At 46.7% G+C, this 70,740-nt stretch overlaps 3 protein-coding genes and 1 long non-coding RNA gene across 5 annotated transcripts; 1 reads left to right on the top strand and 3 right to left on the bottom strand.

The window, feature by feature from the left end:
• Nucleotides 1-5,178: 5,178 nt before the first annotated feature.
• LOC308581003 (uncharacterized protein) lies at nt 5,179-7,331 on the bottom strand. The gene has a single exon (XM_081183419.1). It carries the CDS (start codon nt 6,881-6,883, stop codon nt 5,876-5,878), a length of 1,008 nt encoding a protein of 335 aa, XP_081039545.1. The 5' UTR covers nt 6,884-7,331; the 3' UTR covers nt 5,179-5,875.
• A 34,925-nt stretch (nt 7,332-42,256) lies between these two features.
• Nucleotides 42,257-45,337, bottom strand: LOC308580987 (uncharacterized protein). Of its 2 annotated transcripts, none has more exons than XM_081183376.1 (2): nt 45,287-45,337; nt 42,257-43,520 (listed from the first exon to the last, which is right to left on the bottom strand). In XM_081183376.1, the coding sequence occupies exon 2, from the start codon at nt 43,428-43,430 to the stop codon at nt 42,384-42,386; it is 1,047 nt and encodes a 348-aa protein (XP_081039502.1). In that variant the 5' UTR covers nt 43,431-43,520; nt 45,287-45,337; the 3' UTR covers nt 42,257-42,383. The 2 variants fall into 2 exon arrangements, with proteins under 2 accessions (XP_081039502.1, XP_081039503.1); XM_081183377.1 differs by lacking the exon at nt 45,287-45,337 and adding an exon at nt 43,628-43,661.
• A 4,114-nt stretch (nt 45,338-49,451) lies between these two features.
• On the bottom strand, nt 49,452-55,042 carry LOC308580717 (uncharacterized protein). Its single transcript, XM_081182787.1, has 2 exons — nt 54,136-55,042; nt 49,452-51,016 (listed from the first exon to the last, which is right to left on the bottom strand). Exons 1-2 carry the CDS (start codon nt 54,794-54,796, stop codon nt 50,040-50,042), a joined length of 1,638 nt encoding a protein of 545 aa, XP_081038913.1. The 5' UTR covers nt 54,797-55,042; the 3' UTR covers nt 49,452-50,039.
• A 294-nt stretch (nt 55,043-55,336) lies between these two features.
• On the top strand, nt 55,337-60,355 carry LOC308581339. Its single transcript, XR_014004988.1, has 2 exons — nt 55,337-58,594; nt 59,061-60,355. It is a non-coding gene; the product is annotated as an uncharacterized lncRNA (long non-coding RNA).
• The last annotated feature ends 10,385 nt before the right edge of the window (nt 60,356-70,740 follow it).

Below are 70,740 nucleotides of genomic sequence, written 5' to 3'. Positions count from 1 at the left end.
TGCACACATCCTGCTCCTTAGTAGTACCAGGAACTGTCTCCAACATGATTTCCCAGGGGGATCTGCAACTTCCTCCACGAAGAAGGGGTACATCCTCCTCCTCCTCGACTTGGTGGGCTTCCTGCTGACCCTCAGTTCTCTTATGGATGATGGCCTTTGGCCTGATGGGTTCCCCATAGACAATGCACAGGTCTGGCTTCCTAGAAGTATCAAGCAGCATCATCCTGGCTGTGGCATCAACAACACCCTGGGCTGGAGTTTTACTTGGGACACTGGAGTCTCCTTTGCTGTAAACTGGACCCTCCCCTGAGCGGATTTTCTGCAAACACATATTTCTCTCGCAGGTGTTGGAGTACTGCCAGATGTTTTCCTCACCCACAATGCACACATCCTGCTCCTTAGCAGCACCAGGAATTGTCTGTACTGTGATTTTCCAGGAGGCTCCGGAACTTCCTCCATGAAAAAGGGGTTCATCCTCCTCATCAACTGGGTGGGCTTCCTGCTGACCCCCCATTCTCTTGTGGATGATGGGCTTTTGCCTGATGGGTTCCCCATAGACAATGCACAGGTCTGGCTTCTTGCAAGTATCAAACATCATCATCCTGGCTGTGGTGCAACAGGGCTCCTTGCAACCTTCTTCGTATGCACGGGCGTCTTCTGCTTCATCTACTGGTTGCCGCTTTCCCTTTGCCTGTTTGAGAAAGTAGATTGTTTGAAATAAGGCATCTTGAGAAACAGGAGATGCAGAGAATTAGAAACATAAGAAGTATCCTGTTCAGCTCAGCCTTCAGAGGATATATCGTGTGCCCCATATGCACACTGGACACTCTCCATCTTACTGTTTTAGGAAAATAGCTCAGAAATGAATGTTTTCCTTCATGATCCTCATATACACAAGAGAATAGTAACTTTGGCCACTTAGCTCAGTAATGTCTACACTGACTGGAAGCAGCTCTCCAGGGTTTCATATGGGAAACCTCTCCCAAGCCCTACATGGAGATACTGGGGATTGAACTTGCCACCTTTTGCAATGTAAGGGAGGCACTCTAGCATTGAGCTGTGTTCCTTCCTCCTAAGACTCTTTTGATCTTTGCTCCAGGACATGTTGCAACCTCCACGTGCAGAAGCCCTAATGCACATCTTGTCCCTCTTTTCCTTTCCTTTGTGGATTCTGGGCTGTAGCTCTGTCTTAAACAAGCCACCCTCTTGGAATTCTAGTTTCCTGGCCCTGGGAAATGGCTGCTTTCCTTATAACATCGGACCTCAACTGTGCAGGTTATAAGGGTTGATATGGCAGTAATTATCTCTGCTGACACCCCAGTGTAAGGGGGGACAGGCCATGACCGGCAGATCGTCCATTATCTGCCGCTCGCTTCAGAATGTGGGGCAGGGCCGCTGGGTGCGCACTGCGTGAACTGGGAACTCTCCAGAGCCATTCGGCATGAGCCAGGAGATCCCTGTTTTTAAAAATTATTCAATTCGGACTAAGAAACAGGCGTGTTCTGGAAAGAAAGATATGGAAAAGATCTGCTAAACTAACCAATCACTGTATGCCAGGGTTCGGACTTGAAAAGGACTCTCATCTTTGTGCTTTGATTTATGAGGTGAGCGGCAGCCATTTTTGTACATTCTTTATAATTTTTATTTCATGATATGGCGAACCGCGCCAAGAAAGAATCAAATATCTAACGGAATTGCAGGAGGACGTGTAAAAATTAGTTGGATACATGGCTGCCCAGTCCCCGGGAGAGAGCCCCAATTAGAACTGGCAAAACAAGATCAGATATGAAAGCGGCTCAGGCTGATGGGGAAAAAATGGAGACTGCTGTTGCACAGGAAGAAAAATAAACGGCCTCCCCTATGGTGGGGTGTGTGTGCGCGCTCGAGATATTTGATGGACTAAAAAGGGGGGGGGGTATTTCACACAAAATTGGATTTGTCTGAATGGATTATTCTCATATATGGATTAAGGAGAAAGTGACGGTGACTACTGGATTTCTGCTGGCTTTCCTAAGGCCTGTGGAAAGCTGGCTTGGATTTTAGAGGAACTGAAAACAGTCTCTACATAAATACTGATTGTGAAGTATGCTCCATGGCATTGTTTTTTACTGAAACATTGGCTCGTTAAGAGATCAGAAAGATCGCCGTGCCATAAATTTTATCTGTTGTAGGAGTCTTGGAAGAGAGCCCAGAGTCTTTGGAGCTAAAAGCAGTGGAGCGAAAGAAGGGGCCATTGGGAGGACTGTGTTTTAAAAACAACTGAAAGAGATCAACATGGCATAAAATTTGCCTCTTGCATGTTAACAGATATATGGGCTTTGTTAAACAAGATTGAGAGTCATACACCTGTGATTGTGAGATAAGGATGGTTAAGATCGGAAATATGAAATTGGAAAACAACAAGAGAGAAGAAAGCAGAAAATAAAAGACATTTTCTCTCGAGATCCAGAACATAGGAGGTCCCCTTCTGAAATTTTTTTAAAGTTGCACTGTATAATTGGCTGTACTGTTTGTATTATGATTTGGCAAGATTTGATTTGTCACCAATCAGAAGGTTTTTAATTGAAAATGAATTAACAGAAAACAAGCTCCTGCTTAGTGAAATATTTCATTAACCCAAAACACAAAAGGGAAGACACGCCCTTCCCAAGCCCACCCTATCTTAACCTCCCAGGGGAAGAAAACTCTCTCTTGCACCCTTCCTTGCTACCCACATTCCTCCTTCTGCACAATAAGAAATCCCTTGTTTTCACTTTCTCATTCTTCCAAAGGCCTGTCATCCTTTGACTCACCCAGGTCCCCTTAGGACTAAGGCAGGTCTACATTTGAGACCCAGAGCAGCAGCCCCTTGTGAGATCAAGTCTGCATTTCAAATGCCACAAAGAGGATGAAAGAGGGGGGGAAACAGGGACCCCCAGTTCAGAATTTTCTACCCAATCCCAGCATGTCTTATCTTGAGTTCTTGGTAGGCTCCAGCTCACCTGTTCTGGTAGACATTAGTGAATTCACAAACTTTCCTTCTTCATCTCAAGCCCCTTGACTGTCCCACTTGGGTGTTTGCTCAGCTAAATGGATCCAGGTGTTGATCGTTTATGTGGGAAGTGCAAAGGCTGCTGGGAATTGGAGTCCACAGAAAAACAAACTGTGGCAGGAAGAAAGTGTGATCTTAACAGAAGAAATAAAACAGCAGAGAGAGAAAGACAGAAATGCCCTCTTTTCCCCTCCTGCACTTTGAGTTATAACTTTCTTGTTTTTTGTTTTTGTTTAAACTGTGGCCCAGTTTCACATACTGTCAATATAATAACATCAACTTTTGTGGTTTTCTTAAAAAAAGATTTTGACCCTGATAATGTTAGCTTGACCATAAGCTAGTCCGGCATTCTATTTTCTACAGGGGGCAATCGGATAGCTCTAGGAAGACCAGTTACTGGACGTAGAAGACCCAGAATCTGGTGTTGAGAAGTTGAGGGGTCCTGAACATGATGGTACTATTGTGCATCAAACCTTTTGTAGCAATGAATTTTATACACTGTAGGGTTGCCATATGTCTGGGAAAACCTGGACATGTCCTCTTTGGGGGCGCAACATGACAACCTGGGCAGACTTTTTCTTTTTAAAGGAAATGTCTAGGTTGTGGGAGGATTATTTGGGCTCAGGCAGCTGGAGACAGGCCTGCTGCTCCAATGGTTTTAACTGTTTGACATTTGTGTGTGTTTGGTTGTTCTTTGTTATTATTGAGGGAGTGGAGATGTGTCTGGAAGGAGAGGAGCTGCGAAGAATAGCAGAGTCCCCCACCATGGTGGTTCAGGGTAGGGGGAGGTGAGGTGAGGGAGACTGGGTTATGCCCAGATGGCACACTCCCTGCTGGTGTTAACCCTTGCCAGTCTTCAAGCCATCAGGCTGAAGCCGGATATAGACAGATAGGACCAGTGCCTAAGCCAATCCCGCTCTTACCTGTAACCAATAAAGTTGTGGCCAATTTTAGCCCATTAACCTTAATTATGGTGTCTTGTGTCGTTAATTACCACTGGTGGGAGGCGGGAACTCGCCACGCAAGGGATATACCTTTTCCAGAGCTGCGAGGACACTCAGAGTTCGGGGGGCTTGCAGGCACCCCTAGGGCATTTCCCAACCATCAGCACCAAGGCGGCTGGCTGTGGATGTCATGATGATCGTGGGTCTGTCTCCACATGTCACCACCCGAGGCATGTGGCCGGCCACACTCTGGTCCTTGCTTAATCAATTGGGGTTTAAAGAGGGGGTTGCAAAAATGGGGGCTCTTGACAGCAGTCCCATTTAGGGAATCTGAGAACAGGCCTTTCCTGAGGAGCCTCCTCACTCCTGGAACGCTCTTCCCAGGGAGGTTCTCCTGGTTCCTTCCTTCCTTATGTTTAGGCACCGGCCTTTCAGCCAATGAGTGAATGCAGAGCTGTGAGTGATTTGTGAGTGGTTTAGATACCAGGCAACAGGAATCCCCCGAGTCCTCAAAAGCTGCTTCTCCCTTCCTTTGAGTGTACTTATTCTGATCCTTGTGCCTTTAAGAGCTGTGTAGCAGGCAGAATTTCAACAGGTTAAGCTATTTCTGAAAGGGAAATAGAACTATGGGGAAATAGAACTATGGGGAAGCTTTCTCATTCTGTCTGTCACAGTTTCAGTTACAGGAGCGGACAATGATTTATGGTTGATAAAGTCTTCATATATACAGAGGACCGAGTCTTCCTGAATAAAATCCAGTTTGGCTTCTGCAATTCACCAATCTTTTAGGGTTCTTTGAGCATCTAGGGCAAAGTGGTTTAACCATCAATTTCTCTCCCCCAGTAATGCTGGAAACTGTAGCTCTGTGAGGAGAATAGCAGGTCTTCCCTAAGCCATCTTCCCTCAGCACTCTTAACAGCCTTCAGCTCCCAGAATTCCTTGGGGGAAGCCATGACTGTTTAAAGCAGTATCACATTGCTTTCACTGCATGGGAAACCCAGCAATATGGGCGGGGTATAAAGAATAAATTATTATTAATATTATTATTATTATTTATAATTATTATGTTGTGAACGTGTGCTAAGTGTGCTGGAAACTGCAACCTAAATTGGAAAGCTGCATCCATTTTTGTTGTGAGGAACCAGAGAAAACAGAAGAGTACAAACTGTAATATTTATGCAACTTTATTATTCAAAAGCAGAAGCAGCTACTGTGCCAATTTTACATTTCCAACAGGGAAGCCTCTGAAGCCTTTCAAACTTCCCTTCCTTCCTTGGGTCAATCCTTCTCTTTGGTTTCAAAAGCCTAAAGAATCACGTAAATTATCCCCAACATGGTTACTTCAGCCGGATGAATTCATTGGGGAGAAATTCCCAGGGTCAAGAGAGAAAGGTGCTGGTTGACTTTGCTCTGGCCAAGGAAAGAGCTGAGTTTTCTCTAGATTCTCCCAAGAGCAATTTTCATGGCATAACTTATTAAAATGAAGGCACTTTATTATATGTAAAAAAACTTTTCAACAATCACATGGAATCCACACAAACAATAAACAACAAGCCAGTTGAGGCAATGAGTTTTAGTCACTTAAAAGACTCAAGAACCTGCCCAAAGCATGTATTATGTGTGTGTATTGGGAGGTTCAGGTGGGGACAGGCCTCTGGGTGGCTCCCGCGACGCCCAAAAGATGGAAACCGAGGCTGAGGTCACATTTGCACCACCCCTTTAAAGCACATTTATAGCTTTTCTATGGTTTGTTAAAAGAATTCTGGAAACAGTAGTTTGTACTTCATAGACCTACAATTGCCAGCTCCCTTAAGAACTGAAGTTCCCAGGATTCCTTGGGGGGAAGCTTTAAAAGTATTGTGTGGATGCGACCTTCTTACCATAGTTGAAGTTACATGGTTTAAATCCGCTGTGTGTTCTCACCTACATAAGGTCTCGATTCATCATCTAAACTCTGACTGAGATTTGAACCCTGGTTGGGCATCTCCCTTGTGTGGTGCTTTTGATGCCTCTTGAGGTTTGATTTACGGGTGAAGCTCTTTCCACATATTGAGCATTCATGGGGTCTCTGCCCTTTGTGAATGCTCTGATGATTAGTAAGGGTTGACATCCTAGAAAAACATTTATTACAGACTGAACATTTGAAAGGTTTCTCCCCTGTGTGAGTTCTCTTATGTACTGTAAGGTATGAGCTGTGTGCGAAACATTTCCCACACTGAGAACATTTGTAGTGCTTCTTTGTGTGAGTTCTTTGATGTGCATTAAGGTATGAGCTGCGTGCGAAACATTTCCCACACACAGAACATTTGTAGGGCTTCACCCCTGTGTGAATTCTTTGATGTGCATTAAGGTTTGATCTCACATTAAAGCTTTTCTTGCACACTGTACATTTGAAAGGCTTCTCCCCTGTGTGGGTTATTTTATGTACTTTAAGGTTCCATTTATTGCGGAAGCTCTTTCCACAGTCTGCACATTTATGTGATTTCTGTCCTGTGTGAATCTTCTGATGGGCAGCAAACTGCTTCTGATACCTGAAGCTCCTTCCACACTCCAAACAAGTAAATCGCTTCACCTCTGTAGGGCATGTGGGGCTGTTTCCATTGTTTCTGCTCCCACTGCTTATTTCTCCAGATTCTGCCATTTGAATTGTTTTCTCCTTTTTGGATGTTCTCAAAGCATCTCCATTTTCTGGTTGTTCTCCTTGCTCAGTGAAGAAGCTACTTTGAGGAACGATGGATTTGTCTGTCTTCCGTTTTCTGTGGCTTCTCTTTTCCCTCCTTGGTTCATCGTGACTCAGGAGGTTCTGCTCCACCATCTCATCCTGTGCTTTTTTTGAAGATTTCCTTCTGTTCTCTTTCCACTGCACAACACCTGCTGGATAAAGAGAGAAGGAAAACATGGATGTCATAGAGAGATGGAAACAGAGTGATTCAATCTAATATATTTCGTATTTTGTTACACTTTTGGGGCCATTGCTGCCAAAGCGGGCAATGAGTTGCCATCATGGGTGACCTTTCTTTCCACTCTGCTCAATATCCTGAGTCTGGTTTTGCCATTGCGTCAGATTCACCAGCAAGTTCCTAATCTTTAGAGCAAATATTTTCTCAGTCTGCAGGTGGAAGCTTACATTGGCTTTTGGAAGCATAGCTATCTTTTTTGCCCATCACGAGGTTAGATCAAGATTTCTAATTCTTGGTGCTTTGAAACTTTTCTAGTGCTCAAGAGCAGACAATGCAGCCAAAGTAGCAGACTACGAACATAGGGAAAGTAGTTGTGAAGAAATAACAAAAAATCAAAAAGTACCCAGCTAAATTGAAAAATTTGTCTACAAGGCTTACTGTATTTTTCGCTCTATAAGACGCACCCCCCCTAAAACGTAAGGGGAAGTGTGTGTGTGTGTCTTATGGAGCGAATGCAGGTGGGAGGCTCTGCTCAGCACTCCCCTTAAAGAGCCGTGTGGAGCGTGTGTGTGGCTCTTGGGGGCTTTTCCCCGAGGAGGAAAAGCGCTGCGACCCCGCTGGCTGTCCTGGCTTCTTGCAGCCTCTCTTAGGCAGAGGTTGTGCGTGGCTACCCCATAAGCCAGGGCTGCACAGTGATCCCACTTGCTTTCCTGGCTTCTGGGATTCAGAATTTTTTGCCTCTTGTTTTCCTCTTCCAAAAACTAGGTGCGTCTTATGGTCTGGTACATCTTATAGAGCGAAAAATACGGTGTGTGTACACACACACACACACACACACACACACACACACACACTGTGTACAACCCAAGAACAGTACAGTTTCCCCAGCAAAGAGTCCTGCTGTTTCCCCAGCAAGCAGAACCTAAATAGAGTGGGTTCTATGACAGAGCCAAAGTTTCATCAGTCTCCAATTGCAAGTTTAGATTGGCTTTAGGGAGCATAGCTATGTTGTTCGTCCTGGTTAGAGCAAGATTTCTGATTCTTGATGCATTGAAACTGTGAGGGAACTGCCATCAGCTCAGAGGCGAGTGGTGGAAGAGCATTTGTGTTACAGGGAGCCTCCGAAGATCTTGCGAAACAGTTCTTCCTCTGCGAGGAGGGAAGCCCTGCTTCCAGAGGGGAAGGGGCGCAGGGCGCAGGGAACAGAAGATGCTAGGGAGAGCCTCAACACCGAGCCTGAGCAAAGGGGAGGGGAGGCAAGTCCCCCTTTGCCAGCGCCCACGTTGTGCAGTAGGTTTGCGCACACACAGAGAGGAGAAGGATGGGGGTCACACGACTGTTATGCTGGGTAAGGTATAAGGACCGCCCACTCCCAGATTCTGCTAGCGACTGAGCAGACATGGACTTGTGACACTCTGCACTGTAAGATAGGTTGTACAGATAATAAAGCCTGGAAAAGACAGGTTGGAGTCTTGCCTGTTTGCTCTCGAGCAACCACACCATCACCTGACAGAAACTTTTCTAGTTCTTAAGAGTAGAATATACAGCAAAATACTATGAGCAACAAATGAAACATCAAAAAGTACATAGTTAAATTGAGAAATTTCTGCACAAGCCTTTGATAGCAATTTCACTCTTCCGAGGCTGCATTTTGTGATTAGTGGAAATCACACGGTCTGTTGGAAAGGAAGCATGAGAACCGGATATAATCCTATCTATATGTATTAAGTGATGTACTTTCACTTTTGCCTGTTCTCTTTTGGAGCTGAATGAGAGAGATTCTGTGTCTGTGTAATATTGTGTTATATAGTGTAAATAAATACATAGTTTAGATCTACGGATGGTTCATTCCTCTTGCTGTGCATTGCCAGAAGATTAGCGTGCATAAATCAAGTTGCTTTATGTCGCTGGAGCGCCCTGGAGAAGAAGGGAACGCCTTTCCAGAGCTATGCTGTCCGGAGGACGCTCGGAGATCGGGGGGGGGGGGCGCTGCAGATAGCCCAGAATGCTCTCCCAGCAGCCTTACATATATATAAAACTCAAGATCCTGTTTTTATTCCAAATGATTCTGGTAATTAAAGGACCAGGGCAACTTATGGAATGACATAAAGTACTACCGAAGTTCATCTGGCAAGGGAAAAAACCAAGGATAAAATCTAAACTTTTAATAGATAAAAAAAGAAAGAGGTGGATTCTCAATGCCAGATTTGAAACTCTATTACGAGGCATCCTGCCTGTGTTGGTTGAAAGAGTGGATAACATTGGAAAATACGGATTTACTAGACTTGGAAGGTTATGATAACAGATTTGGGTGGCATTTTTATCTTTGGTATGACAAAGTAAAGTTTATAAAGGGTTTCTAAATCACGTGATAATAAATAATAATAATAATAATTTATTATTTATACCCCACCCATCTGGCTGGGCCTCCCCAGCCACTCTGGGCGGCTTCCATAAAAACAAAAAATACAGTAAAATCACATGTTAAAAACTTCCCTGAACAGGGCTGCCTTAAGATGTCTTCTGAATGTCAGGTAGTTGTTTATCGCTTTGACATCTGCTGGAAGGGCGTTCCACAGGGCGGCCGCCACTACCGAGAAGGCCCTCTGCCTGGTTCCCTGTAGCTTTGCTTCTCGCAATGAGGGAACCGCCAGAAGACCCTCGGCGCTGGAGCTCAGCGTCCGGGCAGAATGATGGGGGTGGAGACGCTCCTTCAGGTATACTACAGAAATCAATTTATGAACTTTGGGACAAATATAAAAATCTGTTAGAATGAAAAACACCATGGTGACTATCTCCAGTAGGGGCATTGACTGTTAAAAAATTAAATATTGGGGGAAGGTGGGCCACCTATGGTGAGATATGGATGGAAACCGATAAAGGATTAAAACTTCAATCATATAATCAAATAGAAGAAGTACTTAGGGGTAGGTTGCAATTTCATTAAGTAAATGATATATTTAATGGAGATAAAAGAAATTTAGATTTTGAAAATAAAAAATCTAGATTTCAAACCGAATTGTTGGAGCTCAAAGTTAAATTGCTATCAGAGATGTATACAGTGGTACCTCAAGTTGCATACGCTTCAGATTACAGACTCCGCTAACCCAGAAATAGTACCTCGGGTTAAGACGTTTGCTTCAGGATGAGAACAGAAATTGCTGTGCGGCGGTGCAGCGGCAGCAGGAGGCCCCATTAGCCAAAGTGGTGCTTCAGGTTAAGAACAGTTTCAGATTAAGAATGGACCTCTGGAACAAATTAAGTACTTAACCTGTGGTACCACTGTATATAATTTCTTTTTTAAAATTTCTGCACAAGCCACACACACACACACACAAAACTCAAGAGCAGTATTGTTTCCCCAGCAAAGAGTACCTACATAGAGTGGGTTCTATGACAGTCAAGGCCTGGAGCTCAGAAGGAATTCAGCCTGGGATTTCCCTCCCCAATATGCATTACCTGGGAGTCCCATTACTTACCAGTATCCATGCCTCTCTGAGCTGTGGCTTCACTGGGGGCTCTTCCTTGAAAAATGGGCCTCTGTCTAACCATTTCCTCATGCACAATGCAGGAGTCTTGTTCCTTGGTGGCATCAACAGCAGGCTGGAAGGTGGATTCATTGGGGCCTTTCCAATCTCTTCCACCAGCAATAGGTTTAACTACATCCTCCCCTGGGTGTGTTTCCTCAGGATACCCAATTCTGCTATGGACTGTGTGCTTTTGTAGGACACCTTGGTCATACACAATGCAGATGTCTTGCCCTTTAGCAGCATCACCAACAGTCTGGGCTGGAGGTTCACTGGGGACCCTGGAGTCTAGTTTGCTGTGAACGGGACTCTCCACTGAGAGCGTTTCCTGCAAACACGCTTTTCTCTCACAGATGTTGGGGTTCTGCCAGATGTTTTCCTCACCCACAATGCACAGGTCCTGTTCCTTAGCAGCGCCAGGAACTGTCAGCACCATGATTTCCCAGGGGGATCTGCAACTTCCTCCACGAAGAAGGGGTACATCCTCCTCCTCCTCCTCCTCCTTGACTGGGTGGGCTTCCTGCTGACCCTCAGTTCTCTTATGGATGATTGCCTTTGGCCTGATGGGTTCCCCATAGACAATGCACAGGTCTGGCTCCCTAGAAGTATCAAGCATCATCATCCTGGCTGTGGCATCAACAACAGTCTGGGCTGGCGTTTTACTTGGTACACTGGAGTCTCCTTTGCTGTAAACTGGACCCTCCCCTGAGCTGATTTTCTGCAAACACGTCTTTCTCACGCAGGTGTTGGAATACTGCCAGATGTTTTCCTCACCTACAATGCACACATCCTGCTCCTTAGCAGCACCAGGAATTGTCTGTACCGTGATTTCCCAGGGGGATCTGCAACTTCCTCCAGGAAAAAGGGGTACATGCTCCTCCTCCTCCTCGACTGGGTGGGCTTTCTTCTGACCCTCGGTTCTCTTGTGGATGATGGGCTTTTGCCTCATGGGTTCCCCATAGACAATGCACAGGTCTGGCTCCTTGCAAGTATCAAACATCATCATTATGTCTGTGGTCCAACTGGGCTTCTTGCAACCTTCTTCTTAGCCACAGGCGTCTTCTGTTTTGTCCACTGGCTGCCACTTTCCCTTTGCCTGTTTAGGAAAGTAGATTGATAGAAATAAAGCATCTTGAGAAACAGGAAATACAGAGAATTAGCAGCACAGGAGTATCCCTGTATGCACACTGGACACTCTCCTGTTACTGGTTTAGGAAAACAGCTCAGATATGAATCTTTTCCTTCATGATCCTCATGTACACAAGAGAATAGTAACTTCGGCCACTTAGCTCAGTACTGTCTACACTGACAGGCAGCAGCTCCCAGGGTTCCATATGGGAAGCCTCTCCCAAGCCGTACATGGAGATACTGGGGACTGAACTTGCCACCTTCTGCAATGCAAGGCAGGCACGCCACCATTGAGCTGTGTTCCTTCCCCCTAAGACTCTTTTAATCTTTGCTCCAGGAAATGTTGCAACCTCCACCTGCAGAAGCCCTAATACACATCCTATCCCTCTTTTCCTTTTTGTTGTGGACTCCAGGCTGCAGCTCTGTCTTAAGCAAGCTCCCCCTTCTTAGTGAAAAATGTGAATAACACAAAACACAAATGGCAAGAGGATGCCTTCCGGACCCCACCCCATCTTAACCTCCCAGGGGAAGAAATCTCTCTCTTGCACCCTTCCTTGCTACCTACATTCCTCCTCCTGCACAATGAGAAATCCCTTGTTTTCACTTTCTCATTCTTCCAAAGGGCTGTCATCCTTTGACTCACCCAGGTCCCCTTAGGGATGCTGCCGAGGGGAGTGTTGTGTCCGTGTGATCTGAAGTCTGAAGTGAAACAGACAAAGGAAGATCCCTAATCGTTGATATGGAGAAATCTGTGCTTTCTAAAAGGGACAAAGTGAACAAACGTGAGATTGTAGATATATGATCTTCTCAGTTACATTTCTGAAAGTAAAGCTATTTGGAATATAAATAGTCTGGATATTGCACATGATCAACACACAAACATTGCCAACCTTTCCTTCATGATCCCCGCCTATCGCTGACCTTCATTCCTTCCGCCTAAGACTCTGCTGATATTTGCTCCTGAAATGTAGCATCCCTCACCTGCAGAAGCCCCAAAACACATCCTGTCTGTCCCTCTTTCCCCTTCTGTTATTGACTCTGGGTTGCAGCTCCCCAAGGACTCTCCCTAAGACAACCGAGGCCCAGAGAAGCAGCCCCTTGCAGAGGTGTGAGATCAAGTCTGCATTTCAAATGCCACAAAGGAGAAGAAAGAGGGGGGAAACAGGGACCCCCAGTTCAGAATTTTCTGCCCAATCTCAGCACGTCTTATCTTGAGTTCTTGGTAGGGTACTTTGAGTGCTGCATATGTACGCTAGATTTCTGACATTCCGCATGTTATTGTTTTATGAAAATAGCTCACAATGTAATATTTCCTTCATGATCCTACACAAGAGAATAGGAATTGTCAGAGCTGCTTCAAGATCCTAGCTCACAGAGGATCACGCTAGCCAGCGGTCATTAAGTAAAAGTCTTTATTGAATTACAGTTTCCATTCTCACGCTGCTGTCTGCAACTCTACGTCTACTAGCTAGATCGGCGAGGCTCCGTCTGAGTCTCCGCCCCGTGCGCACCAACTTAATATCCTAGCCTTGCTCCACCTTTTCCTCCTGACTGTCCTCCTCTGGGTCCCTCTACCCCCCGGGGCTTCTTCCTTCCGGGATTCTTCTGACGCTGACCCAGACCCTTCTGCCTCCTTGCGCCGGGCTTTAGGACCCGGTTCCCTTTCGGGGCTGCTCACTGCGCCGCCTTCCTCTGCATTTGAACTTGGCGCGCGCGCCCAACCTTCCACTTTCCTCTTAACCGTTTCTTCGCTCCCCGATGGAGGTGTGGCCACTCCTGACTCCTGCCCTCCCTCCTGTGGTGAGCTGCCAGCGCTTCCCTCCTGGCTCCTTTCCTCTTCCCTGCTTCCTGGCGGTGACGCTGGTCCCGATTTCCAGCTGCTCCCCCCTGAGTCTCCTCTGGCTCTATCTTCCTGGGGTGCCTCCCTAGACTCCCCCCTTGCCCTGGCCACTGGTGCTCCTTTCTGTGAATCCTCTGATTCACTGGAAAGACTGGGAGATCTCGGGTCGTCGTCATCACTCATCCTTTCCTCTGTCTCCTCCCCTTCGCTCTCTGTTTCCTCCCTTGCCCGTGCCTCTGCACCTAAACCCCTGACATCCATCCCCCCCTCGAAGCCCCCCAGTCCCCCCTCCCCTCCTTCCGGTGCTGGAGCTGGGGGCTGCTGTTGCAAAGGGACGAACGTCGGATATCGGTCGCTTCCCGTGGCAGGCCTCCAGCGGAACTCTTCCAGGTCTTCCTCTCTGCTCTCGTTGACGACAGTCACCTCCTCTTCCATCTCTGTGCCGCCGTGCTCGAAACCAGGGTCGTCCCCGAAAATGTCCATGTCCGTCTCTCCCGCACTTCCTCCAGGCGGCGTTGCTCGGCCGGAACAGTCCAGCCACTTCCTGCGGAACTGCTCCTCCGGCCTATCGTCCCACCAATACGAGGGTTCTGAGACAGATCCCGAGGGTGACCCCTCCGGGGAACGGACGTCTCGTGTTGGTTCCTCGTCCGAGTCGAACCCCCTGAACGTGCTGTCCGAAAGCGTGGGCGTGAAAAGCCAGTCGTCGAAAAAGTCTGCTGGCATAGGTCTATGTGGGAAGAGGGCATGAAACTCGTCTTTGAGCAGAGGTTCGTCTAAAGCGTAGCCCGGCACCCAGCTGTTCGCACTGGCCGGGGTGCCCTCCCTGGCGAGAAAGTATTCTACTCCCTCTTCCCCCCATCTGGAGTCCAAAATCTCCGTGACTTCGTTGATGCGCTCCTCCTGTGCCACTCCCGCGTGCCCCGTTCCTTCTCTGAGTGGACTCGGCGCCGTTCCGGGTTCCTGGAACCTGTGCGGTGCCTTGTAGGGAGTGAGCACCGATCTGTGGAACACCGGATGCATTCTGGAACCCTCCGGAAGCGCCAGCCTGAAAGCCACCGGGTTGACCTGCTCTTCGACTTGGTAGGGCCCCAGTTGTTTATGCCCTAGTTTCTTCTTGGCCAACGACCTGGCCGGCACTGCGTGGGCTGCTAACCAGACCCAGTCTCCCACGTGGAGCTCTTCGCCAACCCTTCTGTGTTTGTCCGCTTGTACCTTGTATGCGTGTTTAGCCAGCTCCAGGTGGCGCCGCAGCTGATCGTGGACTTCCTGCAGCTCCGACGCGAACGCATCTGCTGACTGCGGTTCCCCTTCTCCCCTGCATTCCAGTCCCGGAAAGGTTCTAGGGTGCCGCCCGTTGTTGGCGAAGAACGGCGTGACGCCCGTGGATACGTGCTTCGTGTTGTTGTAGGCAAACTCTGCAAGCGGCAGGTAATCCACCCACGTCGCAGGCTGTTGGTTTGCATAACATCTCAGGTACTGCTGCATGATGGCATTGGCTCGCTCCGCTTGCCCGTTGGTCTGCGGGTGTCTCGCCGACGCCAGATTGATCTTGACGTTTAGGAAGCCCATCAGTTTCTGCCAGAAGTTCGAGATGAACTGCCGCCCGCGGTCGGACAGAATAGACCGTGGCAGACCGTGAACCTTGAACACGTGGTCTATGAACAGTTTGGCGGTTTGCTCCGCCGTGGCCACCTTAGCACACGGAATGAAATGCGCCATCTTGGAGAACAGGTCCACCACCACCAACACTGCCGTCTTGCCCCTTGAGCTGGGCAGATCCGTGACAAAGTCCAGAGCCACCCTTTCCCAAGGTTCGACCGGAGTTTGCAGCGGCTCCAACAGTCCAGCCGGCGGTTTGTGCACCGGCTTTGCCCTCTGGCAGGTGTCACACCTCGCTACGTAGTCTGCGACCTCCCCTCTCATTCCAGGCCACCAGAAATCCCTGGCTACTAATTCCACCGTCTTCTCCTTGCCAAAGTGCCCGGCCGTGGGTGCGTCGTGCAGCTGCTGTAGCACCTTGGCTCGAAGTTCGTCACCCGGCACGTAGATGGCCCCTTTACGGATGAGCAAGCCATCTCGTAGCTGGAAACCGTCGGCCGCTGCCTTGCCCCCTCGCACCTCTGCCATCTTCGTTTGTGCGAAGGAGTCCCCCTGCAACGCTCGCCGCACCGCCTCTAGGTCCACGGTCGCCGCGGCGCACGCCCACACTGTCGGTGCAAAGATGTGCATGGCGGCCGCTGGTGTTGCGTCCTCCAGATACTGTGGCTTGCGGGAGAGAGCGTCTGCCATGATGTTGGTGTCCCCCGGGACATACTCTATTCGGAAGTCGAAGTCCGCAAAGAACTCAGCCCAACGTATCTGCCTCTGGTTCAGGAACTGTGCCGTGCGCCAGTGTTCCAGATTCTTGTGGTCCGTGCAAACCTGCACCGTGTGCTTGGCGCCGATCAGAAAGTGCCTCCACGCCTTGAACGCTGCATGAATGGCCAGCAACTCCCTGTCCCATATGGTGTAGTTCTGCTCGGACTTGCTGAGCTTCCTGGAGTAAAACGCTCCCGGCCGCCACACGCCCTGCGGGTCCTTCTGCAGCAGGACCGCCCCCACTGCTCTGTCCGAAGCGTCTGTCTCCACCCTCATCGGCATGCTGGGGTTGACATGAAGCAGCTGCTCTTCCGACGCGAAGAGACGCTTGAGGGCCTGAAAGGACTGCTCCGCCTGCTCTGTCCAGATGAACTTCTTCTTCTTGGAGCTAAGGGTGTCAGTGATGGCCGCCGTCTGCATCGCGAAGCCCTTGATAAACTTGCGATAGAAGTTCGCAAAGCCGACAAACCGTTGGACCTCCTTCCGGTTGCGTGGGCTCTTCCAATCCAACACCGCTCGAACCTTGGCGCTGTCCATGGCGAGCCCCTTGGCAGACAGCTTGTAGCCCAGAAAATCCACCTCCGGCACGTCAAATTGGCACTTCTCCAGCTTGGCGTAGAGCCTGTGTTGCTTTAGCCTGCCCAGCACTTCCTTGACGTGCTTGTCATGTTCTTGCTGCGACTCCGAAAAGATCAGGATGTCATCCAAGAAACAGACGCACGTCTTGTAGAGAAGTCCCGCCAACACGTGATGCATAAATGCTTGAAAAACGTGAGCGCCATTTTGCAGTCCAAAAGGCATAACTCTGTATTCGTAGGTACCCAGTGGCGTGAACATGGCTGTCTTCCACTCATCACCTTCCCGCATGCGAATGAGGTTGTACGCCCCCCGCAGGTCCAACTTGGTGAACACCTTTCCCTTCCGTACCTTCGCCAGGAGGTCGTCGATGCGGGGCATGGGGAAGTCCGACGGCTTGGTCACACTGCTCAAAATCCTGTAATCCACTACGAGTCTTTTTTGGGGCGTGTCTCGCTTCTTAACAAAGAATACAGGACTGCCCCCCACTGCCTTAGACTCCCGGATGAAACCGCGCTCCAAATTATGATCGATGAAGTCTTTGAGTTCCTGCAGTTCGTCCTCAGACATGGAATACAGCTTCCCTTTAGGCAGCGCCGCCCCCGGCAGCAGGTCAATTTTGCAGTCATATGGTCTGTGAGGGGGTAGCCTGTCCGCCTCCTTCTCGCAGAAAACTTCCAGAAATTCTGCGTACTTGTGGGGAATCGCTTGCAGCGTGCCTAGCAGCAGCTGTGATTCCTCTTCCTCTCCTTCCTGCCTGGGTACGATGCAGTGTTCAGCACAAAAGGAAGAGCCGAAGACCAGCTGCCTCTGGAACCAAGCCATCGTTGGGCTGTGCTTGTCCAGCCAACTCATACCCAATACAATGGGCGTGTCAGACAGTTGAGTGACGTTGAAGCTGATGACTTCCCTGTGATTCCCAAGTCGCATCACCATTGGTGGCGTCTGCTTCACCACTTGCCCCCCTAGCAGCTCCCTGCCATCCACCGTGACAACCTGCAGGGGCAGTGTGGCCGGCAGCAACTGCACAGCGTGCCTGTCGACAAATTCCTGCCCTATAAAGTCCGCGTTGCTGCCGGAGTCGATGGTGATTGGCACGTCCATGGTGATTCCATTGGGCAGCTGGAGAGATGCTGTGAGCCTCACTACTGGTTTGGGCGGGAGGGGGTTCACTGGCTGTAAAATTTCTGGGGACTGCGTCACTAACACGTCTGGCTGGGCCCCAGTGCCTCTTCCTCCAGCCAGACAGCGTCGTTTCCCTGCTGTGGTCCTCCCTGCTGCGTTGCTGCAGTCACCATTGCTGAGGCTGCAGTAAGCTTGTGGGGCCTCTGGGGACACTCTTTCGCCATATGCCCTGGCTGCTCACAGACGTAACACTTCCTGGTCCCTCTAGGAGGCTTCGCCTTCACTGCTGCCGGTGCTAGGGCTCTGGTTGCTGACTGAGCCCTTGCACCTCCAACCTCCATAGGTTCGGCTCCTCCTCCTGGCGGAGGCGTGGATTGCGCTCGCGCTGCTTCTCTGGGAAAGAAGGAGGGGCCCCCGGCTGGTTCGCGCCCTCCACGTCCTTCGTCCTTGCTCCACGGACGTCCTTCCAGCCTCACCCCCACAGCCAGTGCCCTCTGAACGACCTCCTGGGTGGTTCGGGGTCTCTCCCCCCTCGCTATCTCATCTTTAATCGAGTTGTGCAGTCCCTCCCAAAAGAGGTCTCTCACAGGAGCCGAATCTCTGTCCCATTCCAGGGCGCTGACCAAGGCGAAAAAGCGTGCATGATACTGTCTGACGCTGGCCCTCCCTTGTCTCAGCCCATGCACCTCCTTCCGTGCAAGATCAATGTCAATACTTGATAAGAAACACCCATCCATCGCTTTAATAAAGGCATCCGCATTCTGGAGCGCCGGATCGTTATCTCTCCATAAATTGCGCAACCATGCTTTCGCCTCCCCATGCAGATGGGACATGATGAACCCCACTCTCTCCTGTTCATCTCTAAAATCTTTATGCAACAGTTGCAGTGCGCACAGTACGTCGGCTCTAAAGTTGGGATACTGTTGCAGGTTCCCATCGAAGTTAGAGAGCAGCCCGCCTGTCCGTCTCGCCAACCCAATTCCCTCCTGCCGGGGTGGTTGCTTTGCCAGTACGTCTAACCTGACCTGGAGATCCCTGCAGGCGGCAGCTGCCTCGTCCTCTCTCTTCCTGGATGCGAGAACCTCGGCGTTCAGTTGTGCCACTGCTTTTCTGAGGTCCTCTATCTGCTGCTCAGCCGTCATGTCTCCTGCCGTTCGTGAGCTCGCTAGTGGGCGCCTGTTTCTCTCCCCTCCTCGAGGCTGCAGATGCCCACAATGTGGAGACGGAGCCTACTGTCAGAGCTGCTTCAAGATCCTAGCTCACAGAGGATCACGCTAGCCAGCGGTCATTAAGTAAAAGTCTTTATTGAATTACAGTTTCCATTCTCACGCTGCTGTCTGCAACTCTACGTCTACTAGCTAGATCGGCGAGGCTCCGTCTGAGTCTCCGCCCCGTGCGCACCAACTTAATATCCTAGCCTTGCTCCACCTTTTCCTCCTGACTGTCCTCCTCTGGGTCCCTCTACCCCCCGGGGCTTCTTCCTTCCGGGATTCTTCTGACGCTGACCCAGACCCTTCTGCCTCCTTGCGCCGGGCTTTAGGACCCGGTTCCCTTTCGGGGCTGCTCACTGCGCCGCCTTCCTCTGCATTTGAACTTGGCGCGCGCGCCCAACCTTCCACTTTCCTCTTAACCGTTTCTTCGCTCCCCGATGGAGGTGTGGCCACTCCTGACTCCTGCCCTCCCTCCTGTGGTGAGCTGCCAGCGCTTCCCTCCTGGCTCCTTTCCTCTTCCCTGCTTCCTGGCGGTGACGCTGGTCCCGATTTCCAGCTGCTCCCCCCTGAGTCTCCTCTGGCTCTATCTTCCTGGGGTGCCTCCCTAGACTCCCCCCTTGCCCTGGCCACTGGTGCTCCTTTCTGTGAATCCTCTGATTCACTGGAAAGACTGGGAGATCTCGGGTCGTCGTCATCACTCATCCTTTCCTCTGTCTCCTCCCCTTCGCTCTCTGTTTCCTCCCTTGCCCGTGCCTCTGCACCTAAACCCCTGACAGGAATGTTGGCCACTTAGTTTAGGATTGTCTGCATGGACTGGATTGAACCTGCAACCATCTGCAAGGCAAAGCAGGTACTCTCCCAATGAACTGCATTCTTTCCCTCTAAGACCTTGTTGATCTTTGTTCTACGAAATGCAGCATTTTTGCTCCTTAAATGTAGCATCCTCCATCTGCAGAAGCCCTTATACACACCCTGTCCCTCTTTTCCCTTCTGATATTGACTCTGAGTTGCAGCTCCCCAAGAACTGTCCCTTAAGCAATCATGCTCCTACATGGACACTGCCCCTTACTGAAATATTTAATTAATGCAAAAGCCAAGACCCCACCCCAGTTTACCCATCCATGGGAAGAATTCCCTCTCTTGCACTCTTCCTTGCTGACCATATTCCTCTTCCCATCAAACTGGGGACCCCCTTGTTGTCACTTTCTCATTCCTCCAGAGGAATGCCAGCCTCCTTTGACTCACCCAGGTCTTCTTAGGACAAAGGCAGGTCTACATTTGAGACCCAGAGCAGCGGCCCCTTGTGAGATCAAGTCTGCATTTAAATGCCACAAAGGTGAGGGGGAAAACAGGGACCCCCAGTTCAGAATTTCCTACCCAAATCCCAGCATGTCTTCTCTTGAGTTCTTGGTAGGCTCCAGCTCACCCCTTCAGACAGGCAGTGGTGAATTCACAGACTTTCCTTCTTCATCCCAAGCCCCTTCACTGTCCCACTTGGGTGTTTGCTCAGCTAAATGAGGCCAGGTGTTAATCGTTTATGTGGGAAGTGCAAAGGTTGCTGGGAATTGGAGTTCACAGAAAAACAAACTGTTGGGAGTGAGGAAGCATGACCTGATAAGAGAACTCAGACAGCAGAGATAGATAGATAGAGCAATGTATAGATGATAGATAGATAGATGATAGATCAATGGATAGATGATAGATAATAGACAGATAGACAGACAGATTAGATAGTTAGATAGGTAGATAGATAGATGATAGATAGATAGATAGATAGATAGATAGATAGATAGATAGATGATCGAGATCCTCTTTTCCCTGTGTAATTTGATTTATGGCTTTCTTGTTTTGTTTTGTTTTGTTTTATTTTGTTTTGTTTTGTTTAGAAATTGCTGTTGCCAGGGCTATTGTCCTCCATCTTAGGATGATGCAGCATTCAGCCATCTCATTGGACATGTAGATAGTGGTACTTAACTGGCCAGCTCACCCCTTCAGACAGGCAGTGGTGAATTCACAGACTTTCCTTCTTCATCTGAAGGCCCTTCACTGTCCCACTTGGGTGTTTGCTTAGAGAAATGGGGCTAGGTGTTAATGGTTTATGTGGGAACTGCAAAGGTTGCTGGGTACTGGAGTTCACAGCAAAGCAAACTGCAGCAGGGAGGAAGTGTGATCTGAAAAGAGAAATTAAACAGCATAGAGAGAGACAGAAATGCCTTCTTTTCCCCTCCTGCACTTTGAGTTATAGCTTTCTTGTTTTTTGTTTTTGTTTAAATTGTGGCCCGGTTTCACATACTGTCAATATAATAACATCAACTTTTGTGGTTTTCTTAAAAAAAAGATTTTGACCGTGATAATGTTAGCTTGGTTGTTTGTTTATGCAGCAAAGAAACCAAAAACATATAGTGTAGTTTGGGTGGGAAATAGATGATGAGCATTTTCACATTGTACTTCCAGAGTGGCTGGATGAAGCAGGAGAACAACCCTTAGGCATCCTCTCCAAATCGGAAGCCTAGAATAACTGGTAGGATCATGTGCTCAGTCACGCAGTGGCTTTCCAAGAGGATTGCACCCATTTATGACAGATGAAACTATTGATGTCTACTATTCATGAGAGCTATGCCCTGCCCCATGGTTGGAGGCAGTAATGCTTTCAAATACAGTTCAACGAGCACCTCTGTTATCGTATGTTTCGGTTTCCGAATGCTGAAAACCCGGAAATAAGTGTTCTGGTTTTCGAACATTTTTCAGAACCCCAACGTCCGACGTGGCTTCTGCTTGTGTGCTAGAAGCTCTTGCAACCACTCAGAAGTTGCCCCTCGGTTGTTGAATGTTTCAGAAGCTGAATGGGCTTCCGGAACGGATTGCGTTTGGCAACCAAGGTTTGACTGTACCAGAATCCTCTTGGGCTGAGGTCCTGTTTGAAGGTTTCCCGCGGGACATCAGGGTGGCCTCTGTGTAAAGAGGATGCTGCACTAGATGGCCTTTGACCTGATCCCGGAGGCTCTTCCCCCCCCCCCATACATTTTTATTGAGATTATACAAAAAGAAAAGAAAAAAAAGTAACAATAAAAATGCGTATAGACATTCAAGATCCAACATAAATATATCTTTTGTTACATCAATATATAGAGTATATATATGTGTACTTTATTTACATAAATTATTGTTTCCCTTCCCCCAACTATACAAAAAAAAAAACTAAAAAAAAACCTAACAAAATATTCCTAACAAACCATGATATATTAGGCTTTCTCAAGCCTAGGACTCCCCTCCACACTTTTGGTAAGTATCAAATATGTTCCATAATCACGTACTTAATTTTTGAACATCAAATTAGTCGCTGATAAAGTTTTCCTAACCCCGCCAGTTTGCTTTATAAATTTGTTCTGATATAATTCCAATATTTACTCCAATTTTTCTGAAATTTCTGTTCATCTTGATCTCGAATTTTACCTGTTAATCTATCAAGCTCGGCATAGTTTATCATTTTGACCTGCCAATCACTTAAACTGGGTATGTTTTCCACTTTCCAATTTTGTGCCAACATAATTCTTGTTGCAGTGGTGGCGTAAAGAAATATGGTCTTGTCTTCTTTTTTAATTTCTTTACCCATCAGTCCCAACAGAAAGGCTTCAGGTCTTTTGGGAAAAGTGTATTTAAATATTTTTTTAAGCTCGTTATAGATTAATTCCCAAAAGCCTTTCACCTTGTTACACCGCCACCACATATGATAGAGGTCTCCCTCCACTTCTCCACATTTCCAGCATTCATTATTCTGTAACCTATACGTTTTGGCCAGTTTCACCGGTGTATGGTACCATCTGTATAACATCTTCCAGATGTTCTCTCTCAATGCCATACAGGCCGTGAATTTTATAGTGCTGTTCCACAGTTCCGACCACCTTTCAAAATCAATATTATAGCCAAAGTCGATTGCCCATTTAATCATTGTCTCTTTCACCTCCTCATCTTTTGTCTGCCACTCCAATAACATCTCATATATTCTAGACAATGTTTTGTTCTTACTTTCTATAACCTCTACGTTAAACTTTGACTTTTTGTCTTCAAAGCCTAAACTCTTTTTATCTTCTTTTAACAAATCGTGCACTTGATGATATTGCAACCAACCAGTGAGTAGGCTTTGTATCTCTTCGTAGGGTCTAAGTTTGGGCCCTTGATCTGTTTTTCTTAGAAGTTCTTCATATGTAGCATTTTCCCCTTCCAAATTTAGTTTCCTAACCGTTAGAACCTCTATTGGTGAGATCCACCAGGGAGTCCTCCTTTCAAGGAGATTTTTATTTCTCTCCCATGCCTGGTAGATTGGTCCCCTAAAAATATGGTTTAGGAAGTTCCTGTGAACCTTCACCTTCCCGTACCACAGGTACGCGTGCCACCCGTACCTATTGTCGAAACCTTCCAAATCCAATATATCTCTGTTCTCCAATTTTATCCAATCTTTTATCCAAAGTAGGCACGCCGCTTCGTAATATAGGCTCAAATCTGGAAGAGAAAAGCCCCCTCTTTCTTTTTTGTCTGTTAATATTTTCATTTTTATCCGTGGTCTTTTCCCCTGCCAGATGTATTTCGCTAGGGCTCTCTGCCACTCTTGATCCAGCAGCCTCTTATGCCTGTGCTGCCCCTTTAGCTGTACGTCTCTCACAGGGAACTTTCCGTAGGCTGTCCTTTGGCATCTCTCTGTGGGAGAGTGTGCGCATTTGGGGTCCTTGCCAGTTCTGCAACGAGGAACATAGGGTGTGGTCCCACTGCATTTATTTACTTGTGCCATGCTGAGGCTGCATGCCAACAGGCGGAGTGTGTGGTAGGTGTGTCCAAGGCGCATGGCATGCATCATGCGCCAACAGTGAGCACTGCTAGCACTGCAGCGTCCAGCCTCTTAGTTTCATTCCTGTGCTGATCATTTTGAGCTACCTCCCATGAGCTACCTATGAATTACCGTATTTTTTGCACCATAACACTCACTTTTTTCCTCCTAGAAAGTAAGGGGAAATGTCTGTGCGTGTTATGGAGGGAATGCCTACAGGTGGCGGCGGGGGGGAATCTGCTGCAGTCGTGAGCAGAGGATCCCTTCCTTCCCTCCTCCGTGGCTCGCTGTGAAACAGCAAAGCCGGAGAAGAGCCGCTGAGTGGGGAGGAGGAAGAAAAGCAGAGTCTGCTTGCTTTAAAGGAGCAAAGTGGGAGAGGAGAGGAGCCTTCTCCCCTTATACCCCTCTTCTTCATTATTAGCAGCATCCTTCTCCACCCACCCCACGCATGCTCCTTGTCCCTTGAGTGCTTTCCCTTCGCTCCCCACTTAAAACGTGGTTACAAAGCACGGATCCACATGGATCCTCAGGATTTTTGCACTGGGTCACCCCAAATTCACCATCAGATCACATAGCATGTCCATGGCTACATCTTACACCAAAAAAACATGCACCCACTGTTGCCTGGGGCCGCAGTGCTACAAATATGTGGTTACAAAGCATGGATCCACATGGATCCTCAGGATTTTTGCATTGGGCTACTCCAAACTCACTGTCAGATCACATGTCTGTGCCCACAGCATGAACCACAAAAATCATACACCCACTGTTTCGTTTAGAATTTTTTTTTTCTTGTTTTCCTCCTCTAAAAACTACGTGCATGTTATGGTCGGGTACGTGTTATAGAGCGAAAAATACGGTAACTAAACGCATTCTTCCTGCTCACTAGCTGCTAGTTTATGGTTAGGCAGGCACAGTGGCGGAGGAGGGGGTGGGGTGGGTGCGCACCACCCCAGGTGCCATGTTTGAGGGGAGCGACCAGAAGGCACTCTGCAGGGTGCAAGCCACCATCGCACCGCTGCAGCCGTGTGCAGAGGATCCCGCCAGTGTCCTTACAGTGCTCAAGTGGTGCTGGGAGCAAACCGCTATGTATGGCACATGTGCGGCATCACTACGTACAGGGCATACACGGCATCTCTCCGTACAGGGCATGCAAGCAGTGCTGCGCATGCGCCATACATAGCGGTTTTCCACTGGCGGCGCATGAGCTCCGGACGGTTGGCGGTGGGATTCCTCCGCCATCGCTACAGCTGCAAGCAGAGGATCCTGCCACAATCCGTACGGTGCTCGAGTGCAAGCGCTGGCAAACTGCTACGTACAGCACATGCGTGGCGCCACTTGCCTGCCCCATTCATAGCGATGCCACGCATGCGTCGCCGGCGATTTGCCCCACCTCGGTTGCCGGTTAGCCTTCCTTCATCACTGGACAGCCATGGCTTGGGGAATACAGATTGGCCCAGAGGTTGTGCAGCCATGTGCAATGAGAAAAGCCGTACCAAAAACCCCAAACTAACAATTTAATAAACGCTGCAGCAGCATATTTAAAACTGCAACCTTGACAGGAGGCAAGAGTAATAAAAAGAGAAGCAAAAGGAATAAAAAACATACAAAATTTATTGATGAATAGAGCAAACACATTAAAATACTTATTGAAGCAAGTCCCAAATAAAACATGCATTTAAAAAGAAGTACCAGTGATTGGAGTAATACACTGAAGTAGAAGAATGGAGAAACAGAAGCATTTGCAAGATCTCTCTGCCTCTCCATTGCTGTCTTGTGCCGATTCAACTGACGTGAAATGAGTGCGCTATCATAAAAGCTTTCCCCACACTTGTGGGTTATTTAGTGGGAAATGTCTTGTGCTGATTAATTGGATATTTAAAAAGTGTCTTGCTTCAGCCTGAGAAGCTCTGCAATGTCTCCTATTTATGCTTCAGTTGGTGTAACCCAAGGCTTCCGCTGCACCCAAATGTTCTGGAACAAATGGAACATACAAAACATTTCTTTTCAGGGCGGGTTACATTATGTTCAACAAGACTTGGTTCAGAAGCAAGGCTCCGGCCAAAATCTGGCTCCTCTCCTCTATGAATTCTCTGATGTGCCATAAGGGAGGTGCTGCACCTGAAGCTCTCTCCGCATTCTGAGCATTGGTGAGGTCCTTCTTCAATGTGCATCCTGTTATACTTAATGAGATCAAAAGGAGAATTAAAGTCCTTGTCGCATTTTGAGCATTTGTATGTTTTCTCCACTTCATGGGTTCTCTGATGTGCGTTGAGCTGCGTGCTGAACTGGAAGCCCTGCTCACATTTTGAGCATTTAAAATGCTTCTCTTTTGTGTGGATTAAGCTGCTTTTTTTAAAAAAAAAAGTCACAAGAAATCCACACCACAAATGGACAACAAAACCTGAGGCAATGAGTTCTCGTCACTAAAAAGACCCAAGAACCCTCTCAAAGCATGGATTATGTGTGTGTATTTGAAGGTTTGTGGAATGTAGCCTCTGGGTGGCTCCTGTGATGCCAAAAAGATGGATGCTGAGACTGAGATCACATTCACACCATACATTTATAACTGTTGCCATGGCTTCATCCAAAGAATGATGGGAAATTAGTTTGTACTTCATAGACCTACAATTGCCAGCACCCTTAAGAACTGAAGTTCCCAGGATTCCTTGAGGGGAAGCTTTAAGAGTATTGTGTGGATGTGACTTTCTTAGGATAGTTGGGGAAGTTACATGGTTTCCATCCGCTGTGCGTTCTCACCTTCATGAGGTCTCAATTCATCATCTAAACTCTCACTGAGATTTGAACCCTGGTTGGGCGTCTCCCTTGTGTGGTGCTCTTGATGCCTCTTGAGGTCTGATTTTTGGGTGAAGCTCTTTCCACATTGTTCACACTTGCACAGTTTCTCCCCTGTATGGCAAGACCTTGTATGTCTGGAAAGACCTCCGCTCTCACGGAAGCTTTTTGTACACACAGGGCATCTGTAGGGTTTCTCTCCTGTGTGCTTTCTTTTATGTACTGTAAGGTGTGAGCTGTGTGCGAAACATTTATCACACTCCAAACACTTGTAAGGCTTCTCCCCTGTGTGAGTTCTTGTATGGTTAGCAAGGTTTGAGCTCACAGTGAAGCTTTTCTCACACTTTGAACATTTGAAAGGCTTCTCCCCTGTGTGAGTTCTCTTATGTACGGTAAGGTTTGAGCTGTCAGTGAAGCTCTTCTCACACTTTGAACATTTAAAAGGCTTCTCCCCTGTGTGGGATCTTTTATGTACTTTAAGGTTCCATTTCCTGCAGAAGCTCTTTCCACAGTCTGCACATTTATGTGATTTCTGTCCTGTGTGAATCTTCTGATGGGCAGCAAACTGCCTCTGATACCTGAAGCTCCTTCCACACTCCAAACAAGTAAACCGCTTCACCTCTGTAGGGCATGTGGGGCTGTTTCCATTGTTTCTGCTCCCACTGCTTATTTCTTCAGATTCTGCCGTTTGAATTGTTTTCTCCTTTTTGGATGTTCTCAAAGCATCTCTGTTTTCTGGTTGTTCTCCTTGCTCAGTGAAGAAGCTACTTTGAGGAACGATGGATTTGTCTGTCTTCCGTTTTCTGTGGCTTCTCTTTTCCCTCCTTGGTCCATCGTGACTCAGGAGGTTCTGCTCCACCATCTCATCCTGTGCTGTTTTCAAAGTTTTCCTTTTGTTCTGTCTCCACTGCACAACACCTGCTGGATAAGAAAGAAGGAAAAAATGGATGTCAGAGAGAGATATGGAAACTGAGACATTCAATGTAATATGTTTTGTCTTTTTGATACACTTTTGGGCCATTGTTGTCTATGCGGGCAATGAGTTGCCATCATGGGTGACCTTTCTTTCCACTCCGCTCAATATCCTGAGTCTGGTTTTGCCATTGCCTCAGATTCACCAGCAAGTTTCTACCTGTAGAGATTTTACTCTCGAGAGCAAATATTTTCTCAGTCTGCAGGTGGAAGCTTACATTGGCTTTAGGAAGCATAGCTCTATTGTTTGTCCATCACAAGGTTAGATCAAGTTTTCTAATTCTTGATGCATTGAAACTTTTCTAATGCTCAAGAGCAGACAGTACAGCAAAAGCAGCAGACTATGAACATAGGGAAAGTAGTTGTGAACAACAAACAGAACAACAAAAAGTACAAAGCGAAATTGAAAAATTTATGCACAATGCTTATATATAAATATATACAACTCAAGAGCAGTACAGTTTCCCCAGCAAACAGAACCTACATAGAGTGAGTTGTATGTCCATTACTTTTAGTGGGTCTACTGTAAGTTGGTGTAGCATGGGATGACTTCAAAAATAGCCTTCTGTGCTTGTCATTAAGACCTGGAGCTAAGAAGCAATTCTACCTGGGACCTCCCTCCCCAATATGCATTACTCGGGAGTCCCATTACTTACCAGCATTCATATCTCTCTGAGCTGTGGCTTCACTGGGGGCGGTTCCTTGAAAAATGGGCTTCTGACTAACCATTTCCTCACGCACAATGCAGGAGTCTTGTTCCTTGGAAACAGCAGTCTGGAAGGTGGATTCATTGGGGCCTTTCCAATCTCCTCCGCCAGCAATAGGCTTAACTACATCCTGCCCTGGGTGTGTTTCCTCAGGAAACCCAATTCTGATATGGACAGTGGGCTTTTGTAGGACACCTTGGTCATACACAATGCAGATGTCTTGTCCCTTAGCAGCATCACCAACAGTCTGGGCTGGAAGTTCACTGGGGACCCTGGAATCTAGTTTGCTGTGAACGGGACTCTCCACTGAGAGCGTTTCCTGCAAACACGCTTTTCTCTCACAGATGTTGGGGTTGTGCCAGATGTTTTCCTCACCTACAATGCACACATCCTGCTCCTCCGCAGCACCAGGAACTGTCTCCAACATGATTTCCCAGGGGGATCTGCAACTTCCTCCACGAAGAAGGTGTACATCCTCCTCCTCGACTGGGTGGGCTTCCTGCTGACCCTCAGTTCTCTTATGGACGATGGCCTTTGGCCTGATGGGTTCCCCATAGACAATGCACAGGTCTGGCTCCCTAGAAATATCAAGCATCATCATCCTGGCTGTGGCATCAACAACACCCTGGGCTGGAGTTTTACTTGGTACACTGGAGTCTCCTTTGCTGTAAACTGGACCCTCCCCTGAGCTGATTTTCTGCAAACACATATTTCTCTCGCAGGTGTTGGGGTGGTGCCAGATGTTCTCCTCACCCACAATGCACACATCCTGCTCCTTAGCAGCACCAGGAATTGTCTGTACTGTGATTTTCCATGAGGCTCCGGAACTTCCTCCATGAAAAAGGGGTTCATCCTCCTCATCAACTGGGTGGGCTTCCTGCTGACCCCCCGTTCTCTTGTGGATGAGGGGCTTTTGCCTGAAGGGTTCCCCATAGACAATGCACAGGTCTGGCTCCTTGCAAGTATCAAACATCATCATCCTGGCTGTGGTCCAACTGGGCTCCTTGCAACCTTCTTCGTATGCACGGGCGTCTTCTGCTTCATTTACTGGCTGCCACTTTCCCTTTGCCTATTTAGGAAAGTAGATTGGTTGAAAGAAGGTATCTTGAGAAACAGGAAATACAGAGAATTACAAGCATAAGAAGTATCCTGTTCAGCTCAGCCTTCAAAGGATACATTGTGTGTCCCATATGTACACTAGACACCCTCCATCTTACTGTTTTAGGAAAATAGCTCCCAAATGAATCTTTTCCTTCATGTTCCTTCATGTACACAAAAGAATAGTAACTTTGGCCACTTAGCTCAGTACTGTCTACACTGACTGGAAGCTGCTCTCCAGGGTTTCATACAGGAAGCCTCTCCCAAGCCCTACATGGAGATACTGGGGATTGAACGTGCCACCTTTTGCAATGTAAGGGAGGCACTCTACCACTGAGGTGCCTTCCTTTCTCCTAAGACTCTTTTGATCTTTGCTCCAGGACATGTTGCAACCTCCTCCTGCAGAAGCCCTAATACACATCCTGTCCCTCTTTTCCTTTCCGTTGTGGACTCTGGGTTGCAGGTCTGCCTTAAACAAGCTCCCCCTTAGTGAAAAATGTAAATATAAGAGAGAGAGAAAGAATTACAGGGGTAAAGTGTGGCGAAAATGAATATAAGGTAAAAGCCTTCGCCGACAATCTAGTCTTGACAGTACAAGAACCTTTAACTTTGACAGCGGAATCATTAAAAGTAATTGAAGAATTTGGAATGTTGGCAGGATTGAAAATTAATAAGGGTAAAACAAAAATGATGGTGAAAAACATGAACGTGGAACAAACAGATCACCTGCAAAGTAAAACGGAAATAACAGTGGTAAAGAAAAGAAAATATTTGGGGCTCTGGCTCTCCCCGAAAAACACAAACCTATTCAAGGACAATTATAAAACAGCATGGAAAGAAAGAAAGACAGACAAATTTGGAAATATGGGACAGATTGAAAGTGTCCTTCGGGGGAAGGATAGCAGCTGTCAAGATGAGTGTCTTACCTATGATGCTTTTTTTTATTCCAAACTGTGCTATTGTTGCTGGATTAGGTCAATTCAATGAGTGGCAAAAAATGATTTCTAGGTTTGTATGGCAAGGGAAGAAACCTAGAATAAAGTTTAAACTTCTGACGGATAAAAAGGAAAGAGGAGGTTTCTCGTTACCGGATCTTAAAATATATTATGAAGCCGCTTGTATAACATGGTTAAAAGAATGGCTTAGTTTGAAGAACACAGACGTATTAGATCTAGAGGGGTTTGGACATAGATACGGGTGGCACACATACCTTTGGTATGACAAGGATGGAGTACACTGAGACTTTGTAGATCATATTATAAAAAGATCATTGTATGAAGTTTGGAAGAGATATAAAGAGTGGTTTGAAAGGAAAACACCATGGTGGCTGTAACCGCAAGAAGCCTTCTCAGTGAAAAAAAAATAAATGAAAGGAGAATGGCTAGCGCACAGAGACATATTTATAGAAGAAAATAATGTAATAAAGATCAGGCCTTACGAGGAACTGAAAGATAAATTATCAAGTTGGATGGAGTATCGCCAAATGAATGACATTTTCTCAAAAGAAAAAAAAGCAAGAGGTTTCGAACAAACCAAATCAATATTAGAAACTGCAGTATTACAAAACAACCCAAAAATATTGTCAAAGGTCTGTGAGTTTTTATTAGAATGCTGTACAAAAGATGAAGAAATCAAGAGCGTCATGATTAAGTGGGCAATGGACGTTGGCCGTAGCACTGAATATGAGAAGTGGATAAAACAATGGAACAATGGACTAAAATTCACAGCATGTACTTTGTTAAAAGAAAATCTGTTAAAAATGATGTATAAATGAGCAAGTATAAATGTAAAATGTAATACAATATGTGTATGTGGAGTATCTAATTGAAAAACTAATAAAAACACAAAAGGCAAGAGGCTGCCTTCCGGACCCCACCCTATCTCAACCTCCCAGGGGAAGAAATCTCTCTCTTGCACCCTTCCTTGATACCCACATTCCTCCTCCTGCACAGTGAGAAATCCCTTGTTTTCACTTTCTCATTCTTCCAAAGGGCTGTCATCCTTTGACTCACCCAGGTCCCCTTGGGGCTAAGGACTCTCCCTTAAGCAATCATTGTGAAATATTTAATTAATGCAAAAGGCAAGGGGAAAGAAGCTACCGGCCCGACCCCACCCCAGTTTACCCATCCACGAGAAGAATTCCCTCTCTTGCACTCTTCCTCCCTTGACTCACCCAGGTCCCCTTAGGGATAAGGAACGTCTACACTCTAGGCCCAGAGCAGCAGCCCCTTGTGAGATCAAGTCCGGATTTCAAATGCCACAAAGGAGAAGAAAGAGGGGAAAAACAGGGACCCCCAGTTCAGAATTTTCTACCCAATCCCAGCATGTCTTATCTTGAGTTCTTGGTAGGCTCCAGCTCACCCCTTCTGGTAGATATTGGTGAATTCACTGAATTTCCTTCTTCATCTCAAGCCCCTTCACTGTCCCACTTGGGTGTTTGCTCAGCTAAATGGGTCCAGGTGTTGATCGTTTATGTGGGAAGTGCAAAGGCTGCTGGGAATTGGAGTCCACAGAAAAACAAACTGTGGCAGGTCGGAAGTGTGATCTGAAAAGAGAAATTAAACAGCAGAGAGAAAGAAAGAAATGCCTTCTTTTTCCCTCTTGCACTTTGATTTATAGCTTTCTCCTTTTGTTTTTAAATTGTGGCTTGGTTTCACATATTGTCAACATAATAACATCAACCTTTGTGGTTTTCTTAAAAAAAAGACTCCTCCTCCTCTGTGTGCCTCCGACACGAGAGGCCGGGAGCCTGGCAACCTGAGAACAGGCCTTTCCTGAGGTGCCTCCTCACTCCTGGAACGCTCTTCCCAAGGAGGCTCTTCTGGTGTCTTCATAGAATCATAGAATCATAGAGTTGGAATAGACCCCAAGGGCCATCGAGTCCAACCCCCTGCCAAGCAGGAAACACCATCAGAGCACTCCTGACATATGGTTGTCAAGCCTCTGCTTAAAGACCTCCAAAGAAGGAGACTCCACCACACTCCTTGGCAGCAAATTCCACTGTCAAACAGCTCTTACTGTCAGGAAGTTCTTCCTAATGTTTAGGTGGAATCTTCTTTCTTGTAGTTTGGATCCATTGCTCCGTGTCCGCTTCTCTGGAGCAGCAGAAAACAACCTTTCTCCCTCCTCTATGTGACATCCTTTTATATATTTGTTTATGGTCTTCCTTCCTTATTTTTAGGCACGAGCCTTTCAGCCAATGAGTGAATGCAGAGCTGTGAGTGATTTGTGAGTGGTTTAGATACCAGGCAATAGGAATCCCCGGAGGCCACAAAAGCTGCTTCTCCCTTCCTTTGAGTGTACTTATTCTGATCCTTGTGCCTTTAACAGCTGTGTAGCAGGCAGAATTTCAACAGGTCAAGCTATTTCTCAAAGGGAAATATAACTATGGGGAAGCTTTCACATTCTGTCTGTCACAATTTCAGTTACAGGTGCAACCACTGATTTATGGTTGATAAAGTCTTCATATATTCAGAGGACCAGGTCTTGCTGATTAAAATCCAGCTTGGCTACTGCAATTCACCAATCTTTTAGGGTTCTTTGAGCATCTAGGGTAAAGTGGTTTAACCATCAGTTCCTCTCCCCAAGTAACGCTGGAAACTGTAGCTCTGTGAGGAGAATACCAGGTCTCCCCTAACCCATCTCAGCACTCTTAACAGCCTTCAGCTCCCAGACTTCCTTGGGGGAAGCCATGACTGTTTAAAGCGGTATCCCATTGCTTTTACTGCATGGTGTGAATGGGGGCTGAGTGTGCTGAAAACTGCAATCTAAATTGGAAAGCTGCATCCATTTTTGTTGTGAGGAGCAAGTGAAAACAGAAGAGCACAAAGCATAATATTTACACAACTTTATTATTCAGGATCGGTAGTCTCAAAACAAATCTAAAAAGTAGAAGCAGCTACTGTGCCAATTTTACATTTCCAATGGGGAAGCCTCTGAAGCCTTTCAAACTTCCCTTCCTTCCTTGGGTCAATCCTTCTCTTTGGTTTCAAGAGCCTAAATTATGCCCAACTTGGTTAATTCAGCCGGATGAACAGAAGAGCCCTCACATTTATTGGGGTGCCAAGAGAAATTCCCAATGTCAAGAGAGAAAGGTGCTGGTTGACTGTGCTCTGGGGCCAAGGAAAGAACACCTGAGGCAATGTATTTTAGCCATTTAAAAGACTCAAGAACCCACCCAAAGCATGGATTATGTGTGTGTATTGGGAGATTCAGGGGGGATGTGGCCTCTGGGTGGCTCCTGCGATGCCCAAGAGATGGACGCCGAGACTGAGGTCACATCTGCACTAAACATTTAAAGCTCCTTTGTAGCTATTATATGGCTTTCTCAAACAAATTCTGGAAACAGTAGTTTCAACCTCATAGGTCTAAATTCCAGACACCTTTACGAACACCTTCAAGTTCCCGGTATTCTTTAGGGGGAAGCTTTAAATATATTGTGTGGATGCGACTTTCTTAGGATAGTTGAGGAAGTTACATGGTTTCCATCCGTTGTGCGTTCTCACCTTCATGAGGTCTCGATTCATCATCTAAACGCTCACTGAGATTTGCATCCTGGTTGGGTGTCTCCCTTGTGTGGAGCTTTTGATGCCTCTGCAGGTCTGATTTACGGGCGAAGCTCTTTCCACATTGTTCACACTTGTACAGTTTCTCTCCTGTGTGAGTTCTTTCATGTACTTTAAGGTTCGACATCTGTGTGAAATGTTTTCCACACAGAGAACATTTGTAGGGCTTCTCCCCTGTGTGGGTTCTTTTATGTACTGTAAGGTTTGAGCTGTCAGTGAAGCTTTTATCGCACTGCAAACATTTGTAAGGCTTCTCCTTTGTGTGAGTTCTTTGATGTTTAGTAAGGCTTGAGATGACAGTGAAGCTTTTCTCACACTTTGAACATTTGAAAGGCTTCTCCCCTGTGTGGATTCTTTGATGTCTAGTAAGGTGTGAGCTGTAATCGAAGCTTTTATCGCACTCCAAACATTTGTACGGCTTCTCCCCTGTGTGGGTTCTTTTATGTATTGTAAGGGTCCATTTCCTGCGGAAGCTCTTTCCACAGTCTGCACATTTATGTGATTTCTGTCCTGTGTGAATCTTCTGATGGGCAGCAAACTGCTTCTGATTCCTGAAGCTCTTTCCATACTGCTTCACCTCTGTAGGGCATGTGGGGCTGTATCCATTGTTTCTGCTCCCACTGCTTATTTCTCCAGACTCTGCCCTTTGAATTGTTTTCTCCTTTGTGGATGTTCTCAAAGCATTTCTGTTTTCTGGTTGTTCTCCTTGCTCAGTGAAGAAGCCACTTTGAGAAACGATGGATTTGTCTGTCTTCCGTTTTCTGTGGCTTCTCTTTTCCCTCCTTGGTCCATCGTGACTCAGGAGGTTCTGCTCCACCATCTCATCCTGTGCTGTTTTCAAAGATTTCCTTCTGTTCTGTCTCCACTGCAAAACACCTGCTGGATAAGAGAGAAGGAAAACATGGATGTCAGAGAGAGAGATGGAAACTGAGACATTCAATGTAATATGTTTTGTATTTTTGATACACTTTTGGGCCATTGCTGTCTAAGCGGGCAGTAAGTTGCCATCATGGGTGACCTTTCTTTCCACTCTGCTCAATATCCTGAGTCTGGTTTCCCCGTTGCCTCAGATTCACCAGCAAGTTCCTACCTGTAGAGATTCTACTCTCGAGAGCAAATATTTTCTCAGTCTGCAGGTGGAAGCTTACATTGGCTTTAGGAAGCATAGTTGTATTGTTTGTCCATCAAAAGGTTACATCAAGTTTTCTAATTCTTGATGCATTGAAACTTTTCTAATGCTCAAGAGCAGACAATACAGCAAAATTAGCAAACTACGAACACAGGGAAAGTAGTTGTGAACAACAAACAAAACAACAAAAAGTACAAAGCGAAATTGAAAAATTTCTCCACAAGGCGCATGCATGCATACACCCACACACCCACACCCACACCCACACAACTCAAGAGCAGTACAGTTTCCCCAGCAAACAGAACCTACATAGAGTGGGTCCTACGTCCATTACTTTTAGTGGGTCTACTGTAAGTTGGTGTAGCATGGGATGACCTCAAAAATAGCCTTGTGTGCTTGTCATTAAGACCTGGAGCTAAGAAGCAATTGGTACCTCTCTCCAATTAAACTGTTAAGGATGTACAAAACAGGAAACAAGAATTGCTGGAAGTGTGGGGTGAAAGAAGGTGATTTCTTTCACTTGCGGTGGTCATGTGATAAGGTAAAAACGTACTGGGAAAATATATAGAATGAGCTAAAGAAGATATTTAGATATATGTTTTTGCAAAAGCCAGAGGCATTCTTGTTAGGAATGTTAGGAGAAGATCTGGTTAAGAACGACCAGAAACCGTTTTTATATGCAACAAAAGCGGCGAGGTTCCTGTTAGCGTAGTTTTGGAAACAGCATCAATTACCAACAGTAGAAGAATGGAGACAGAAGGTAATGGAATATGCAGAAATAGCCAAACTAACAGGGAAAATTCGACAACAGGGTGAGGAAACATTTCAAAAAGAATTGGAAAAATTTATGTTGTATAAAGGAAAGAAAAGATGAAATAGTAAAATTAGTAGAATTGGAAACAAACCTCATAATGGGAAAGATTAAGAAAAGTGACGGATTATGAAAATATTAAGAAGCAAAATGTATAAGGAAACATATTAGTTTCTATTAAACATATTAACTAACAGTAGTGGTAAATGAATACAGATTGACAACAAGAATTGTATAAACCTGAGGACTTATTTGTTTATGGATACACTATGCTCAAATATGGAAATTGATAACAATATATAAAATGGAAGAAAATAATGCGATAAAATTATATGTGATATAAAAACCAGAAGAAAGAAGGAGGCAAGTCAGCTTTGAAGAGCAAGTATAAATGTAAAATGTAATACAATATGTGTATGTGTATGTGGAGTATCTAACTGAAAAACTAATAAAAGCACAAAAGGCAAGAGGCTGCCTTCCGGACCCCACCCCATCTCAACCTCCCAGGGGAGGAAATCTCTCTCTTGCACCCTTCCTTGCTACCCACATTCCTCCTCCTGCACAGTGAGAAATCCCTTGTTTTCACTTTCTCATTCTTCCAAAGGGCTGTCATCCTTTGACTCACCCAGGTCCCCTTGGGGCTAAGGACTCTCCCTTAAGCAATCATTGTGAAATATTTAATTAATGCAAAAGGCAAGGGGAAAGAAGCTACCGGCCCGACCCCACCCCAGTTTACCCACCCATGGGAAGAATTCCCTCTCTTGCACTCTTCCTCCTTTGACTCACCCAGGTCCCCTTAGGGATAAGGAACGTCGACACTCGAGGCACAGAGCAGCAGCCCTTTGTGAGATCAAGTCTGCATTTCAAATGCCACAAAGGAGAAGAAAGAGGGGAAAAACAGGGACCCCCAGTTCAGAATTTTCTACCCAATCCCAGCATGTCTTATCTTGAGTTCTTGGTAGGCTCCAGCTCACCCCTTCTGGTAGATATTGGTGAATTCACTGACTTTCCTTCTTCATCTCAAGCCCCTTCACTGTCCCCCTTGGGTGTTTGCTCAGCTGAATGGGGCCAGGTGTTAATCGTTTCTGTGGGAAGTGCAAAGGCTGCTGGGAATTGGAGTCCACAGAAAAACAAACTGGTGCAGGGCGGAAGTGTGATCTGAAAAGAGAAATTATACAGCAGAGAGAGAAAAAGAAATGCCCTCTTTTCCCCTCTTGCACTTTGATTTATAGCTTTCTGCTTTTGTTTTTAAATTGTGGCTTGGTTTCACATATTGTCAACATAATAACATCAACCTTTGTGGTTTTCTTAAAAAAAGACTCCTCCGTGTGCCTCCGACACGAGACACCAGGAGCCTGGCAACTTGAGAACAGGCCTTTCCTGAGGTGCCTCCTCACTCCTGGAACGCTCGTCCCAGGGAGGTTCTCCTAGTTCCTTCCTTCCTTATTTTTAGGCACCAGCCGTTCAGCCAATGAGTGAATGCAGAGCTGTGAGTGATTTGTAAGTCGTTTAGATACCAGGTGATACGGATCGGAAGGGGGGGGTACCTCCTCTTCCCCTCTCCCTGGAACGACCGAGGCGATGACCTCGAGGGTCCCCACTGTACACCCACCCTCAGTCCCCCTCACCATTGCACAAGCACCACACTTTTCCCCAAACCCCTTTTCTTTTTCCTTCCACGAGCGAAATAAGCTTATATATATGAATATATTCCCCTATCTCTCCCTATGCCTATTTGCGCTCCATACTTAGAACGAGTAGACCGGGTGTCCCTGTATCCCCGCTTATTCCTATGCCTGCGTTTTAGCCAATCACGGCCATGCATTCATCCTGCAGAGATGAGCTCAGGGAGCTACTGCACGCCTCATTTCACTTCTGACAAGCTGCTGACGGCCCCCCGCTGCGAGAACAATGGAATCGAAACCCCTGACCTCGTAAAACTGTCAAAATCTTGTTACAATGTATCCATTTTTGCAAGAATGGATACATTCTATTTCCGCTTTTGATCAACACTACGGAATAGGCTGGAAGCTATCGGAACCTTTGGAAATTCATATAAAATCAACCACAACTCCGATTTCCTTGCTCTTGGTGTCGTTCAACTCAGTTTCCTCTGGACTCCATGATGCTACCCCGACTCCATAATCCCCGAGACGACAGGTCACGTACACAGGAACTCCTTAATCCTGTCAGATCGTTCTGCCCAGCCCTTCCTCCGGGCAATGCCAGGTGGCAGACGATGCATATCACCAACCCATTGTCCCGCCGCCACCGGTACTCAGGAAATGTATATTTATGCACATCCCTCGCTCTGCATATTCCCCCCTCCCTTATCTCAAATGTTAATTAGTGTAACCCCACCTTTCTCTGAGATATTCATGACGTGTGTAATATATTCATGACGTAATCCATGAAACCCAACCTTCCCATAATGTATTCATGACGTTTCGTGCACTGTATTCTGGGACTTGGAGGGAACTTTTAAAAGTTTATGTCGCCCCATTCTCGGGGTTCAATCCCACTTTGAACCTGTTGCGCAATAAACTTGGATCTTCGTACTTTGCTCCTGCGTCCGGCTGAGCTTCCTTTTCCTCCGCTAGGATCCACGGACTTGGTCCGATTGGCTGGGTGGCAGGGTAAATACGCACCCAGATTTTCCGTAACACCAGGCAATAGGAATCCCCCGAGGCCTCAAAAGCTGCTTCTCCCTTCCTTTGAGTGTACTTATTCTGATCCTTGTGCCTTTAACAGCTGTGTAGCAGGCAGAATTTCAACAGGTCAAGCTATTTCTCTCTCTCTCTTTTTTTATAATGTTTTTTATTGCGTTTCTTTTCATAGGTTCATACATTCCAGAAAATACAAAAAACACAAAGCAAGAAACAATTTTTTTTTTTTAACAAAAAGATACAAAAAAGATTATGAATATGTGATAATTCAACTGTCCATAAATCCCTGTTGGACTTCCCCACACCTTCCAAATCTGCGTTCTTTATATTGAACAATGTCAGCAATTTGTTACCTTGTTTCATACCTTATTGTAACTTTCAGTTATTATGTTTCCAAATTCATTATGTTGTAACTCAGTTTTAATACCTTTAAAATAAACATAATATGTTTGATTCACATTGTCTCTTTTTCTCTTTTATAACTTATTTTACCGTTTAGAAGAAGAAGAAGAGGAGTTTGGATTTGATATCCTGCCTTTCACTCCCCTTCAGGAGTCTCAAAGCGGCTAACAATCTCCTTTCCCTTCCTCCCCCACAACAAACACTCTGTGAGGTGAGTGGGGCTGAGAGACTTCAAGGAAGTGTGACTGGCCCAAGGTCACCCAGCAGCTGCATGTGGAGGAGTGGAGACACGAACCCGGTTCCCCAGATTACGTGACTACCGCTCTTAACCACTACACCACACTGGCTCTCACACTGGCTCTTTACTTAATCATATTGCTATAGCATAACATTTTCTAATCGTGCACTATCTCAAGATTCATACAACTTATAATATTTTTGCAAATAATCTTTAAATTTTTTCCAATCCACCTCAATTGTTTCTTCGTCCAAATCTCGGATTCTGCCAGTCATTTCAGCTAATTCCATATAGTCCATCAACTGCGTCTGCCATTCCTCCAGCGTGGGTAAATCTTGTGTCTTCCAATGCTTTGCGATGAGTATTCTTGCTGCTGTACTAGCATACATAAACAAAGTTCTGTCCTTCTTTAACACCTTCTGGTCCACCATGCCCAGCAGGAAGGCCTCTGGTTTCTTGGGGAAGGTATACCTAAATACCTTTTTCAATTCATTATATATCATTTCCCAGAAGGCCTTCACTTTTGGACAGGTCCACCAGAGGTGAAAAAAAGTCCCTTCTGCCTCCTTACATTTCCAACATTTGTTGTCAGACAGGTCAAGCTATTTCCCAAAGGGAAATATAACTTTAGTGAAGCTTTCACATTCTGTCTGTCACAATTTCAGTTGCAGGTGCAACCACTGATTTATGGTTGATAAAGTCTTCATATATACAGAGGACCGAGTCTTGCTGAATAAAATCCAGCTTGGCTTCTGCAATTCACCAATCTTTTAGGGTTCTTTGAGCAGCTCGGGCAAAGTGGTTTAACCATCAGTTTCTCCCCACCCCCCCAGTTATTCTGGAAACTGTAGCTCTGTGAGGAGAATACGAGGTCTCCTCTAATCCATATCAGCACTCTTAACAACCTTCAGCTCCCAGATCTCCTTGGGGGAAGCCATGACTGTTTAAAGCGGTATCCCATTGCTTTTACTGCATGGTGTGAATGGGGGCTGAGTGTGCTGGAAACTGCAATCTAAATTGGAAAGCTGCATCCATTTTTATTCTGAGGAGCCAGTGAAAACAGAAGAGCACAAAGCATAATATTTACACAACTTTATTATTCAGGATCGGTAGTCTCAAAACAAATCTAAAAAGTAGAAGCAGCTACTGTGCCAATTTTACATTTCCAACGGGGAAGCCTCTGAAGCCTTTCAAACTTCCCTTCCTTCCTTGAGTCAATCCTTCTCTTTGGTTTCAAGAGCCTAAATTATCCCCAACTTGGGTAACTCAGCCGGATGAACAGAAGAGCCCTCACATTTATTGGGGTGCCAAGAGAAATTCCCAATGTCAAGAGAGAAAGGTGCTGGTTGAGTGTGCTCTGGCCAAGGAAAGAGCTGAGTTTTCTCTAGATTCTCCCAAGAGCAATTTTCATAGCCTAAGTGATTACGATAAAGCAACTTTATTACACACACACACACACACACACACACACACACACACACACACACACACACTTATCACATGGAATCTACACAAAGAATGGACCCAAAACCTGAGGCAATGTATTTTAGCCACTTAATAGACTCAAGAACCCACCCAAAGCATGGATTATTTGTGTGTATTGGGAGATTCAGGGGGGATGTGGCCTCTGGGTGGCTCCTGCGATGCCCAAGAGATGGACGCCGAGACTGAGGTCACATCCGCACCAAACCTTTACAGCTCCTTTGTAGCTATTATATGGCTTTCTCAAAAGAATTCTGGAAACAGTAGTTTCAACCTCATAGGTCTAAATTCCGGACACCTTTACGAACACCTTTAAGTTCCCAGTATTCTTTAGGGGGAAGCTTTAAATATATTGTGTGGATGCGACTTTCTTAGGATAGTTGAGGAAGTTACATGGTTTCCATCCGTTGTGCGTTCTCACCTTCATGAGGTCTCGATTCATCATCTAAACGCTCACTGAGATTTGAATCCTGGTTGGGTGTCTCCCTTGTGTGGTGCTTTTGATGCCTCTGCAGGTATGATTTACAGGTGAAGCTCTTTCCACATTGTTCACACTTGTACAGTTTCTCTCCTGTGTGAGTTCTTTCATGTACTTTAAGGTTCGAGATATGTGAGAAATGTTTTCCACACACAGAACATTTGTAGGGATTCTCCCCTGTGTGAGTTCTCTTATGTACTCTAAGGTTTGAGCTGTCAGTGAAGCTTTTATCGCACTGCAAACATTTGTAAGGCTTCTCCTTTGTGTGAGTTCTTTTATGTACTGTAAGGCTTGAGCTGTCAGTGAAGCTTTTCTCACACTCCAAACATTTGAAAGGCTTCTCCCCTGTGTGGATTCTTTGATGTCTAGTAAGGTGTGAGCTGTAATTGAAGCTTTTATCGCACTCCAAACATTTGTACGGCTTCTCCCCTGTGTGGGTTCTTTTATGTAGTGTAAGGGTCCATTTCTTGCGGAAGCTCTTTCCACAGTCTGCACATTTATGTGATTTCTGTCCTGTGTGAATCTTCTGATGGGCAGCAAACTGCTTCTGATTCCTGAAGCTCTTTCCATACTGCTTCACCTCTGTAGGGCATGTGGGGCTGTTTCCATTGTTTCTGCTCCCACTGCTTATTTCTCCAGATTCTGCCGTTTGAATTGTTTTCTCCTTTGTGGATGTTCTCAAAGCACCTCTGTTTTCTGGTTGTTCTCCTTGCTCAGTGAAGAAGCCACTTTGAGAAGTGATGGATTTGTCTGTCTTCCATTTTCTGTGGCTTCTCTTTTCCCTCCTTGGTCCATCGTGACTCAGCAGGTTCTGCTCCACCATCTCATCCTGTGCTGTTTTCAAATATTTCCTTCTCTTCTGTCTCCACTGCAAAACACCTGCTGGATAAGAGAGAAGGAAAACATGGATGTCACAGAGAGAGAGAGATGGAAACTGAGACATTCAATGTAATATGTTTTGTCTTTTTGATACACTTTTGGGCCATTGCTGTCTAAGCGGGCAGTAAGTTGCCATCATGGGTGAACTTTCTTTCCACTCCGCTCAATATCAGGTTTTGCTGTTGCCTCAGTTTCACCAGCAAATTTCTACCTGTAGAGATTTTACTCTCGAGAGGATATATTTTCTCAGTCTGCAGGTGGAAGCTTACATTGGCTTTAGGAAGCATAGCTATATTGTTTGTCCATCAAAAGGTTAGATTAAGATTTCTAATTATTGATGTATTGAAACTTTTCTAATGCTCAAGAGCAGACAATACAGCAAAAGTAGCAGACTATGAACGTAGGGAAAGTAGTTGTGAACAACAAAACAACAAAAAGTACAAAGCAAAATTGAAAAATTTCTGCACAAGGCATATATATAAATATATACAACTCAAGAGCAGTACAGTTTCCCTAGCAAACAAAAGCTACATAGAGTGGGTCCTATGTCCATTACTTTTAGTGGGTCTACTGTAAGTTGGTGTAGCATGGGATGACCTCAAAAATAGCCTTGTGTGCTTGTCATTAAGACCTGGAGCTAAGAAGCAATTCTGCCTGGGACCTCCCTCCCCAATATGCATTACCCGGGAGTCCCATTACTTACCAGTATCCATACCTCTCTGAGCTGTGGCTTCACTGGGAGCTCTTCCTTGAAAAATGGGCCTCTGTCTAACCATTTCCTCATGCACAATGCAGGAGTCTTGTTCCTTGGTGGCATCAACAGCAGGCTGGAAGGTGGATTCATTGGGGCCTTTCCAATCTCTTCCACCAGCAATAGGTTTAACTACATCCTCCCCTGGGTGTGTTTCCTCAGGATACCCAATTCTGATATGGACTGTGTGCTTTTGTAGGACACCTTGGTCATACACAATGCAGATGTCTTGTCCTTTAGCAGCATCACCAACAGTCTGGGCTGGAGGTTCACTGGGGACACTGGAGTCTAGTTTGCTGTGAACAGTACCCTCCACTGAGAGCGTTTCCTGCAAACATGCTTTTCTCTCACAGATATTGGGGTTGTGCCAGATGTTTTCCTCACCTACAATGCACACATCCTGCTCCTTAGCAGTACCAGGAACTGTCTCCAACATGATTTCCCAGGGGGATCTGCAACTTCCTCCATGAAGAAGGGGTACCTCCTCCTTCTCCTCAACTGGGTGGGCTTCCTGCTGACCCTCAGTTCTCTTATGGACGATGGGCTTTGGCCTGATGGGTTCCCCATAGACAATGCACAGGTCTGGCTCTCTAGAAATATCAAGCATCATCATCCTGGCTGTGGCATCAACAACGGTCCGGGCTGGAGTTTTACTTGGGACACTGGAGTCTCCTTTGCTGTAAACTGGACCCTCCCCTGAGCTGATTTTCTGCAAACACATATTTCTCTCGCAGGTGTTGGAGTACTGCCAGATGTTTTCCTCACCTACAATGCACACATCCTGCTCCTTAGCAGCACCAGGAATTGTCTGTACTGTGATTTTCCAGGAGGCTCCAGAACTTCCTCCATGAAAAAGAGGTTCATCCTCCTCATCAACTGGGTGGGCTTCCTGCTGACCCCCCGTTCTCTTGTGGATGATGGGCTTTGGTCTGATGGGTTCCCCATAGACAATGCACAGGTCTGGCTCCTTGCAAGTATCAAACATCATCATCCTGGCTGTGGTCCAACTGGGCTCCTTGCAACCTTCTTCGTAGGCAAGGGTGTCTTCTGCTTCATTTACTGGCTGCCACTTTCCCTTTGCCTATATAGCAAAGTAGATTGTTTGAAACAAGGTATCTTGAGAAACAGGAAATACAGAGAATTACAAGCATAAGAAGTATCCTGTTCAGCTCAGCCTTCAAAGGATACATTGTGTGTCCCATATGTACACTAGACACCCTCCATCTTACTGTTTTAGGAAAATAGCTCCCAAATTAATCTTTTCCTTCATGTTCCTTCATGTACACAAAAGAATAGTAACTTTGGCCACTTAGCTCAGTACTGTCTACACTGACTGGAAGCTGCTCTCCAGGGTTTCATATGGGAAGCCTCTCCCAAGCCCTACATGGAGATACTGGGGACTGAACTTGCCACCTTCTGCAATGCAAGGCAGGCATGCCACCACTGAGCTGCCTTCCTTCCTCCTAAGACTCTTTTGATCTTTGCTCCAGGAAATGTAGCAACCTCCACCTGCAGAAGCCCTCATTCACATCCTATCCCTCTTTTCCTTTCCGTTGTGGACTCTGGGTTGCAACTCTGCCTTAAACAAGCCACCCTCTCATCTTTGTGCTTTGATTTATGAGGTGAGCGGCAGCCCTTTTTGTACATTCTTTATATTTGCTATTTCATGATATGGCGAACCTCACCAGGAAAGAATCAAATATCTAAAGGAATTGCAGGAGAAACTGTAAATATTAATTGGATACATGGCTGCATAGTCCCCGGTAGAGAGCCCCAATTAGAACTGCCAAAACAAGATCAGATATGAAAGCGGCTCAGGCTGAGGGGGAAAAAAATGGAGATGGCTGATGTGCAGGAAGAAAAAAATAATGGCCTCCCCTACCGGGCGTGGGGGGGGGGGGCTGGAGCTATTTGATGGACTATAAAAGGGGGGTATTTCACACAAAATTGGATTTGTCTGAATGGATTATTCTCATATATGGATTAAGGAGAAAGTGAGGTGACTCTTGGATTTCTGCTGGCTTTCCTAAGGCCTGTGGAAAGCTGGCTTGGATTTTAGAGGTACTGAAAACAGTCTCTGCATAAATACTGATTGTGAAGTATGCTCCATGGCATTGTTTTTTACTGAAACATTGGCCCGTTAAGAGATCAGAAAGATCGCCGTGCCATAAAGTTTATCAGTTGACGGAGTCTTGGAAGAGAGCCCAGAGTCTTTGGAGCTAAAAGCAGTGGAGCGGAAGAAGGGGCCATTGGGAGGACTGTGTTTTAAAAGCAACTGAAAGAGAACAACATGGCATAAAATTTGCCTCTTGCATGTTAACAGATATATGGACTTTGTTAAACAAGATTGAGAGTCATACACCAGTGAATGTGAGATAAGGATGGTTAAGATCGGAAATATGAAATTGGAAAACAACAAGAGAGAAGAAAGCAGAAAATAAAAGACATTTTCTCTTGAGATCCAGAACATAGGAGGTCCCCTTCTGAATTTTTTTACAGTTGCACTGTATAATTGGCTGTGCTGTTTGTATTATGATTTGGCAAGATTTGATTTGTCACCAATTGGAAGGTTTTTAATTGAAAATGAATTAACAAAAAACAAGCCCCCCCCTTAGGGAAATATTTCATTAATGCAAAACACGAAGGCAAGAGACGCCCTTCCCAAGCCCCACCCCATCTTAACCTCCCAGGGGAAGAAATCTCTCTCTTGCACCCTTCCTTGCTACCCACATTCCTCCTCCTGCACAATAAGAAATCCCTTGTTTTCACTTTCTCATTCTTCCAAAGGGCTGTCATCCTTGGACTCACCCGGGTTCTATCTTGAGTTCTTGGTAGGCTCCAGCTCACCCGTTCTGGTAGACATTGGTGAATTCACAGACTTTCCTTCTTCATCTCAAGCCCCTTCACTGTCCCACTTGGGTGTTTGCTCAGCTAAATGAGGCCAGGTGCTGATAGTTTATGTGGGAAGTGCAAAGGATGCTGGGAATTGGAGTTCACAGAAAAACAAACTGTGGCAGGAAGGAAGTGTGATCTGAAAAGAGAAATTAAACAGCAGAGAGAGAAAGACAGAAATGCCCTCTTTCCCCCTCCTGCGCTTTGAGTTGCAGCTTTCTTGTTTTTTGTTTTTATTTCAACTGTGGCCCGGTTTCACATACTGTCAATATAATAACATCAACTTTTGTCAAAATAAAAAAATTCCTTCCAGTAGCACCTTAAAGACCAACTAAGTTAGTTCTTGGTATGAGCTTTCGTGTGCATGCACACTTCTTCAGATACACTGAAACAGAAGTTGCCAGATCCTTCTATATAGTGAGAAGGTGGGGAGGGGTGTTACTCAGAAGGGAGGGTGTGAATGGGAGATTGGCAGATAGCTGAGAGAGCCTCTTGACGACTCTTAACGACTGTAATAGGTCTTACAGGAAAAGGCAAGGGGTGGGAAGGTGAGAAATGGTTTAGTCATGTATAGTGAGATAAGAATCCAATGTCTTTGTTCAGTCCAGGTCTTTTCATGGTTTTAAGTTTGGTAATGAGTTGTAATTCAGCAGCTTCTCTTTCCAGTCTATTTCTGAAATTCCTTTGTAGTAAAACAGCTACTTTGAGATCTTGTATAGAATGTCCTGGGAGATTGAAGTGTTCTCCTACTGGTTTCTCTGTTCTGTGATTCTTGATGTCAGATTTATGTCCGTTTATTCTTTGGCGTAAGGTTTGGCCTGTTTGTCCAATATAGAGAGCTGAAGGACACTGTTGGCATTTGATGGCATACACAATGTTAGACGATGAGCAATTAAATAGTCCCGAGATGGTATGTGTGATGTTGTTGGGGCCAGTAATGGTGTTGTCCGGGTGTATGTGGCAGCAAAGTTGGCATCTGGGTTTATTGCAGGCTCTGGTGCCAGTGTCCGTGCTAAGTCTGGTTGTAGTATTATTGTGGGTTAGGAGTTGTTTAAGATTGGGTGGCTGTCTGTAGGCAATGAAAGGTCTTCCTCCCAGAGCTTGAGAAAGAGAACTGTCATTGTCCAGGAGAGGTTGTAGATCTCTGATGATGCGTTGTACTGTTTTAACTTGGGAGCTGTATGTGATGACTAGAGGTGTTCTGTTATTTTCTTTTTTGGGTCTGTCTTGCAGCAAGTTCTCTCTGGGTATCAGTCTGGCTCTGTTGATCTGTTGTCTAACTTCATCTGCTGGGTATTTTAGTTCTGAGAAGGTTTGCTGTAGGTCCCTTAGGTGAGAGTCTCTGTCTGTAGAGTTGGAACAGATGCGGCTGTAACGTAGTGCCTGGCTATATACAATGGACTGTTTGGTATGTTTGGGATGGTAGCTAGAGGCATGTAGATATGTTTGTCGGTCAGTTGGTTTGCGGTATAAGGTGGTGTCTATGCGCCCATCCTGTATTTTTATAGTAGTGTCCAAAAAATGTATTTCTTGCATAGATTGATTCATTGTAAGGTTGATTGTGGGGTGAAAATCATTAAATTTCTGGTGAAAGGTGTCCAGGGTCTGTTGACCATGTGTCCAGATGATAAAAATATCGTCAATGTATCGCAGGTACAAGAGAGGTTTGAGTGGGTAGGAGTTCAGAAAACGTTGTTCTAAATCTGCCATGAAGATGTTGGCATACTGTGGGGCCATGCGGGTGCCCATTGCTGTGCCGCTGATCTGAAGAAACAGGTCATCACCGAATTTGAAGTTGTTGTGGGTAAGGACAAATTGGCAGAGTTTAGTGGCAAGGTCCGCTGTGGTTTTATCATATCAGATCTGGAAGGAGAGGAGCTGGGAAGAATAGCAGAGTCCCCCATCACAGTGGTTCAGGGTAGGGGGAGGTGAGGGAGACCGGGTTATGCCCAGATGGCACACCCCCTGCTGGTGTTAACCCTTGCCAGTCCTCAAGCCATCAGGCTGAAGCCGGATAGATGGATAGGACCAGTGCCTAAGCCAATACCGCTCTTAAGTAAAGGTAAAGGTACCCCTGCCTGCACGGGCCAGTCTTGACAGACTCTGGGGTTGTGCGCCCATCTCACTCAAGAGGCCGGTGGCCAGCGCTGTCCGCAGACACTTCCGGGTCATGTGGTCAGCGTGACAAAGCTGCATCTGGCGAGCCAGCGCAGCACACGGAAACGCTGTTTACCTTCCCGCCAGTAAGCGGTCCCTATTTATCTACTTGCACCCGGGGGTGCTTTCGAACTGCTAGGTTGGCAGGCGCTGGGACCGAGCGACGGGAGCGCACCCCGCCGCGGGGATTCGAACCACCGACCTTTCGATCGGCAAGCTCTAGGCGCTGAGGCTTTTAACCACAGCGCCACCCGCGTCCCTGTACCACTCTTACCTGTAACCAATAAAGTTGTGACCAATTTTAGCCCATTACCCTTAATTATGGTGTCTTGTGTTGTTATTTACCACTGGTGGGAGGCGGGAACTCGCCACGCAAAGCCACTTCTGACCTTGGGAGGAGGTGGTGTTGCAGGCTCACGCCCCCAACACGTGCGCGGTGGCTGGCTTGCAGCCCCACGTGAACTGGGGAATCCTCGGGCCGCGTCATCCTCTGAGCCAGCCAATTGGCTGGCTCGGGGTGTGTGGTTTGCCCCATTTAAGGCAAGCGCAGCCCGGGGATCGCCCTCTTTCAGATCGCTCAGCTGACCGGTTTCCCACCCGCCCGCCCTTCAAGGTTTCCTTCTGACCTTGCTATGGACTTTGGTTGGTCGCCGTTAAGGGGCCTGGGAGGAGTTTTTTCCACTTAGCAAATTGGCACCGGCCATGTGGTTTTTTGCCTACCTTGTAGCAAATCGCCACAACTTCTCTGGTCTTGGCAGTTAGGCATTGGTAGGGGGATTGTTATGTAGATGAGATGGGGGGAGGAGTGCCATCCCCCAAATATTGAAGGGTAGTTCGGTGAAGGATTCCGGGGGGCGTTGCCTTGTCTGAAGCCTATGGAGGTCAGGGCCTAAAGTACGCCCCCAAGCAGTGACTCCGGGGGGAGTGCCTAGTTGATGTGCATCAGTTCCTCTCCCCTAGTAATGCTGGAAACTGTAGCTCTGTGAGGAGAATAGCAGGTCTCCCCTAACCCATCTCAGCACTCTTAACAACCTTCAGCTCCCAGAATTCCTTGGGGGAAGCCATGACTGTTTAAAGCAGTATCACATTGCTTTCACTGTATGGGAAACCCAGCAATATTTAAGTTTGGTAATGAGTTGTAATTCAGCAGCTTCTCTTTCCAGTCTGTTTCTGAAATTCCTTTGTAGTAAAACAGCTACTTTGAGATCTTAAAACAATGGAAAAACCTGGGCTGAACAAAGACATTGGATTCTTATCTCACTATACATGACTAAACCATTTCTCACCTCCTCACCCCTTGCCTTTTCCTGTAAGACCTATTACAGTCGTTAAGAGTCGTCAACAGGCTCTCCCAGCTATCTGCCTATCTCCCATTCCCACCACCCTTCTGAGTAACACCCCTCCCCACCTTCTCACTATATAGAAGGATCTGGCAACTTCTGTTTCAGTGTATCTGAAGAAGTGTGCATGCACACGAAAGCTCATACCAAGAACTAACTTAGTTGGTCTTTAAATGCTACTGGAAGAAATTTTTTTATTTTGACTATGGCAGACCAACACGGCTACCTATCTACTACCAGCAATATGGGTGGGGTATAAAGAATAAATTATTATTATTATTATTATTATTATTATTATTATTATTATTATTATTATTATTATTATTATTATTATTATTATTATTTATAATTATTATGTTGTGAATGTGCGCTAAGTGTGCTGGAAACCGCAACCTAAATTGGAAAGCTGCATCCATTTTTGTTGTGAGGAGCCAGAGAAAACAGAAGAGTACAAACTGTAATATTTATACAACTTTATTATTCAGGATTGGTAGTCTCAAAACAAATCTAAAAAGCAGAAGCAGCTACTGTGCCAATTTTACATTTCCAACGGAGAAGCCTCTGAAGCCTTTCAAACTTCCCTTCCTTCCTTGGGTCAATCCTTCTCTTTGGTTTCAAAAGAATCACGTAAATTATCCCCAACATGGTTACTTCAGCCGGATGAATTTATTGGGGAGAAATTCCCAGGGTCAAGAGAGAAAGGTGCTGGTTGACTTTGCTCTGGCCAAGGAAAGAGCTGAGTTTTCTCTAGATTCTCCCAAGAGCAATTTTCATAGCATAACTTATTAAAATGAAGGCACTTTATTATATGTAAAAAAACTTTTCAACAATCACATGGAATCCACACAAACAATAAACAACAAGCCAGTTGAGGCAATGAGTTTTAGTCACTTAAAAGACCCAAGAACCTGCCCAAAGCATGTATTATGTGTGTGTATTGGGAGGTTCAGGTGGGGACAGGCCTCTGGGTGGCTCCTGCGACGCTCAAAAGATGGAAACCGAGGCTGAGGTCACATTTGCACCACCCCTTTAAAGCACATTTATAGCTTTTCTATGGTTTGTTAAAAGAATTCTGGAAACAGTAGTTTGTACTTCATAGACCTACAATTGCCAGCTCCCTTAAGAACTGAAGTTCCCAGGATTCCTTGGGGGGGAAGCTTTAAAAGTATTGTGTGGATGCAACCTTCTTACCATAGTTGAAGTTACATGGTTTAAATCCGCTGTGTGTTCTCACCTACATAAGGTCTCGATTCATCATCTAAACTCAGACTGAGATTTGAACCCTGGTTGGGCGTCTCCCTTGTGTGGTGCTTTTGATGCCTCTTGAGGTTTGATTTACTGGTGAAGCTCTTTCCACATATTGAGCATTCATGGGGTCTCTGCCCTTTGTGAATACTCTGATGTCTAGTAAGGTTTGACTTCTGAGCAAAACATTTATTACAGACTGAACATTTGAAAGGTTTCTCCCCTGTGTGAGTTCTCTTATGTTCTGTAAGGTGTGAGCTGTGTGCGAAACATTTCCCACACTTAGAACATTTGTAGGGCTTCTTCTTTGTGTGAGTTATTTGATGTGCATTAAGGTATGAGCTGCGTGCGAAACTTTTCCCACACACAGAACATTTGTAGGGCTTCACACCTGTGTGAATTATTTGATGTGCATTCAGGTTTGATCTCACATTAAAGCTTTTCTTGCACACTGTACACTTGAAAGGCTTCTCCCCTGTGTGGGTTCTTTTATGTACTTTAAGGTTCCATTTATTGCGGTAGCTCTTTCCACAGTCTTCACATTTATGTGATTTCTGTCCTGTGTGAATCTTCTGATGGGCAGCAAACTGCTTCTGATTCCTGAAGCTCATGCCACACTCCAAACAAGTAAATCGCTTCGCCTCTGTAGGGCATGTGGGGCTGTTTCCATTGTTTCTGCTCCCACTGCTTATTTCTCCAGATTCTGCCATTTGAATTGTTTTCTCCTTTTTGGATGTTCTCAAAGAATCTCTGTTTTCTGGTTGTTCTCCTTGCTCAGTGAAGAAGCTACTTTGAGGAACGATGGATTTGTCTGTCTTCCGTTTTCTGTGGCTTCTCTTTTCCCTCCTTGGTCCATCGTGACTCAGGAGGTTCTGCTCCACCATCTCATCCTGTGCTTTTTTTGAAGATTTCCTTCTGTTCTCTCTCCACTGCACAACACCTGCTGGATAAAGAGAGAAGGAAAACATGGATGTCATAGAGAGATGGAAAGAGAGTGATTCAATCTAATATATTTCGTATTTTGTTACACTTTTGGGGCCATTGCTGCCAAAGCGGGCAATGAGTTGCCATCATGGGTGACCTTTCTTTCCACTCTGCTCAATATCCCGAGTCTGGTTTTGCCATTGCGTCAGATTCACCAGCAAGTTCCTAATCTTTATAGCAAATATTTTCTCAGTCTGCAGGTGGAAGCTTACATTGGCTTTAGGAAGCATAGCTATATTTTTTGTCCATCATGAGGTTAGATCAAGATTTCTAATTCTTGGTGCTTTGAAACTTTTCTAGTGCTCAAGAGCAGACAATACAGCCAAAGTAGCAGACTACGAACATAGGGAAAGTAGTTGTGAAGAAATAACAAAAAATCAAAAAGTACCCAGCTAAATTGAAAAATTTGTCTACAAGGCTTCCCGTATTTTTCGCTCTATAAGACGCACTTTCCCCCTCCTAAAAAGTAAGGGGAAGTGTGTGTGCATCTTATGGAGCGAATGCAGGTGGGAGGCTCTGCTCAGCGCTCCCCTTAAAGAGCCGTGTGGAGCGTGTGTGCGGCTCTTGGGGGCTTTTCCCCGAGGAAGAAAAGCGCTGTGATCCCGCTGGCTTAGCCGCACGCAGCCTCTCTCCGGCAGAGGTTGTGCGTGGCTACCCCATAAGCCCGGCCTGCGCAGTGATCCCACTTGTTTTCCTGGCTTCTGGGATTCAGAATTTTTCCTCTTGTTTTCCTCTTCCAAAAACTAGGTGCATCTTATGGTCTGGTACATCTTATAGAGCGGAAAATACAGTGTGTATATACACACACACTGTGTACAACCCAAGAACAGTACAGTTTCCCCAGCAAAGAGTCCTGCTGTTTCCCCAGCAAGCAGAACCTAAATAGAGTGGGTTCTATGACAGCCAAAGTTTCATCAGTCTCCAAATGCAAGTTTAGATTGGCTTTAGGGAGCATAGCTATGTTGTTCGTCCTGGTTAGAGCAAGATTTCTGATTCTTGATGCATTGAAACTGTCAGGGAACTGCCATCAGCTCAGAGGCGAGTGGTGGAAGAGCATTTTTGTTACAGGGAGCCTCCGAAGATCTTGCAAAGCATTTCTTCCTCTACGAGGAGGGAAGCCCTGCTTCCAGTGGGGAAGGGGCGCAGGGCGCAGGGATCAGAAGATGCTAGGAAGAGCCTCAACACCGAGCCTGAGCAAAGGGGAGGGGAGGCAAGTACCCCTTTGCCAGTGTCCACGTTGTGCAGTAGGTTTGCACACACACAGAGAGGAGAAGGATGGGGGTCACACGATTGTTATGCTGGGTAAGGTATAAGGACCGCCCACTCCCAGATTCTGCTAGCGACTGAGCAGACATGGACTTGTGACGCTCTGCACTGTAAGATAGGTTGTACAGATAATGAAGCCTGGAAAAGACAGGTTGGAGTCTTGCTTGTTTGCTCTCGAGCAACCACACCATCACCTGACAGAAACTTTTCTAGTTCTTAAGAGTAGAATATACAGCAAAATACTATGAGCAACAAATGAAACATCAAAAAGTACATAGTTAAAGTGAGAAATTTCTGCACAAGCCTTTGTTAGCAATTTCACTCTTCCGAGGCTGCATTTTGTGATTAGTGGAAATCACACGGTCTGTCGGAAAGGAAGCATGAGAACCGGATATAATCCTATCTATATGTATTATGTGATGCACTTTCACTTTTGCCTGTTCTCTTTTGGAGCTGAATGAGAGAGAGCGTCATGATTCTGTGTCTGTGTAATATAGTGTAAATAAATACATAGTTTAGATCTACGGATGGTTCATTCTTCTTGCTGTGCATTGTCAGAAGATTAGCGTGCATAAATCAAGTTGGTTTATGTCGCTGGAGCGCCCTGGAGAAGAAGGGAATGCCTTTCCAGAGCTATGCTCTCCGAAGGACGCTCGGAGATTGGGGGGGGGGGGGCTGCAGATAGCCCGGAACGCTCTCCCAGCAGCCTTACATATATATAAAACTCAAGATCCTGTTTTTATTCCAAATGATTCTGGTAATTAAAGGACCAGGGCAATTTATGGAATGACAAAAAGTACTACCGAGGTTCATCTGGCAAGGGAAAAAACCAAGGATAAAATCTAAACTTTTAATAGATAAAAAAAGAAAGAGGTGGATTCTCAATGCCATATATGAAACTCTATTACGAGGCATCCTGCCTGTGTTGGTTGAAAGAGTGGATAACATTGGAAAATACGGATTTACTAGACTTGGAAGGTTATGATAACAGATTTGGGTGGCATTCTTATCTTTGGTATGACAAAGTAAAGTTTATAAAGGGTTTCTAAATCACGTGATAAGAAAGTCAATTTATGCAGTTTGGGACAAATATAAAAATCTGTTAGAACGAAAAACACCATGGTGGCTATCTCCAGTAGGGGCACTGACTGTTAAAAAATTAAATATTGAGGGAAGGTGGGCCACCTATGGTGAGATATGGATGGAAACCGATAAAGGATTAAAACTTCAATCATATAATCAAATAGAAGAAGTACTTAGGGGTTGGTTGCAATATCATCAAGTAAATGATATATTTAATGGAGATAAAAGCAATTTAGATTTCGAAAATAAATAATCTAGATTTCAAACCGAATTGTTGGAGCTCAAAGTTAAATTGCTATCAGAGATGTATACAGTGGTACCTCGAGTTGTATACGCTTCAGGTTACAAACTCTGCTAACCCAGAAATAGTACCTCGGGTTAAGACGTTTGCTTCAGGATGAGAACAGAAATTGCTGTGCGGCGGTGCAGCGGCAGCAGGAGGCCCCATTAGCTAAAGTGGTGCTTCAGGTTAAGAACAGTTTCAGATTAAGAATGGACCTCTGGAACAAATTAACTACTTAACCTGTGGTACCACTGTATATAATTTCTTTTTTAAAATTTCTGCACAAGCCACACACAAACACACACAACTCAAGAGCAGTATTGTTTCCCCAGCAAAGAGTACCTACATAGAGTGGGTTCTATGACAGTCAAGGCCTGGAGCTCAGAAGGAATTCAGCCTGGGACTTCCCTCCCCAATATGCATTACCCGGGAGTCCCATTACTTACCAGTATCCATATCTCTCTGAGCTGCGGCTTCACAGGGGGCTCTTCCTTGAAAAATGGCCTTCTGACTAACCATTTCCTCGTAACCAATGCAGGAGTCCTGTTCCTTGGTGGAATTAAGAACGGCTTGGAAAGTAGATTCATTGGGGCCTTTCCAATCTTCTCCGCCAGCAACAGGCTTAACTACATCCTCCCCTGGTTGTGTTTCCTCAGGAAACCCAATTCTGATATGGACGGTGGGCTTTTGTAGGACACCTTGGTCATACACAATGCAGATGTCTTGTCCCTTAGCAGCATCAACAACAGTCTGGGCTGGAAGTTGACTGGGGACCCTGGAGTCTAGTTTGCTGTGAATGGGACTCTCCACTGAGAGGGTTTTCTGCAAACACGCTTTTCTCTCACAGATGTTGGGGTTCTGCCAGATGTTTTCCTCACCCACAATGCAGACGTCCTGCTCCTTAGCAGCGCCAGGAACTGTCAGCACCGTGATTTCCCAGGGGGATCTGCAACTTCCTCCACGAAGAAAGGGTACATCCTCTTCCACCTCGACTGGGTGGGCTTCCTGCTGACCCTCAGTTCTCTTATGGACGATGGGCTTTGGCCTGATGGGTTCCCCGTAGACAATGCACAGGTCTGGCTCCCTAGAAGTATCAAGCATCATCATCCTGGCTGTGGCATCAACAACGGTCCGGGCTGGAGTTTTACTTGGGACACTGGAGTCTCCTTTGCTATCAACTGGACCCTCTACTGAGTGGGTTTCCTGCAAACATACCTTTCTCTTGCAGGTGTTGGGGTACTGCCAGATGTTTTCCTCACCTACAATGCACACATCCTGCTCCTTAGCAGCACCAGGAATTGTCTGTACCGTGATTTCCCAGGGGGATCTGCAACTTCCTCCAGGAAAAAGGGGTACATGCTCCTCCTCCTCAACTGGGTGGGCTGGGTGGCCTTTCTTCTGACCCCCCGTTCTCTGGTGGATGATGGGCTTTTGCCTGATGGGTTCCCCATAGACAATGCACAGGTCTGGCTCCTTGCAAGTATCAAACATCATCATCCTGGCTGTGGTCCAACTGGGCTCCTTGCAACCTTCTTCTTAGCCACAGGAGTCTTCTGTTTCATCTACTGGCTGCCGCTTTCCCTTTGCCTGTTTAGGAAAGTAGATTGTTAGAAACAAAGCATCTTGAGAAACAGGAAATACAGAGAATTAGATGTTCAGTTTCTGTTAATTGATTCTCATGGGAAACTTGCAGATTCTGGCGTCACACAATTAACTCAAGGCAGTGTCAATTTACTCTTGGCAGAAAGCCCAGGTCTGCTTGACCTAGAAACTGCTTACTCTGATTGGTTAACGACCAGCACTCAACTCTTATCTAGGGATTGCTAGCTCAGTTTGATGTGAGGTGTGTTAGGAGTAGAAGTGCTGTGTATGGTTTTGAGAGAGAGAGAAAGAGAGGATTTATTTTGCTTTTATTTGTATGCAGAAACTCTGCTGGTTTTATTTTCTCCTTTTAATAAATCCTGTAAATAGTTATTCTGAGTCTAGCTGACTAGTCATTACCGCCGCAACTAGCTTCTTTGCTGTGCAGGAAAACTCTGCTACGTTTGGGCTAAAGCCAATAGGGCTATGCCTGACACTCCAAAGTTCCATGAGGTTATGGGCATTGTGCTGCCAGCCTGAGTTGCGGTGGTGTCAGCATCAACGGCGTTGGTTCCAGTAGTTCCAGAGGTTGTTGTTCCTGGCTGGTTCCTGACCGTGGTGAGCTGGTGACGCAGCGGACAGAAGGACAACAGCTGCAGCGTGTGAGTGCTGGGTGCTGTGGTTCCTGTTTTCTCTCTCGGTGGTCATGAGTAGCTGGTTCCGGGTTCCAGGGACATCGCTCTCAAGATGGCCTCACAACCAGTTCAGATGGCTTTTGAGCGTCTGAATGACTCCAATTACTTGCTGTGGTCGGAACGCATGCAGGCAGTGCTGCAGAGGGATCGTCTCTGGCAAGTGGTGAGTAAGTTTCCTGCGAAGCCTGATGATGAAGACCTCGATAAAGACCAAAGAGCAAGGGCCACAATTGTCTTGGGGCTGGAAGATTCCCAGTTGCCGTATGTGAGGGGAATCAATACAGCTAGAGGTGTGTGGCAAGCACTTAAAGAACTCCATGTGCGTGGGACAGCGGTTTCCAAGCTGTTCATTCACAAGGCATTGTACAAGGCAATGTTACAGCCTGGGGTTACAATGCAGGAACACCTACACAGTTTACAGTTAAAGTTTGCAGCGCTACAGGAAAGAGACTGTGCGTTAGACCAGCAGGAGAAGGTGGCTATTATTTTGAGTTCTCTCCCGGAAAGCTGGGATAATTTAGTTTTGTCTCTAGAAGGCATACAGGAGCATGATTTATCAGTCAGTTACGTTACTGGGCGTTTGATTGAAGAATGGCAGAAGAGGCAAGAAAGGTCGTTGGCTGCAGAGGCTTCTACAGGCGGGCGGTTTGGAAGGAGTTCTCATGCCGTGCCAGAGGTGAAGCAAAAGCAGCGTACCGGTGAGGAGTCAGCGTTTGCTGTTAGGCGTTGTTTCCGATGTGGGTCCTCAGCGCATCTAAAACGACAATGTCCGGAGTTGGTCAAGTCTCAGTGGCCGGTGCAAGAGCAGAGACGAGATCAGCAGCAGCAGCAGCGTAAAAAGAAATTCTTCAAACGAAAACAGTCGGCTCAGCTGGTGACCGGCGAGGTGAAGATTGCTGATGAGAAACAAGCTGTCTGGGTGGTCGATTTGGGAGCATCTCGCCACATCGTGAACTCAGATGACTTGTTTGTTTCCAAGAACTCAGCACAGCGCAGCCAGGTGGCTCTAGCAGATGGAAGTACTTCCGAAGTGATTTCAGGGGGTGCAGTTTTTGTTCCTTGTCTTCGTGAATGCCTGCAAAATGTACTGTGTGTGCCTTCATTAAGGAGCAATCTGATGTCTGTAGATTGTTTGCTAAAAGCTGGGTTTAAAGTGCATTTTGAAGGAGACAGTTGCATGATTAAGAAGGCTGGTGAGATTTTAGGCACTGCTAAGTCAGAGGGAGGCTTGTTTTGGCTTAAAGCAGGATCTCAAGTTGCAGCAGTAGTCAGTAAATCTCAGCCTGCAGTGAACAACAAAGCTATACATGACAACTGTGTGCACTTATTGCATAGGAAATTGGGGCATGCTGGCTGGAAAAGTGTACTAAAAATGTCTGAATTGGCTGATGGGGGTAATTTAAAGAGTTGTAACAAGTACCTTGATTGTAATGTGTGTAAAAAGGTTAAAACCCACAGAGTCTCTTACCCCAGAAGTGACAGAGATAGTGAGTCACCGCTACAGCTGGTTCACATGGACGTAATTGGTCCATTTGCTGTAAGCAGGGGTGGATCGCGTTTTTCACTAACAATTGTGGATGACGCTACACGTTATTCTTGGGTTTTTCCCATGAAGAATAAGGGTGATGTGTTCACTAAGTTTAAAGGCTGGGTGGCATCTGTGGAAAGATTTCTATCCACTAAACTTAAAAGGATTCAGACGGACAGAGGTGGCGAATTTATGTCAAATGCCTTTAGAGATTGGTTACAGAAGCGTGGCATTGGGCATAGAAAAACGAACGTTTTTCCCCCAGAGGAGAATGGCGTTGCAGAGCGAAAAAACAGATCTTTACAAGATATGATGTTTGCCATGCTTGAAGATGCTGATTTGCCCATGTCTTATTGGGGGGAGAGCATGCTCACCGCGTGTTATCTCCAAAATAGGCTCTTTCATCAAACAATAGGTACAACCCCGTACTTTAAATTGTTTCAGAAAAAACCCAAAATTGACCATTTGCATGTGTTTGGATCAAAGGCCTGGGTATTAATTCCGAAACAAATGAGGAAGAAGGGAGATCCTAAGACCAAACAGTTAGTGTTTGTGGGTTACCAGGAGCTGGGAAAAGGTTTCCGCTTTGCTGAAGGGACAAATGGCATTGTGATCTCCAGGAATGCCAGTTTTTGTGAACATAGTGGCTGGGAGAGACTACATGCCAATACTGAGGTTTGGTTTGAACCTTCCCAGGAGCTTCATGACTCTAAAGGTAGACACAGAGAATCAGAGTCTGAGGGGGAGGAAAGTTCAGATAAGAGCTCTCAGGAAAGTGAAGTTAGCCAAAGACCAGTTGCTAAGCAACAAAAGAGAGGTCGTAGTTCTGAGGAGGAAAGTGGGTCAGAAGAAAAATTTTCTCCCAGAAGATCTAAAAGACAAAACAAAGGAGTGCCTCCGGTGCGTTTTTCTCCAGATACTGCAAATGTGTTTAGTGTGATTGCAGAGCCCAAGAGTTTTCAGGAAGTGTTAAAGTTACCAAAAGAGGAGGCAGAGTGCTGGAAACAGGCAATGGAGGAAGAGATGTCCTCTCTGAATGAGCACAAGGTTTTTACACCAGTAGCAGCGCCTGAGGGGGCAAAGATTGTAGGCTGCAGGTGGGTGTACAAACTTAAACCTCTGGTGACAGGAGAGTACAAATACAAAGCTCGTTTAGTGGCTCCAGGATATTCTCAGAGGCCTGGAAAAGATTATGACGAGATTTTTTCCCCTACTGCCAAGGGGGACAGTGTAAGGCTGATCCTAACGCTTGGAGCAAAGAGAAAACTCCTGTTAAACCATTTTGATATCCAGACTGCATATTTACATGCATCAATATCAGAAGACCTGTATCTAGCCGAACCGCCTGGTTATGAGACAGGTTCCAATAGAGTGTTGAAATTAAACAAAGCTCTATATGGTCTCAAACAGGCTGCAAGATCTTGGAACAAATGTTTCCATGAGGCCTTAGTGTCATTTGGTTTCAAGCAGAGTACAGCTGACAATTGTGTTTATGTACGTGGTACAGGCAGTGATCAAGAGTTTTGTCTGATTTATGTAGATGATGTATTGTATGCCTGCAAAACAGATAAACAAACTAAAAGGTTTGCCAAGCAATTGTCCAGTAAGTTCAAAGTGAAAGACTTAGGCCCGGTTAGGACATATCTAGGGTTGGAAGTGTGCTGGGCCCAAGATGGCAGCTGTCTAATTAGTCAGCAGAACAAAGTTAAACAACTACTGACTACATACAGGATGCAGGATTGCAAAGGGGCAGTGGTGCCTATGGATCCAGGTTTCATAAAAACACTTCATGTAGATGAGAGTCCTGAATTTGAACATCCTGATGTATAGCACTCTGTAATTGGAAGTTTATTGTATCTAGCACAGTGGTCCAGACCTGATATTAGTTATGCAGTAGGCATATTAAGTAGATTGGTCTCAAAACCCACACTAAATGCCTGGAAAGGGGTAAAACAAGTTCTGAGGTATCTCAAACAGACAATTGGCTATATGTTACAATTAAATTCTTCAAAGGATGAAATGTTGAGTTGCTTCTGTGATAGTGACTGGGGAAATTTGCCGGATAGAAAATCTGTCACAGGACTAGTCATAATGGTCGGTGGAGCTTTAATCAGCTGGCGGTCACGCAAGCAAGACGTTGTAAGTGTGTCATCAACGGAATCAGAGTACGCCGCATTGAGTGAATTGTGCAACGAGGTGATTTATTTCAAGCATTTGTTAGCAGATTTAAATGTAAATTGTGGAGAACCAGTACAAGTTTACATTGATAATCAAGCTTGTATAACCTTAAGTAAAACAGAGGGTTTCAAATCGCGTTCCAAACATATCTCTGTAAAATACCAAAATGTACGTTGCTGTGTACAGGACAATATAATCACATGTACTTATGTATCAAGTGAAGAAAATGTAGCAGATGTATTAACTAAACCATTGGCAAAGGTAAAGAACAAGCGAATGTGCAAAGGTTTAGGTTTGCTGGAAAAATGATCTCCTACATAGGTGTATTTGATGTTAATTGTTCAGCAGAATCTGTGAGGGGGTGTTCAGTTTCTGTTAATTGATTCTCATGGGAAACTTGCAGATTCTGGCGTCACACAATTAACTCAAGGCAGTGTCAATTTACTCTTGGCAGAAAGCCCAGGTCTGCTTGACCTAGAAACTGCTTACTCTGATTGGTTAACGACCAGCACTCAACTCTTATCTAGGGATTGCTAGCTCAGTTTGATGTGAGGTGTGTTAGGAGTAGAAGTGCTGTGTATGGTTTTGAGAGAGAGAGAAAGAGAGGATTTATTTTGCTTTTATTTGTATGCAGAAACTCTGCTGGTTTTATTTTCTCCTTTTAATAAATCCTGTAAATAGTTATTCTGAGTCTAGCTGACTAGTCATTACCGCCGCAACTAGCTTCTTTGCTGTGCAGGAAAACTCTGCTACGTTTGGGCTAAAGCCAATAGGGCTATGCCTGACACTCCAAAGTTCCATGATTAGAAGCACAGGAGCATCCCCGTATGCACACTGGACACTCACTGGTTTAGGAAAACAGCTCAGAAATGAATCTTTTCCTTCATGATCCTCATGTACACAAGAGAATAGTAACTTTGGCCACTTAGCTCAGTACTGTCTACACTGACAGGCAGCAGCTCCCAGGGTTTCATATGGGAAGCCTCTCCCAAGCCCTACATGGAGATACTGGGGACTGAACTTGCCACCTTCTGCAATGCAAGGCAGGCACGCCACCACTGAGCTGCGTTCCTTCCCCCTAAGACTCTTTCAATCTTTGCTCCAGGAAATGTTGCAACCTCCACCTGCAGAAGCCCTAATACACATCCTGTCCCTCTTTTCCTTTTTGTTGTGGACTCCAGGCTGCAGCTCTGTCTTAAGCAAGATCCCCCTTCTTAGTGAAAAATGTGAACAACGCAAAACACAAATGGCAAGAGGATGCCTTCCGGACCCCACCCCATCTCAACCTCCCAGGGGAAGAAATCTCTCTCTTGCACCCTTCCTTGATACCCACATTCCTCCTCCTGCACAATGAGAAATCCCTTGTTTTCACTTTCTCATTCTTCCAAAGGGCTGTCATCCTTTGACTCACCCAGGTCCCCTTAGGGATGCTGCCGAGGGCAGTGTTGTGTCCGTGTGATTTGAAGTTTGAAGTAAAACAGACAAAGGAAGATCCCTAATCGTTAATAGGGAGAAATCTGTGCTTTCTACAAGGGACAGAGTGATTAAACGTGAGATTGTATATAAATGATCTTCTCAGTTACGTTTCTGAAAGTAAAGCTATTTGGAATATAAATAGTCTGGATATTGCACATGATCAACACACAAACACGCCAACCTTTTTTCACGATCCCCGCCTATCGCTGAACTTCATTCCTTCTGCCTAAGACTCTGATGATATTTGCTCCTGAAATGTAGCAACCTTTACCTGAAGAAGCCCCAAAACACACCCTGTCCCTCTTTCCTCTTCTGTTATTGACTCTGGGCTGCAGCTCTGCAAGGACTCTCCCTTAAGCAATCATGCTCCTACATGGACACTGCCCCTTAGTGAAATATTTAATTAATGCAAAAGCCAAGAGGCTACCCTCTTGACCCCACCCCAGTTTACCCATCCACGGGGAGAATTCCCTCTCTTGCACTCTTCCTTGCTGACCATTGTCCTCCTCCCACAAAACTGGAGAGCCCCTTGTTGTCACTTTCTCATTCCTTCAGAGGAATGCCAGCCTCCTTTGACACACCCAGGTCATCTTAGGACTAAGGCAGGTCTACATTTGAGACTCAGAGCAGCAGCCCCTTGTGAGATCAAGTCTGCATTTCAAATGCCACAAAGGGGAAGAAAGAGGGGGAAAACAGGGACCCCCAGTTCAGAAATTTCTACCCAATTCCAGCATGTCTTATCTTGAGTTCTTGGTAGGCTCCAGCTCACCCCTTCTGGTAGACACTGGTGAATTCACAGACTTTCCTTCTTCATCTCAAGCCCCTTCACTAACCCACTTGGGTGTTTGCTCAGCTAAATGAGGCCAGGTGTTGATCGTTTATGTGGGAAGTGCAAAGGCTGCTGGGAATTGGAGTCCACAGAAAAACAAACTGTGGCAGGGAGGAAGCATGACCTGAAAAGAGAACTCAGACAGCAGAGATAGATAGATAGAGCAATGGATAGATGATAGATAGATAGATAGATAGATAGATAGATAGATAATGATAGATAGATAGATAGGTAGGTAGGTAGATAGAGATCCTCTTTTCCCTGTGCACTTTGATTTATTGCTTTCTTGTTTTGTTTTGTTTTGAATTTGTTGTTGCCTGGGCTACTGTCCTCCATCTTAGGATGATGCAGCATTCAGCCATCTAATTGGACATGTAGATGGCGCTACTTAACTGGCCAGCTCACCCCTTCAGACAGGCAGTGGTGAATTAACAAAATTTCCTTCTTTATCTCAAGCCCCTTCACTGTCCCTCTTGGGTGTTTGCTCAGAGAAATGGGGCCGGCTGTTAATCGTTTCTGTGGGAAGTGCAAAGTTTGCTGGGAACTGGAGTTCACAGAAAAGCAAACTGCAACAGGGAGGAAGCGTGATCTGAAAAGAGAAATTAAACAGCATAGAGACAGACAGAAATGCCCTCTTTTCCCCTCCTGCCCTTTGAGCTATAGCTTTCTTGTTTTTTGTTTTTGTTTAAATTGTGGCCCGGTTTCACATATTGTCAATATAATAACATCAACTTTTGTGGTTTTCTTAAAAAATTTTTTTGACCCTGGTAATGTTAGCTTGACCACAAGCTAGTCCAGCATTCTATTTTCTACAGTGGCCAATCGGATAGTTCTAGGAAGACCAGTTACTGGACGTAGAAGACCCAGAATCTGGTGTTCAGAAGTTGAGGGGTCCTGAACATGATGGTACTATTGTGCATCAAACCTTTTGTAGCAATGAATTTTATACACTGTAGAGTTGCCATATGTCTGGGGAAACCTGGACATGTCCTCTTTGGGGGCGCAACATGCCCACCTGGGCAGACTTTTTCTTTTTAAAGGAAATGTCTAGGTTTTGGGAGGGTTATTTGGGCTCAGGCAGCTGGAGATAGGCCTGCTGCTCCAATGGTTTTAACTGTTTTACATTTGTGTGTGTTTGGTTGTTCTCTGTTATTATTGAGGGAGTGGAGATGTGTCTGGAAGCAGAGGAGCTGGGAAGAATAGCAGGGTCCCCCATCACAGTGGTTAAGGGTAGGGGGAGTGGAGGGAGACCGGGTTATGCCCAGATGGCACACTGCCTGCTGGTTTTAACCCTTGCCGGTCTTCAAACCATCAGGCTGAAGCCGGATAGACGGATAGGACCAGTGCCTAATCCAATACCGCTCTTACCTGTAACCAATAAAGTTGTGACCAATTTTAGCCCATTAACCTTAATTATGGTGTCTTTTTTTGTTATTTACCACTGGTGGGAGGCGGGAACTCGCCATGCAAAGCCACTTCCGACCTTGGGAGGAGGTGGTGTTGCAGGCTCACGCCCCCGACACTGGTGGGAGGCGGGAACTCGCCACACAAGGGAGATGCCTTTTCCAGAGTTGGGTGTACCGGAGGACACTCAGAGTTCCCCAACCTGGGGAATTGATGATGGTTGAGAGAACTGCTGGTTTTGGGGGACATCACTGTGAGCAATTTCACTCCTCCGATACTGCAGATGAGATTGTTGTAAATCACATGCCTGTTTGGGACGATGGTGGGAAAGGAAGACAGTCTTATCTCTTCTGCTGTGGATCCTATTATACTGTACTTTCACTTTTATTTCTTTCTGTTTGTTCTCTCAGAGCTGGAGAGAACGGACGTCATTATGCTTTTGTCTGTACCTAGTGTGTAAATAAATAGTAGATTAGCTCTACGATGTCTCACGCTTCTTGCCGTGTTTTGCCAAAAGCTTAGTGTGCATATATCATTATGATGCATGTCTAGAAGCACGCTGGAGAGAAGAGAGATGCCTTTTCCAGAGCTGAGCGTACCGGAGGACGCTCAGAGTTCGGGGGGCTTGCAGGCACCCCCAGGGCATTTTCCAACCATCAGCACCAAGGTGACTGGCTGTGGATATCATGATGACCGTGGGTCTGTCTCCACATGTCACCACCCGAGGCATGTGGCCGGCCACACTCTGGTCCTTGCTTAATCAATTGGGGTTTAAGAGGGGGTTGCAAAAATGGGGAACCTGAGAACAGGCCTTTCCTGAGGAGCCTCCTCACTCCTGGAACGCTCTTCCCAGGGAGATTCTCCTGGTTCTTTCCTTCCTTATTTTTAGGCACCAGCCGTTCAGCCAATGAGTGAATGCAGAGCTGTGAGTGATTTGTGAGTGGTTTAGATACCAGGCAATAGGAATCCTCTGAGTCCTCAAAAGCTGCTTCTCCTTTCCTTTGAGTGTACTTATTCTGATCCTTGTGCCTTTAACAGCTGTCTTACTAAATAAAATCCAGCTTGTCTTCTGCAATTCACCAATCTTTTAGGGTTCTTTGAGCAGCTAGGGCAAAGTGGTTTAACCATCAGTTTTGCTCCCGCAGTAATGTTGGAAACTGTAGCTCTGTGAGGAGAATAGCAGGTCTCCCCTAACCCATCTCAGCACTGTTAACCTTTAGCTCCCAGAATTCCTTGTGGGAAGCCATGACTGTTTAAAGCAGTATCACATTGCTTCCACTGCATGGGAAACCCAGCAATATGGGCGGGGTATAAAGAATAAATTATTATTAATATTATTATTTATAATTATTATGTTGTGAATGTGTGCTAAGTGTGCTGGAATCTGCAACCTAAATTGGAAAGCTGCATCCATTTTTGTTGGACTGCTGCTGCTGCACTGTGAGTTGGGAAGGCCGCTCCCTCCTCAGGCTGATTCCACCAGGCCCAGGGGGCGGGGCCTAGACTGACTCACCACTGCCACAGCTTAAGAGGCCGCACGAGGCACCGGAACACCACTGCTGCTGCTGCACTGTGAGTTGGGAAGGCCGCTCCCTCCTCAGGCTGATTCCACCAGGCCCAGGGGGCGGGGCCTAGACTGACTCACCACTGCCACAGCTTAAGAGGCTGCACGAGGCACCGGAACACCACTGCTGCTGCTGCACTGTGAGTTGGGAAGGCCGCTCCCTCCTCAGGCTGATTCCACCAGGCCCAGGGGGCGGGGCCTAGACTGACTCACCACTGCCACAGCTTAAGAGGCCGCACGAGGCACCGGAACACCACTGCTGCTGCTGCACTGTGAGGTGGGAAGGCCGCTCCCTCCTCAGGCTGATTCCACCAGGCCCAGGGGGCGGGGCCAGACTGACTCACCACTGCCACAGCTTAAGAGGCCGCACGAGGCACCGGAACACCACTGCTGCTGCTGCACTGTGAGTTGGGAAGGCCGCTCCCTCCTCAGGCTGATTCCACCAGGCCCAGGGGGCGGGGCCTAGACTGACTCACCACTGCCACAGCTTAAGAGGCTGCACGAGGCACCGGAACACCACTGCTGCTGCTGCACTGTGAGTTGGGAAGGCCGCTCCCTCCTCAGGCTGATTCCACCAGGCCCAGGGGGCGGGGCCTAGACTGACTCACCACTGCCACAGCTTAAGAGGCTGCACGAGGCACCGGAACACCACTGCTGCTGCTGCACTGTGAGTTGGGAAGGCCGCTCCCTCCTCAGGCTGATTCCACCAGGCCCAGGGGGCGGGGCCTAGACTGACTCACCACTGCCACAGCTTAAGAGGCTGCACGAGGCACCGGAACACCACTGCTGCTGCTGCACTGTGAGTTGGGAAGGCCGCTCCCTCCTCAGGCTGATTCCACCAGGCCCAGGGGGCGGGGCCTAGACTGACTCACCACTGCCACAGCTTAAGAGGCCGCACGAGGCACCGGAACACCACTGCTGCTGCTGCACTGTGAGGTGGGAAGGCCGCTCCCTCCTCAGGCTGATTCCACCAGGCCCAGGGGGCGGGGCCTAGACTGACTCACCACTGCCACAGCTTAAGAGGCCGCACGAGGCACCGGAACACCACTGCTGCTGCTGCACTGTGAGTTGGGAAGGCCGCTCCCTCCTCAGGCTGATTCCACCAGGCCCAGGGGGCGGGGCCTAGACTGACTCACCACTGCCACAGCTTAAGAGGCTGCACGAGGCACCGGAACACCACTGCTGCTGCTGCACTGTGAGTTGGGAAGGCCGCTCCCTCCTCAGGCTGATTCCACCAGGCCCAGGGGGCGGGGCCTAGACTGACTCACCACTGCCACAGCTTAAGAGGCCGCACGAGGCACCGGAACACCACTGCTGCTGCTGCACTGTGAGTTGGGAAGGCCGCTCCCTCCTCAGGCTGATTCCACCAGGCCCAGGGGGCGGGGCCTAGACTGACTCACCACTGCCACAGCTTAAGAGGCCGCACGAGGCACCGGAACACCACTGCTGCTGCTGCACTGTGAGTTGGGAAGGCCGCTCCCTCCTCAGGCTGATTCCACCAGGCCCAGGGGGCGGGGCCAGACTGACTCACCACTGCCACAGCTTAAGAGGCTGCACGAGGCACCGGAACACCACTGCTGCTGCTGCACTGTGAGTTGGGAAGGCCGCTCCCTCCTCAGGCTGATTCCACCAGGCCCAGGGGGCGGGGCCAGACTGACTCACCACTGCCACAGCTTAAGAGGCCTCATGAGGCACTGGGACACCATTGCTGCGGCTCCACCGTGGGGGTTGAGGAAGGCCGCTCCCTCCTGTAGGCACACTCCTCCAGGCCTAGGGGGCGGGGCCCACACTCACCACCGCTACTGTTTTAAGGACACTGATGTTGCCGCGGCAAATGCTTAATATGTTTTTATATATTTTAAAATGTTTTATAGGGGTTTTTATTTTTTACTTTGTTGTCCCACCGTGAACGGTGGTTTTTATTGATGTATTTCTATTTTGTTCTGTTTTAGTTTGGTTTGGGGTTGGTTATTGAGTGGGGTGGGGATTTGTTGTGTTGGTACAATTGTTTTTGATTTGATTTGTTTCTATTCTGTAAATGGAGGTTGGTTTGAGGCTTGGGATTGCTACCGTAGTGGGGCGAGGGAGGTATGGCGGTGGGGGCAGATGTCATAGGCGAAGGGGATCGAGATATGGATATGCTCGTACCCCTTCCAATCTGCGCCCCATCCCGAGGGACGAAGGTAGGGTGAGCAAGGATTACTCACCTCCGTCACTGGTGTTGTGCAATGCCAGGTCTATAGGCAAAAAAACCGCCACCCTGCGAGACTTCTTCACCTCGCAGGGGGTTGACCTGGCTTGTGTGACGGAGACCTGGGTACGCGAAGGGGAAACTGTTACCTTACGAGAGATGGCGCCCCCAGGTTTCTCCGTCCTCCACCAGTCGCGGACTGTGGGCCGGGGGGGAGGGGTGGCATTATTAATCCGAGAAGACTGTTCTTTCAGGGCTCTGCCATCGCCATCGATCCCCGGCATTGAATGTGTTGGCCTAGTGTGGGGCTCTGAGGTGAGCTTGGCTGTCTGGCTGGTGTACCGGCCACCTAGCGCACCAGCAGCCACCCTGTCAGGCCTGTTGGAGGCGGTGGCCGGCTGGGCCTTGGAGTTCCCCAACCTATTGGTACTGGGGGACTTCAACATCCATGCTGATGCCACTCCCTCCTCACAGGCTCTGGACCTGGTGTCTTCCATGGCGACACTAGGGCTCTCCCAGTTTGTTTCGGGCCCCACACATCAAGCAGGCCACACGCTGGATTTGATCTTTGGCGCCGGTATAGATGTGATCATGTCTCCCTCGATGAAGGTGCCATGGTCTGATCACTACGCACTGAAAGCCAGGATTGATTTTCCACCCCCACCCCGCTTAGGTGGCGAGCCAATTTGGGCTCGCCCGCGGAGGCTGATGGACCCTGATAGATTCCGTCAGGCCTTGCGGGACCTTGCTCCCCCTGGCGACTCATTGACTGAGCTTGTTGAGGGCTGGAATACCCAGCTCCTGGCAGCCATCGATGAGATCGCACCTAAGCGCCCTCTGCGACCCCGCAGAAACCGGGCCCCCTGGTTTACCGAGGAGCTTCGGAAAATGAAGCGGGACCTCAGACGGCTAGAGCAAGTATGGCGGGGTGCCCGTGACGGAGCCTCAAGAACATCTTATAGGGTTTTTATGAAAACCTATGAGATGGCAGTGAAGGCCGCTAAGAAGTCTTACTTCTCGGCATCCATTGCATCCGCTAGCTCTCGCCCGGCGCAATTATTTAGTATAATTCGGTCTTTAACGTCCCTTGAAGGACAGCCAAATTTAAATAACAATCTGACACACAGCTGTGAGGCATTTGCGAGCTTTTTTGTGGAGAAGGTCCTGTTGCTCCGCCATGACCTCCCTGCCAATTTGGATACAATAAAGGAACTGGAGGCCCCTCGACTGTCCTCGGGTCCAGTATTGGACCACTTTGACCGGATATCTCCAGCCGATGTGGACAGATTCCTCCAAGCTGGAAAGCCCACCACCTGTCCTCTTGACCCGTGCCCGTCATGGCTGATTAGAGCGTGCCAGACGTGGTGCGGGCCCCCCTGGGGGATATCATCAATTTGTCTCTTGGCACCGGGATATTCCCAGGGGAACTGAAGGAGGCGGTGGTGCGTCCGCTCTTAAAGAAAACATCATTAGATCCCTTAGATCTATCCAATTACCGCCCGGTCTCGAATCTTCCATTCCTTTTTTTTTTTATAAAAATTTTTATTTGGTTTTCTGCTTTTATAAAGACAAAACACACACAAAGAAAAGACACAAAACAAAAACATGTATAAAATCAGCAAATCTCCATTTCATAACCTTGTTTCCTGACTTCCCCCCACCCCCCCTCGTGCATCCCAATTCCCAAGATTATATCAGCAAGTTGGTGTTTCTCCTCTTAACCATCTTATTCATCTTATTACCTCTTTTATAATAAGTTGGACTTAAGTTCTCTTCCATCGATTTTCATTTTGTCTTAATTAAGAGTCATATTAACCAAACCTAAAAGTCTTAAGTGTTTTTAAGAATCTCCTCTTCCCTCCCTCCCATCCCCGGTTTTTGTCCCTTCCCAATAGAAATCCAAATTCGAGATTCTCAGCCTGGGTTCCTCACGTCCGAGGCTTTCAAGTCTATTTCAGTCCCTCTCCGCCTGTCTTGTTGGTAGTCCTTTATGTCAGTCGAATAAACAACTTGTGACTATGACCTTGGGAACAGGCAACTCTGCTCTCTGTATTGAGGTCCTGAATGAGAAAGAATCCACAGCTGAATGGGAAACAATATCTACAGAGGTGGAAGAGACTAAACAACAAGAAAAAGAAGAAGTAACCTTGGGAAGTAACAACCAAAAGCTGACATCTGTGGAACACAAGCAAGGAGACGCTGGGGACTTATCTACCACAAGTCTGCGAAAGACACAGAAGAAGAAGGAGGAGGTCCCGGGACAATATGGAATACAGGAACTTAAAATAAAGAAATATGACTGGGGCCTCCGTTTGGACTTTGATTCTGAAGATACAGGCTTTGTGGAAATTTTTCAGCAGTTGCTTTCAAATCTCCTTGTGGGAAGAGAATACACTTTGATGGTGAAAGAACTTTTTCCAGACTCGAATCTTCCATTCCTGGGTAAGGTGATTGAGAGAGCGGTTGCTGAACAGCTTGGTAGGTTCCTGGATGAAACATCTGCTTTGGATCCATTCCAGTCCGGCTTCCGTGCTGGACATGGGACCGAGACGGCTCTGGTCGCCCTAACAGATGATCTCCGCAGACAGCTGGATCGAGGCGGGTCGGGGCTGCTGATTCTTCTAGATCTGTCAGCAGCCTTTGACATGGTCGATCACGAACTCCTGGACCACCGCCTTGCCGACGTGGGGATCAAGGGCACAGTCCTTCAATGGCTGCGCTCGTTTCTCTCTGATCGGGGACAGAGGGTGGCGCTTGGGGGGGAATTGTCATCACGTCACTCCTTGGTGTGTGGAGTGCCTCAGGGTGCAATTCTCTCCCCGATGCTTTTTAACATCTTTATGCGCCCCCTCGCCCAGCTTGTCCGGAGTTTTGGGCTGGGTTGCCATCAGTATGCTGATGACACCCAACTCTATCTGTTGATGGATGGCCATCCTAACTCGGCCCCAGACACACTGACCAGATGTCTGGAAGCTGTGGCTGGATGGTTACGTGGGAGCCGGTTGAAGTTAAATCCTTCGAAGACAGAGGTCCTCTGGCTGGGGCGGGACGATATGGGATCGAGGGGGCAACTCCCATCTCTTGCGAGGGTGCAATTAGTGCCAGCACCGTCCGTTAAGAGTTTGGGTGTAATCTTCGATACCTCCCTCTCTATGGAGGCGCAGATTACAGCTATAACAAAGGCGGCATTTTTCCATCTCTGCCAAGCTAAGCAGTTGGCCCCTTATCTCTCTCGCCCTGACCTAGCCACTGTGATCCATGCGACGGTCACCTCCAGACTGGATTATTGTAACTCGCTCTACGTGGGGCTGCCCTTGAGACTGACCCAGAAACTCCAGCGGGTGCAGAATGCCGCGGCGAGACTCCTTATGGGGTCTTCGCTGCGAGATCACATTCATCCGGTACTATACCAGCTGCACTGGCTCCCGGTGGAGTACAGGATCAGGTTTAAGGTGCTGGTTTTAACCTTTAAAGCCCTATACGGCCTAGGACCCTCGTACCTACGGGACCGCCTCTCCTGGTATGCCCCACAGAGAAATCTACGGTCTGCAAATAATAACACCCTCAAGGTCCCAGGCCTCAGAGAGGTTAGGCTGGCCTCAACT

Source organism: Podarcis bocagei, assembly GCF_964188305.1.
Source record: "Podarcis bocagei genome assembly, chromosome: 2".
In the NCBI taxonomy this organism is placed as follows: Eukaryota; Metazoa; Chordata; class Lepidosauria; order Squamata; family Lacertidae; genus Podarcis; species Podarcis bocagei.
The sequence above is the reverse complement of the archived record's forward strand: the minus strand, read 5'-3'. Positions and strand labels throughout refer to the sequence as shown.

What these genes read in the sequence shown, in the direction of transcription:
- LOC308580717 (XM_081182787.1), bottom strand. Translation starts at nt 54,796, where the DNA reads ATGATGATGCTTGATACTTCTAGGGAGCCAGACCTGTGCATTGTCTAC. An exon ending in TCAGAGAGATATGGATACTG is followed by an intron (nt 51,017 to 54,135) that starts GTAAGTAATGGG and finishes CTCTTTATCCAG; the next exon opens with CAGGTGTTGTGCAGTGGAGA.
- LOC308581003 (XM_081183419.1), bottom strand. Translation starts at nt 6,883, where the DNA reads ATGACATCCATGTTTTCCTTCTCTCTTTATCCAGCAGGTGTTGTGCAG.
- LOC308580987 (XM_081183376.1), bottom strand. Translation starts at nt 43,430, where the DNA reads ATGATGATGTTTGATACTTGCAAGGAGCCAGACCTGTGCATTGTCTAT.